General features: G+C 41.3%; 3 protein-coding genes across 4 annotated transcripts; 2 read left to right on the top strand and 1 right to left on the bottom strand.

Moving 5' to 3' along the window:
* Nucleotides 1-31,878: 31,878 nt before the first annotated feature.
* Nucleotides 31,879-35,983, top strand: LOC104046558 (histamine H3 receptor). Its single transcript, XM_064458179.1, is given in 5 exon segments — nt 31,879-32,026; nt 32,253-32,549; nt 32,648-32,877; nt 35,101-35,469; nt 35,471-35,983. Coding segments are annotated over 5 exon segments (1,557 nt in total).
* Nucleotides 35,984-64,577, bottom strand: VPS35 (VPS35 retromer complex component). The gene is made up of 17 exons (XM_064459464.1): nt 64,495-64,577; nt 57,950-58,048; nt 55,786-55,882; nt 54,885-55,008; nt 54,010-54,192; nt 53,483-53,696; nt 52,635-52,718; nt 52,060-52,169; nt 49,029-49,125; nt 48,789-48,937; nt 48,040-48,247; nt 47,358-47,513; nt 44,080-44,202; nt 42,926-43,105; nt 41,494-41,733; nt 40,637-40,780; nt 35,984-39,327 (listed from the first exon to the last, which is right to left on the bottom strand). Exons 1-17 carry the CDS (start codon nt 64,495-64,497, stop codon nt 39,148-39,150), a joined length of 2,391 nt encoding a protein of 796 aa, XP_064315534.1. The 5' UTR covers nt 64,498-64,577; the 3' UTR covers nt 35,984-39,147.
* An 88-nt stretch (nt 64,578-64,665) lies between these two features.
* Nucleotides 64,666-71,535, top strand: ORC6 (origin recognition complex subunit 6). Of its 2 annotated transcripts, none has more exons than XM_064459471.1 (7): nt 64,666-64,806; nt 65,503-65,632; nt 66,454-66,617; nt 67,714-67,803; nt 68,954-69,066; nt 70,318-70,389; nt 70,783-71,535. In XM_064459471.1, the coding sequence occupies exons 1-7, from the start codon at nt 64,742-64,744 to the stop codon at nt 70,950-70,952; spliced, it is 804 nt and encodes a 267-aa protein (XP_064315541.1). In that variant the 5' UTR covers nt 64,666-64,741; the 3' UTR covers nt 70,953-71,535. The 2 variants fall into 2 exon arrangements, with proteins under 2 accessions (XP_064315541.1, XP_064315540.1); XM_064459470.1 differs by having other exon boundaries at nt 70,315-70,389.
* The last annotated feature ends 554 nt before the right edge of the window (nt 71,536-72,089 follow it).

Raw genomic sequence — 72,089 nt, 5'->3', positions numbered from 1 at the left:
TACTACCTTGGATTATACGCAAGGAGAATGGACACCAAAATGGCAGATTAAATGTCCTGGTGGCAAATACAATGTAATGTTGATGGAAAGAAAACTGAGACACTCAGATGGAGCAGTGCTTTTTGAAGGAAACACAGCCACTTAGCAAACCAGCCTCAAAGAGCAGTGTGTCACCAAAAAGAATGTGTGGGCAACGAACAGGACAGAAGACAATAGGCAAGTTAGCATGTCCTTACACATACAGAGGAGAGGACACTGAATATTTGAGGCTTGCTCACCACATTTTTAGAAAATGAATGGGGAAAGAGAAGAGATTCTTTCAGTGTATGACCAAAGTGAATTAAAGGCTGGAAAGACTTTGTACCAAAAGAGACTGAAACTGAGATTGTTAATTCAAGCATTAAATTGTTTTTTAATATTAAAATTAATAGCTTTTTCACACACATAATAGTGCATGCTGATCTATAAGGAGCTGGTATTCTTTTCTGAGAGAAGGCAGGTAACTGTGATGAAAAACTTATTATGGAAGAATTTACAGCCAGCACCTGAGCTACAGCATGTCACATTACTATTCTAATAGGTAGAGTTATCATTCAGATTGTTTGGCTTTATATTTCTTTTTCTGTTATTACTGCACTTCCAATTAGATAAAGAGACTGATCACTAAGAAGAACTTGTTCTCCTACCTCTTTTCACTTACATAAATGATAATCGCTAGCCTTCAACATCGGCTACTTTTGCATATTCCAGCAGAAAATACTGCATTTGGTATTTCTCCACTGAGAAGACAGATACGGAGGATGCCCAGGGTCACACCAACCTAATTCTCCAGCTGCTAACCGGTGTCCCAGTGTACCAGATAGCACATGCCAGCTGTGCTGCAGCACCTGAGACACATCACAACAGCTTACTAGTACAAAAGTAGCATTAATAATGGCAGCACAGCAGGTTTGATGGAAGGGCAGCACTAAAGCAGTCAATTCAGTTCAAACGCCTGTTACGCCGTAAACCAAGATCCTTTCAGACAATGTGACACATGCTTCGTATCAAATGTACAGCTCAGAGTACTTGTTTGTACAGCTCTCTGTCTGTGGGAACTCACAGCCTAGAGGCTGTTAATAGCGTGAAGTGCAGCCACTAATTAACTAATTCTTACAGCTTTCAAAGAGGCACATCCTAAATATTTCTGTGAAGTGACAGAGCCTGCAGCAAAATCAGCACAAGAGTCCACACCCAGAGCTCCACGTTTACCTGCAAAAGTATGTCTTCTAATCTTTCAGAAGGTGAAAAGCAAAGCAAGAGTAAGTGGGTTTTCTCCCATTCAGTCCTATTTTTGTACCCAAATCAATATTATTATCCGTGAATAAGGGACCCAATATTCAGCTGTTGTAAGCTACCGGATCCCTTCTGATATTACTGAGACAATATTGACATAAGCAAGCTGAGTTCCTCTGTACCTGTCCAGCCTTCTAGGTCAGTATAAGGCCTCCCCTCTAGTTAAGAAACAAACATTTTATGGTCTTTATTATCTCTGTGCTAAAAGTACTGGGCCTTCATGCAGTTTACACAGTGGAAAAGTGCAGGGAACACATCAGCATTGCATACCACCATTCAGTACCATGACTTTCACAAGCTGGGTGATGACTGGGACACTTCTATAGTCTTTTAGTTATGAATTCTGGAAGTACAGCAGAAAATTGAAACATCAACATGAGTGACAGTATCTCTGCTGGCTACCACTCTAAGCTGTAGGAGGCCTGACAGTAAAATTGGACCTCTGAGTTCGTGGCAAAGTTCGTCCACAAGGAAACAAGTGACAGGACAGAGCTGGAGGTGTCTTGTGTCTGGGTTCTTCCTGGTAGCACCTAGAGGCCAGCAGCAAAGAGCAGTTCATAACACAAAATAATGGCACAGAGTAAATGGGAAATGCTGTCAATGTTTTGCATAGTACTTTGAGATACCCAAACATTTTCCATAGCAGGATTGCTTCTTTTTAAATAATTCTCTTACATTATAATCCACAGCACCAAAATAAAGATTTAAACCAGCTGTGAAGAAGTGAACGGACTGAGCTTTTTATGTTAGGCATTAGGAAGAAGGATACTGACACCCTCTTGGAAATTGCCTGGGAGGATGTGGGAAGTTTCCAGTGTTAGATGTTTTTAAGAAGAAATAGACAAGCATCTGTCACTAATGAAGTGGTTATAATGAGCTCATCTTCGGGCAGACAGCTGATGAGGCACAGCTCTACTTCCCGTAAACCAGTGTGCTCTTTTGTAAACTGAGTTTTGAAAGATACGTCTAACATCCTAATACCTTTTCATCCTTTAAAAGGAGATGAAGGTACACTTCAGCTGTGCTCTGCAGGCATCTAGAAGGAAAAAAAGATTTTATCTGCTTGATGTATTGTGGAAGAGATCCCAGATGTGCTTGCGCTTGCTTTTTGTTGAACCAGTTTATGATGTCAGTATTCCTTTTCACACATCAATTTTCCACCTCTTTTCCCATCTGCTACCATGCACACAGAGCTGTCTGCTTCTCTGTAAATGCTGAACTAAAGCATGTGGAAAGGAAAGCCTCAATCCTCTACATAAGCAGCTCGGCTGGGTGCTGTAGTGATTTCCAGGCATACTTACTTCCAGGCAGCATAGCAGCATTGTGGGAGGCTATGATTTTATCCTCAGGAATCCCAGGCCCCTGAGGCCAGTGGGAAAGCCTGGAGCAAGGAAGACATACCATCAGTGGAGAAGGAACAAATCAGGGAATATTTAAATGTAGTGGACATACACATGTCTATGGGAGATGATGGGATGTACCCAGAAGTGCTGATGGAGCTGGCCAAGATGTCATGCTATTTGAAATAAAGAGCAACTTAAAAGCAAAGATTGATCCTTAGATAAAAAGCTCAGCCTCGTACATAGTAGGACAGTGGTCCCACCTGTTGTTGGAACAAAGCTTTGGGGAAGCAAACAATAAAAATACAATTAAGCTGCATTAAAACACATGCAATAGCGGGTGGCCTAATTCCCACAGCTCCCAGGCAGTATTGCTCTGCTGTACTCAGCACCTGTTCAAATAGCTGGTATCACAGGAAAGTGTGGATGTGCTCAGCTGGGTGAGAAGTGGCTAGCAGCATGGTGTTCTCAGTCGATGAAAAAAATTTATTTGTGTTCATGATGGTGCTAATGAATAAAAGCTGACTGGCTAACAGCATGCCCATCTCCTATCTCATCTTTAACATACTAAATATGCAGCTTCTTGCTAGACAGATAAAACTCCAGCACTCCCAATCTTGTCTAGAAAAAGCATCTTTTACTAAATCCCCTCTATTGGCATCAAATATTCTGCAACACTCATAACCACACCACTAGCATGCGCTTGTTACTGATGGTTTTATTCCCATATTATCTAACTCAATTCAAAGTAATACAGAGGTTCGTGTGTTGTCAGTGGCAGCAATATGTTAGTCGCTAGTACCATGGTGCCCTGCATGGCACACTGTCTCCTGTTTTCCTGCTGAAGTCTGGAGGGGTGAACCTCTCTCAGCAGGCACTGAAATACAGCAGATGACCTGAAAAGTCTTTGCAGGTATATTATCAATATACTTCTAATAAATGTGCTCAGTGAGAGATCACACTTTGACAAGACTGCAGAAAAAATCCTCTCAAAAACTTCCAAGAAATGGCACGGTCCTAATTCCCCATATGTGGGTGGCTTCATAAAAAGGTAGTGTTGTCCAGGGCTTAACACTGCTACCTAGCCATATCTTTCACCTCTGAGAAGATAAGGCAGAGAGAGGCAGGCAGGGAGCACGGCAAGGAGAGACAATGCTTTTGCTCAGAGCTCTGTACTGAGAACAGGAAGAGGTTTTTCTCTAACTTTATTAAACAAACCTGGTCCAAAATGGAATATCCAGTATTTACATACATTTTCTTTCTTTATACCTCATCCATCCTGATCTTTAGCTATTTCTTTGAGTCTATCAAACATTATTCTATATGGAACTCTGCATAATACCAACATATAGCCAGGCTTTTCAAAATATATTTTGAATAGGACAAAATTAAATGTCCCAAATATTCCACTGGTAAGACTGAAATTAGAATCATAGAATCATAGAATGTCCTGAGTTGGAAGGGACCCACACAGATCATTGAGTCTAACTCCTGTCCCTGCATAGGACAACCCCAAAATTCACACCATGTGTCTGAGGGTGTTGTCAAAATGCTTCTTGAATATTGTCAGGCTTGGCACCATGGCTGCCTCCCTGGGGAGCCTGTTCCAGGGCTCCACCACCCTCTGGGTGAAGAACCTTTTCCTAATACCCAACCTAAACCTCCCCTGCCACATCTTCGTGCCATTCCCTCGGGTCCTATCATTGGTTGCCAGAGAGAAGAGATCAGCATCTGCCCCTCCTCCTCCCCTTGTGAGGAAGCTGTAGACTGCAGTGAGGTCTGCCCTCAGTCTCCTCTAGGCTAAACAAACCAAGTGACTTTAGCCACTCCTCATACAGCTTCCACTCTAAACCTTTCACCAACTTCATGGCCCTCTTCTGGACACTCGCTAGTAGCTTTATATCCTCAATGTACTGTAGATTCCAAAATCGCACACAACACTTGAGGTGAGACCACACCATCACAGAGTGGAGCAGGACAATCACCTCCCTCAACTGGTTAGTAATATAGTGCTTGATTCACCCCAGGACACAGTTGGCCCTCTTGGCTGCCAGGGCACACTGTTGGCTCACGTTCAACTTGCTGTTGACCAGAACCCTGAGGTCCCTCTCTGCGGAGCTTCTCTCCAGCCTCTCATTTCTCAGTCTGTATGTACATCCAGGGTTGCTGTGCCCCAGGTGAAAAATACAGCACTTGCTGTGAGACACATACTGTATTCATCACTTGCGAATTAGCCTGGTAAAAACAACTGGTCACAACTCCTTGCCAGAATTGATATATCGATGAGAATGATAAAAAACAGTATCCCTTAATAAAAGACCAGGGCTTAATCTGGTTATTTTCAGTGTTAATCACACTGCAATGCCACTTGTATCGAGCTGTTGTACTGCATGGGAACCAAAAAGTCCTGCAGAAACTTGCATAGCCAGGACAAACAACTCAAGGATAAGGTATAGAAGTAGCGGCTGAAAGACCAAAACAGTAGCACAAACCCAAGCACAAGCAGTGAGTTTTAAGGGAGGGCAAAAAAAGTATTTTTTGTGTGTGTGTGTATATATACGCATTTAAACATGCATGGAGAGGCCTTACTTAATCTAGGAAAAGGCAGCATTAAATCAGTAATAGAACAGTGTGCTGCTGCACCCAAAAAAGTATAAGTGATACAAAAGCACTTCTCTGGGCATCGCCAGCAGAGATAAAGAAGTCATCATCCCGCTCTACTCAGCGCTTGTCAGGCCACACCTGGAGTACCGTGTACAGTTCTGGTCCCTGCTATACAAAAAGGATGTGGACAGGCTGGAAGGGGTCCAGAGAAGGGCCACCAAGATGATCAGAGGACTGGGAAGCCTGCCATATGAGGATAGGCTCGGAGAACTAGGTTTGTTCAGCCTTGAGAAAAGGAGGCTCAGAGGGGATCTCATCACCATGTACCAGTACTTAAGGGGTAGCTACAAAGAAGATGGAGACTCCCTTTTTACACGGAGTCACATGGAGAGGACAAGGGGAATGGATACAGGTTGCTCTTGGGGGCATTCCAATTGGATACAAGAGGAAGATTTTTCACAGTGAGGACAGTCAGCCGTTGGAGTAATCTCCCTGGGGAAGTGGTTGACTCCACTACATTGGACACTTGCAAGAGTCATCTGGACAGGGTGCCGGGCCATCTTGTCTAGACTGCGCTCTTCCTAGAAAGGTTGGACTAGATGATCCCTGAGGTCCCTTCCAACCTGTGATTCTGTAATCTTTCTGAGGCTCTGGACTTCTCCACAAATAACTTACAAAGTAAGAAGGCTCAGTCTGGCACCACTTATCTCAGGTGTCTCCCTTCAGGGTAGCTAGTTAGCATAGTTCCTTGTAAGCATAACAACAAGCTTAACAGTTATTTCAGAGCCATGAACTTCACATATAACAGAAATTAAAAGCACAAATACCTGCTCAGAAACAGGAAAACATGCCCAAATTATTGCTTTGCATAGTTTGGTCATTTCATTTAGTTATAATCAACAGGAACCTCATGATTCAATTTTTTAAAGTCAGTCTAACACATCCTGCATGGTAACTCACTAGCTTCACCTGCAGTGTTGTGTCATAACATTTAAAACTACCTTACTAGTTAATAGCAAGTGCAGTCATGGTTGTGATGTTATTACTACCTAAAATTGACTTCATGTTGCCTATATAACTACATAATTTATCCAACTTCTATCCAATGAGATGAAGTAGCCAACAGCTCCACAGATTACACAGTACATGACAATTCAACAACAGTTAGAACATTCCACAAGCACTAATTTCTTCAGCACTAATTTATGATATACATAATTAAGCACAAGAACTCTAAGAAACAGAATTTAATGAAAGACACAATTAATGCAGTGTGTTACAGAAGAATACTAGCAGGTTATGCTTCTCATACCACCTAAGTTCTTTATCCCAAACCTCATTACTTATATTATCAGTCACAGCCAGAGAAAGTTTCAGTTAATACCTAGACTTTGCCTTTTGCTTTAGTGACAACTTGTCATGATGTTCAAATAACTCTCTTATATGTGTGTGTGTATATATATATAAAATGCCAGATGGTACTGTACCTTTGCTTGTGGCCTGTGCAAAAAGCAGCATGCCTGAACACTGCATTTAACACTCACTGCATTTAACACTCACTGCATTTTACACTTGCCAGGCTGGCTTCTATTCAGTTCTTTGACCAGTCCACCTGAGTCATAAAGTCATGAAAAACACACTGTAAGATTTCCTGGTTTATTTGTATTGCTAATTGTTGTCCAGCTTTTTTGGAAGTGACTGCAGTTGGGTTTTAGGTGATTGGCCATGGAGTTCTTGGCACCATCTAGCTGGCAGATTTCTTCATTTTTCTGACTTCAGCAAAGCAATTTTCATAGAATCAAAGAATTGTTTAGGTTGGAAAAGACCATTAAGATCATCAAGTCCAACCGTTACCCTAGCACTGCCAAGTCCACCACTAAACCATGTCTCTAAGCACCACGTCTACCTGACTTTTAAATACCTCCAGGGATGGTGACTCAACCACTTCTCTCGGCAGCCTGTTCCAATGATTGACAACCTTTTGGTGAAGAAATTTTTCCTAATATCCAATCTAAACCTCCTCTGGTGCAACTTGAGGCCATTTCCTCTTGTCCTGCCGATTGTTACTTGGGAGAAGAGACCGACACCCACCTCGCTACAACCTCCTTTCAGGTAGTTGTAGAGAGCGATAAGTCTTGGGCTGGTGTTTCTGCCTGCAGTTTCCTGTGTACAAGATATTCCTGGGTAATGGTGCAAAATAAATTGTGCAGTAAATCCAACTGTGTCCAGCAGTGTGACTATTCCTGGAGTGAAGTGGATTAAGAAGCCAGCCTGGAAGAGGTAACCTCTGAGGGAAAAAGCAATTTACTGAGAAACGAGGCATGTTTTTTTTCAAATTTATACTTGAAATAATAAAGAAATTGTGGCCACATATATAAATACTAACAGACTTTGTCCTCCAAGTAACCCAATGTAAGGAAAAAGAGTAGCCAGGACAGAAATTCACTAAGTTATACACCATGTCACACACAGCTTCTTCAGCTTTGAGGTGGAGGGTATGTCTGTGCTGCAGATGACACTGCATTGCTGAGACACCCCATGCAGGTTGATAGTTGGCTACTGGAAGCTGCACAGAAATGAAAGGATGAAGTTCTATACCTAAACAAGACCCTCACCATACCTAGACTGCTTCTCACCTAGTGTGCTTGAAGTAGACATGCACAGAGTCACCTTTTTTTCCTTTTCCCCAGCTCAGATCCTTTATTAGAGTGTTCCATGCAGGTTAGAAACAAACAGCACCAGAAGCACCACTTATTTTTCAAGTGGGATCCTGATGTCATTGGCTTAGCTGAGGATAGAAGCAGATCCTTCAAAACATGAATGTTTTGTTGGAACCAAAACAGATGGGAGACACACAGACTACTGAAGTAGCAGCTGGAAAAGTCAGCTGGTTCATTTCAAGCAGGCAGCAGCTCTGCTTGTTTTTAGGGGGTCTTGTTGGCAAACTGGAACTGCAACAGAGGCTGCTCAGGATTTGGTGATCAATGTGCTATTCTGCTGCCTCTGCAGGTTAGAAAAGCACAGGCTGTTCAGGAGGCATCTTTCCTGACACTAGCTTAGGAGCAAAGTTTGTGTAAGATTTTGAATAAGCAAATGAAGCTGTTATCAACCGATCAAATGAGCGCAAATCAAAAGCAAAGTCTATGGCCATAGGGAACAAAACAACCCTTATTTTTCTTAGTTTCATGTCACAGATGACTAAGTGGAAAAATATTTTAAGATGACACCCTCTGGTTGTTTTTCTAACCACTGACCTCCCAATTGCCAAGAATCCCAGCTATTGTGCATCTCTGCTTCTGTGAAAAGTTCTCATAGAGACACAAACTTTGCAAGACGACTGAAGAAGAGAATCCTAGGAGGGGAAAAAAAAAACAAAACAAAACCAAAAAAACCACAAAAGGTGCTGAACAGCCACACAGGCAGCTTCCATGGATGTTGATGTATTTCATAGGAAGGTGATGAGAGCTTTTCCTATGGAGTAGATTCTGCTTATCTTATAACCTCTTACTGTTTAAGCATTCCTGTTAAGGCTAGTCCACAGTCTCAACAGATGCATCAGAGCTTGACTCTAACTGTAAGACACCCTTGAAAACCTACCCAGATGATGAAGAGAATCTAACACAGGGAAAATTGCCAGTAATAACTATCATTAACAATTGCAATATCATTTGTTATTTACTGCTGTGTCATCTCTCAAAAAGACCAGCATGGTCTTAATCATGATCTGTGTTGGGGCAAAAATCTTGGAGTATTTTTTCTCAGGTTAAGTCCTCACTGAATTCACAGGTAAAAAATTCAGTAGTAAGACACAGCAGGCAAGGGCAATTGGAAATTGCTGGTGGAATAATTAAAAACAGCATATTCTAATAGACAACTGGGGAGAGAAAAGGAGACAATTTTAAGTAAAGAGTGAATTGTTACACCCTCTTCACCTTGAAATTTTCCAAGAAATTTTTCACCCTGTCCATGGAATAAATAAGGATATTGCTATGTCAGACAAATGCTTCTGAAGGGATATCTGGTGCAAGAAAACCAATTAATCTCTATGGTGAGATGACAATTTCGTCATGTAGCTAGAAGTGCAGTACCTGTATTTCCACTCCATTTTAATTGTGTTCTTTGTACAAATAATAAAAGCTGAACTCATAATCAAAGGAGAGTAGTAATACTTTTTTCAATCTATCATAAAAGCTAATTTTCTTACATTGCTATAAGAAAAAGATTCTAGAAGCACAGAAAATAAGGCAGATGCCTTAAGAAAATCAAGATATATGTTATCTTCAGTGTTAAATTATCCCTCCAGACCTAGACTGTATTTAAGTATAAATTCAGCACAGCATGGGTGCATGGCTTATTATTACTTAAGTCTCCATGCAAATCAATTTATACCTAAAGCACTTTGTCAGAGGGGCTAATGAATTTATTGAACTGGGACCTGAGTATGACTTTAGAAGTACAGATAGGCTTCCACCCTAAATATTTCAATATGAGATCACCTAGAGTTTGCAGAGAAACAAGGTATAGAAAATGTCATCCTATTACTGAAGGGATGTCTCTGCAAATAAAAAAAGGGTATAATGTCAGGAATTAATGCAGGGTTTTTTGATCAGAAGTGCAGGAGAGGTCATCCTGAATGTGCAATATAGGAAAAAAGAAACTGGGAAAAGAATGGAGAGCAAGAGGAAAAAGGGCTTGCGAAGTTTTTATTAGCATCATGAGCAACATTCACATCTTTACCAGTGAAATGCACTCTTCTGCAGAGTGTACAGGTGTGCTATTCCTGTATGTGGTCAACACCTCCACTTTCATGCTCATGTACCAGACACCACATTTATGTGAATCTGTTCATTACCTGCGTCACAGCAAGCTCCAGAATTTATCATATCAGTGCACTGGCCATCTAATGTGCACAACTGTGGATTTTAACCTTCTTCATAATGAATAATTCAGTAGTTTCTAGTCATACCAAACTGGTAAGATTTGTTCAGAATTTTGGTAAGTTTTTTCTATGCAATTTTAAACAATGTTTTAACTGTGGTAGGGTAATTTGGAAAAAACTATGAGGCAGATATATCTCCATTTCAATGCTACTATAAATTACATATTTCAAGTGTCCTATCATTTTTCTGGTGGTTTATTTTGCCTAGGAAATATTTATATAGCTACAGAAATGTAAACAGAACAATAAAATACCTTACCTACTTGCTTTCTAGCTATTTTGCCCTTAACTTAAAATGGGGTTGAAGATAACTTGTGACACGCAGCAGAGACAGCCAACTGCAGGAATTTGATCTATCACTAAACTAGATGCAAATAAGTTTCCCATTATTTAATACACCTAGTAATGACAGTGAGCTATTGCACTTCTTGTTCCCAGTCACCATGAACCTTATCAAGACAGGTCACACTTTGAAAAGGAACATCAATATAGATTTGGCTCTGGATACAAAAACATCCAAAGAAAACTAGCCCTGCAACAACCAGGACCCTGAGATGATACACCCAGGCAAAACAAAATCCCTGCTCCATATTTGCAGAGGAGGACTTCAAGCCTACATTTGGATATGCACAGTTTCCTATTCCTACTCAGAGCCTGCTACATCAGTGGGAGTGTCTTTCCAATACAACAGCACAAAATCTGTAGAACATTATTTCTCAGTCTCCTGAAAGGCATTTTCTTATTCCTCCAGTTATGCTTAGGCCTAGTGTTTTCACCCCCTCCTCTGCCCTTCAGATTCCTTCCAGCTACTAGTGAGATTGGCAGTTCCACTCTTCCTGGTAAAGAGCACTAGTGACGGCAACAGTCAGGGCCTATCCTGCTTTGATGGAAGGCCATATCATCTCCCAGGATATCTACCTCACACTACAAATAGCTGAAAAGATGCCTATCAGGTTTAAAGACCACAAATCTGCACTGCACTGAGATATGAAACTTGGATGATTGCTGCAAACCACAGATTAATTTGTTGTCCTGTGCTGTCCTGTTGTCCTCATTACCACTGTCATAGTTTAACCTCAGCTGGCAACTAAGCCCCACCCTGCTGCTCCCTCACTGTAGGGGAATAGACAGGGATCGGCGACCGGAAGATTACGGGATGTGACGGAAAGATAGACTCCTCCCCATAGGAGTGGCAGGAACAGGAACCGCAAGAGCTATATAAGCGTGTGACGCAGCCAAATAGACGGACATTTTGCATCCATCATATTGATGTCTGTGCATCACTGTCCCCAGGGTGGGTAGAGCCCTGTGTCCCGGAGGTATGCGGCCCAAGATAAGTTCTCCCGTAGAAGCGTACAGCTACACCCCACAATGGGATGGAGGAGAGAATGGGAAGGGTAAAAGTGAGAAAACTTGTGGGTTGAGATAAAGACAGTTTAACAGGTAAAGCAAAAGCCACACATGCCAGCAAAGCAAAACAAGGAATTAATTCTCTGCTTCCCATCAGCAGGCAGGTGTTCAGCAATCTCCAGGAAAGCAGGGCTCCATCACGCATAACTGCTACTTGGGAAGACAAAATGGCATCGCTCTTAGTGTCCCCCATTTCCTTCTTCTTCCCCCAGCTTTATATGCTGAGCATGATGTCATACGGTGTGGGACATCCCTTGAGTCAGTTGGGGTCAGCTGTCCCAGCTGTGTCCCCTCCCAGCTTCTTGTGCACCCCCAGCCTACTCACTGGTGGGGTGGGTGAGAAGCAGAAGAGGCCCTGACTCTGTGTAAGCACTGCTCAGCAGGAACGAAAACATCACTGTGTAATCAACACTGTTTCCAGCACAAATCCAAAACATAGTCCCATCCAAGCTAATATGGAAAAATTAACTCTATCCTAGTCAAAACCAGCACAACCACCGTGGCCATGCACCAGTCACTTCAAGTTCTTAACAAATAACAGCAGATGACAACACAATATAGGCAACAAAAAACACAGTGTAAATCTCTGATCATCAGGAATCTCGGTCCATCTGAAGTCAGACTGTGGCTTTCTAAAGACTTGAACATAGAACCAGAGAAAAGACTTAAACTCCAAGCACTTTTTCCCTCCAGCTAGGTGTAGCCACTTCTAAATTATATTCCTTCTCTTCTCCACTCTGGTATGCCATATCCTGCCCCATCTCGGATATGACCTGAACACTCTTAATGCCATTGCCTAACTGCACTCCCGATAATCTTGGAAGAACCATCAATGGAAAGGCATGCCCCAGAGGTTGGCCTAGGAACCCAGGTGCTGCAAAGGTCTCAGGTCATCAGATAGTCCCGATTTCATAGCTAACCATAATGCATATGCCCCAACCATGACAGTGCATAATATTCTGTGAAATTAACTATTTTAGCTACACACTAGCTGGCAGGAGAGGAATCAACACTTTCAAACTCTGGTTGCTAAATTCCCAGTTTGGGATTTTCATTGCCAAGTAATTTGTGCTGCCTGGATTGTACAGCACTGAGGGGCAGCCTGAAGAAATATTGCATCCCCACTGTGCCTAATTAGCAAGTCAGCACTTGAACTTTGTTTGGCTCAGATGCGACTGAATAGGATAGAGTTACAGGAGATAAGAATCCAAAGCCTATGTTCACATCTTATTTTTATGGCTTTTATTTTTCCAAGAACATGTGCCCAACTTTTAGTTATCCTTTCAACTGCAAAAGCTTATCTCAACAGGCAAAATGGTAGCAGTGCTATTTCAATGATGTAATTTTGTCTGAGGATATTAAAACAGATGTCCACTAAGTTGGCATAATTATATAAATTGTCCAGAAATCAAAATACAGGACTAAATTGCCAAGGAGAGAGATACATTAAATTTCCATTCATTCTATTAATACTCAAGACCTCATTCTGCAGAAGTTGCTTAAGTGCACACAGCACCTACATAAAATAAGAATCTTATTTTTAATCTTATTTTTAAAAGATACAAACTCACTACATGTATGAACAGGTAAATAATATGTGCTCATTCCAAAGAACTTACACCATTTCCCATGAGCTTTTTTTTTTTTCATTTTATTACACTGGAATTGTTATTAACCTACTACAATCTAGTAGGTAAAAATTTTACTGCATTGTCAGGGAGCTGCTTCTTACACTAAGTTATTAAGGATCATTTGTATCCTGTTCTAGAGGAGTTAAGCTCCAAAATTTAGTACAGCAGATTTCTCATCATCTTTCTTACAAGCAAGATTAAAAATTCAATTTGATGACTCTACACCATGTCAATAGTCCCATCAGACAGACATGGATGAGTAAGTACTCACAGTAACTTTAGGTATCTAACTGAAGTTCCAGTGTTCAAAGCATAAGTCACTGTATAGGCCTTTGGGAAGCACAGACCCTAAACTTTGGTGTCTTGACTAACCTTGGGAGGCACCAAATTTATAAACTCAGTCAGCAGAATTTGGTAATTTACAGCAATGGCCCTGCAGAGCAACAAACGAAGAGACATATGTAACTCACTTACCATGTAGACTGGGATTTGAAGCTGTGTGGAGAAAACAGAAAATTCTCATTGATTCCTGTAAATCCTAGATTGCTTTCTTCTTCTGACCATCTCTTAAATAACCAGGTAAGTATTCCACTCAAGTCTGGCTTTGGACTCTCAAAGGCTGCATACACAGGTGAGCTGGTTTTGGCTGAGAAGGGGTTAATTCTCTTCATTGTGGTGCCTGTGGTGGTTGGGAACCTTTCCAGCTTCCTGTGCTCTGCCACGTCAGCGGGGGGCTGGAAGGGGCAGGGCCACAGCGGGGGCAGCTGACCCTGACTGGCCAATGGGATGTTCATTCCATACCATGTGACACCATGACCAGATTGTTAAGGGGGGACAGGTTGCAGCTTGGGAGTGGCATGGCCTTGGGTTGGCGGGTGGTGAGTGGCTGCATTGTGAGTGGTTTGTTTTGGTAGTTCACACACATCCCCACCAGGTTTTGCACCTCTAGTCATTTTTCCTTTCCATTGCATTTTTCTGTTGTGTTTTTTTTTTTAAATTATTAAACTGTTCTTATCTTAACCCACAAGCATTACCCTTCTGATTTTCTCCCCCATCCCACTGGTGAGGGAGTGAGCAAGCGACTGTGTGGGGCTGAGTTGCCGGCTAAACCACAACAACAGGTTGTTGTGATGATGATTTGAAGGCTATGAATATACAAAGCAATGACACAATCTGTTTTTTATGAGTCAGACATAATAAATGCATGCACATTGAAAGGTCAATCCTTTAATTTCTTGGTTGAAAGATCAAAACTTTTGTGAAAAGCTTAGGAAAAAAAAATATTTTTTTAATGAACAGGATGAGGTCACTTGACACATGGAAGGAAGTATAAATGAAATCAAGAGTTAAAATGTTAATATTAACAGCTGAAGGAAGATAAAAGGTGATGGAATTCCCACTTTTGAATTGGCACTGAAGATTGGTTCAATGATTATAAAATTCAGTGCAAATCAAAGAACAAGAGAATTCCCCCTGACAACAACTACCATGTCCTGGTATTAGCAAGAAAAGGGCATTTTTATTATTACAGATGTGTGTTATAACCCATTAAGTCCCCTATCATTCTGCTGTCAGCTACCCTCAGTTAACAAAGTTTTCATGATTTGACTACTCCTTTAATTGTCAGTTCATGCTAGCCCTCTAGTTCACAGCCACATTGTGAGCCGAGTTGTCATGTATTATACGTACAATGTACTGAGTTTTCCAAGCTTTCTCCTTCGATAGGATCTTTGTATTTCTAAATGGTATTCTCCTATGCAGCCAGCACATGGCTTCAGAGAATGCTTTGTGGAGTGATAAATTACACTCTGTGTTCTTTTGACAATGGAAGAGTATCCTTATGATCAAGCATTTATTTCATATATAATCCTGAAGTCTGCAAGTCTCCTGTGAGAGACATGTCATCTCTAACATTTGGCATTCAGAGGTCTTTAATGCTAATTATCTTGCCATTCCTCAACACTCTCTCAAGAGTAGCTTTTAAGATTCTATAGATACCAGCTCTGTAGTTCTGTTTATTTTTAACCCTTCAGAAAATGATATTTATCCCTTCAATAAGAGACTGCTTAGAAACCTGTACATTTGTGTCCTGTAATGCCTCTTATGCACTGTAACGCCTCTTAGATGCTAGGCTCCCTGCGTGATATTCACACCACTTAAGTTAGGTGCTTCAGTTGTTACATTCTGTGTGAGGCATTTTAAGAAAAGATTCACAAACACTCAGCACACTAAGAGGGAAGCCACAAAAGCTAGCCAAAAGGAAACACTGAAAGAAACTTATTTTAATTACTTCTTTTCTCAATTCTAGATGGCAAATTCTTGTTTACAAGAAGCCATGTATATGCTGGAATTCTACAACTATAGCATTCTCTTGGGAAAAAAAAATGGGCAGGCATTATACTTCAAAAAACAAAGTACGTGTCCAAATAAGCAGGTTGCAATGCATGTTCCCCTCCTCCCCAACCCTTCCTGCAATAGCTGTCATTAGAGCACTTCTCTACTGATGTGGGGAACTCAAGTACACTATTCTTCTCAGTCTTTTAGCTTCTGTCCTCAAACATATATGCATGAAGAGATGGCTAAAAGGTTCTATCTCTGTCACATGACAGACAAGTAAAATATAAGAAACACCAGCCTAAAACCCTTTGTGATATAATCAAGGTTCACCTATGTAAAGATCTTAGTACAGCAACATAAATAACGAACCTCCAGAAGTTAAGATTTAGAGACAGGCCAAAGTGACAGAAGGGTATAGGATTGCTGTTGAACATGCATAACTGAGGTCTAAGTCTCACAGGACTAGCATGCTATTAAACATCTTCCTCAAACACTTGTCCTTTTCAACTTTGAACAGTCATTTTAGCCAAGGTCTGACATAAGTCCAGATCTGCACACTGCCTTTCAACAGAAATGGCTAAATCTGGTATTCTCTTTGGAATTTTACAAAATGCTTCTGATATCCCTTCCTCCAACATCCCAGGTATCTCAGTTTACCACTTTATGAATGTGTGTTTTCAGAACTGAAGAAATTGATTTATTATTTAATGTTGCATCATCCCGCTAGATGCATGCTGCTATCAACAGTGAACCACTAATTATGTTTCCCTTTGATGCAAGTATTTATCATCTGGATCTGGTTGTGATCAAGGCTGAGATTTGGGAAACCAAGGGCTAGTTAAGAACATCCAAAACAGATCAGGCCCAAGGACTAAACCCTGTCTTCCACAGACACCTTTTCTGGGAAAATAGCATGAAAAGAAAGCAATCATATAATGAAACTTCCCCAGAACACCCTTCCAGTCTCCAAGGATTTGCAGCACAGTGAATGCTTGAGAATGAAGTTGCATCTCTGTGTTTGATTACCCTCAATGAATAAATTCATGGAGAGAAGACCCAATTGCTTTTTGCATTTATGTAAATTTTCCGTATCCACTATGCCCAGTGACTAGAAGCTGCATAATCTATATGTTGTGTGAGAAATGCCAATTTGTGTGTGATACAATGTATTGGTATTTCCTTAAGTTAACATATTGGTAAACTTCATCATATATTCACCCTTTTACTTCATGCTGATGAACACAACCTGAACATCACAGGGCTTACCACGAACAGAAGAGTTCATTAATTTCTGCACTACATATGGCTCAAGGGGCTAAGCTGTGTGCTCGTGTCAGTATGAACCAGTGGTTTATGTTTGGTTTTCAGAAAATCATTAGCCTGCTTTCTGTGATTATAGCAAAGGTAATAGCTAAAAGTTCAGGAAAATAAGAGCTCTAAGATCAATGAATTGCTGAATCTTCTAGGACTCCAGTACAAGGTTAAGCCAGATGCTTGGCAAGGAGCAACTTTGTAAAACTGTGTTAGCCATCTTGCCTGCATTTAAGGTTAGGAAGCAGGAAGCCTAAGACACCCCATTCAGGTGTGTATTCTACATGTTTCTCAAGCCTAGAACAAGATGCACAGGTATAAGAAAGCAGGTGCCCAGGGCTAAAGTTTGGTTTCGGGGGGGATTTTTTTTTTCATCAATAAGGATAAGTCTATGCTTTGGTAAATACAGAGTTGAAAACCATGGTTTATTCATGGATCTTGCATGGACCTCCTAGCTAGATTAAGGTAAATAAACTAGATAGCGCCAATAGGATAATTCATCTCACTGTGGATTAGGCTATAGAAGAGACTGAATTTAGAAGCAGGTTTTAGGAAGAGGAAAGAGAAGAAAATTTTTTATAGCTGGATGATATGGCAAGATCAAGGCATAGTTTATTGCTAGAATTTTCCTGTCTGAAAATGAGAGAATAAGACCTATACCACTGTTTTCTGCTGACATTTAGTTCTAATGTATATATTGTTTATGAAGATAAAATAAGTTTAGGACAAAGTCTGCATATGGATACTGGGTGACATTCATTTGGATATGTGAAATATATGGCAAAATTTCAGGGAAAAGAAAGAAGGGTCAAGGTCTTCAGGTTATTGCTGACATGTATATAATTCTCAGGGCAGAGATAAAGTCTGATATCATCATAAAAATAAGTTTACCTTTAGCAGCAGTGCAGAATTTGTTCTCCTACAATTTTTGGTGAGGTTTAGGGTTTACATATGGATGAAACAACATGGACTGGGGCATGTAGCCCATAAGACTTGCACCAAGACTTACATCACAGAATGGTAGAGGTTGGAAGGGACATCTGGAGATCATCTCATCCAATCCCACTGCTTGAGCAGGGACACCTAGAGCAGGGGACACAGAAATGCATCCAGGGGGATTTTGAATATCTCCAGGGAAGGAGACTCCACAACCTCTCTGGGCAGCCTGTTCCACTGCTCTGTCACCCTCACAGTAAAACAGTTTTTTTTCATATTGAGGTGGAACTTCCTGTGTTCCAATTTGGGCCCGTTGCCCCCTTGTCCTGTCATTGGGCACTACTGAAAAGAGTCTGGCCCCATCCTCTAGACACCCGCTTTTCAGATATTTATAAGCATTAATAAGATCCCTCCTCAGTCTTCTCCTCTCCAGGCTAAACAAACCCAGGTGTCTCAGCCTTTCCTCATAAGAGAGATGCTCCAATCCCCTGATCATCTTTGTAGCTCTCTGCTGGACTCTTTCCAGTAGTTCCATGTGCTTCTTAAACTGGGGGACCCAAAACTGAGTTCTCCAGATGCGGCCTCACTAGGGTGGAGTAGAGGGGGAGGATAACCTCCCTCAACCTGCTGGTCACACTCCTTTTAATGCATCCCAGGATACCACTGGCCTTCTTAGCCACAAGGGCACATTGCTGGCTCATGGTCAACTTGCTGTCCACCAGCACTCCCACGTCCTCAGCAGAGCCACTTTCCAGTAGGTCAGCCCCCAACCTGTACTGGTGCATGGGGTTGTTCCTCCCCAGGTGCCTTGCACTTGCTCTTGTTGAATTTCATCAGGTTCCCCTCGGCCCAGCTCTCCAGCCTGTCCAGGTCTCGTTGGATGGCAGCACAGCCTTCCAGCGTAACAGCCACTCCCCCCAGCTTGGTATCACCAGTGAACTTGCTGAGGTTACACTTCGTGCCATCATCCAGGTCATTGATGAATATATTAAACAGGACTGGACCCAGCACAGACCCTTCGGGAACACCGCTAGTTACAGGCCTCCATCCGGACTCTGCCCCATTGATCACAACCCTCTCAGTTCTGTTGTTGAGCCAGTTCTTTGTCCACCTCACTGTCCACTCATCCAACCCACACTTCCTTAGCTTCTCTATGAGGATGCTATGGGAGACAGTGTCAAATGCCTTACTGAAGTCAAGACAGACAACACCCACTGCTCTCCCTTCGTCCATCCAGCCAGTCACACCATCACAGAAGGCTATCAGGTTGGTCAAACATGATCTCCCCTTGGTGAATCCATGTTGACTACTTCTGATAACATTCTTGTCCTCTACATGCCTGGAGATGACCTCCAGAACAAACTGTTCCATCACCTTTCTGGGGTTGGAAGTGAGGCTGACTGACCTATAGTTCCCCAGGTCCTCCTTCTTGCCCTTTTTGAAGACTGGAGTGACACTGACTACCAGTCAGAGGCTTCCATACCTCAAGTAAAGGATTAGTGGTTTTCCCAAGGGCCCAGTCTTTCTCACTTTGCTTGCCCTGTAGATAGAACAAAACAGAGTCACACCTTGAAGAAAAAAGGAGTTCAAAAAAGTCTATTTTCAATTCTAAAAAATAATAGCAGGCTTTTTCAAAACCTAAGTTTACTGGAATTAAAAGGTCACCATTCAGTTTTATTCTTTGACTCTTACCCACTAAAATTTAAACAGTCATACACTTTAGAGGCAGACAGGGAAGAAGTATCAAGAGACAGGGAACAAGATTCATCTCCTACAGCAGGAACCAAATTCACGAGAAAACCAAAGTCAAAACAGAAGAAAAGAATTCACAGTAGACTTTGACGCAAGCTTCAGTAAGTGAAGGCTTTAGCCATTTACTCAGAAGCGGGTATAGAAAACTGCTTTTGCCCAGGGCTTGTGCTACCAAAAAGCTCGCCTCAGAACACACCACACCCTTCAAAAGGGGCTTGTGCTGCAGAGGTGTTGGCTTGCTAGGCTCATCTGTTTCATGGAGTTGAAAGCGTCGCTGATAGATCCTCTAAAGCTTATTTTTGGGTTGCAATACAAATCAGCTGTGTTAGCAACAGCTTCTTCACCCTGCTGCTGACTTGGGAGAGGTTAAAGCCTCCACTGAGGAAAAGCTAGTATCTCTCTGAGTCTGGTGGCAGGTTTGTTTTAGTGACCTGGCTGTACTGCATGTTAGCAGATAATTCTTATAGGTTGTCATGGTTTCAGCTGGGATAGAGTTAATTTTCTTCACTCTAGCTGGTATAGTGCTGTGCTTTGAAATTAGCATGGAAAAAAAAAACCTGTTGAGATAACACACAGATGTTTGGGCTGTTGCTGGGCAGCGCTTATACTAGTCAAGGACATGTCTAGCCTCCCATGCTCTGCTGGGTGCACAAGAAGCTGGGAGGGGAGGGGGCACAGCTAAGAGAGCTGATTCAAACTGACCAAAGGGATATTCCATATCATGTAATGTCATGCCCAGTATGCTACCTGGGAGGGGCTGGCCGGGGGAGGGAGGAAGCAATCGCGGCTCGGGGACGGGCAGCGTCGGTCGGCGGGTGGTGAGCGGTTGTATCGTTCGTGTTTCTGTGGTTTTTTTCCTGTTTTCCCTTTCCCTTCCTTTTCCCTTTTATTATATTAACATTATTGTCATTATTATCATAATCATTTATCATTATCATTTTATTGTAATCATTAAACTGTGCTTATCTCAACCCACAAGTTCTTTTGCTCTTCCGATTCTCTTCCCCATCCCTCAGGGGTGGGGGGCGGTGAGCAAGCGGCGGCGTGGTGTTCAGTTGCCAGCTGAGGCTGAACCACGACATAGGTGTATCTCTATACACCTATCTTACCTTCTACAGGGGTTACATGGCATGTTCTGCAGAGTGTGCTGCTAACAGCGAGCCTTGGGCAGTCACAGAATATCTGCTTGCTGCTCTCTTCTACAGGGCTACTAGCCACTCTGACAAGCAAAGCTGCCTCTCTTTTTAGTGGTTAAGAATGACATTGTTTTCCAAAGCTGAAAGTATGAACTGAATGCCTGATTCCATTAATATTTCCATGAAGCTAGTGTGGGTGGACTTTGACAGCTAAATGCACCATAACAGTTCTCCCCTTTGAAGTGCTCAGAGAGCAACAGGGTGCTACGGAGTGGCAGATAGCTGCTGCTCTTTTGCAGCAAACCACTCTTACTGCATTTGATAATGGGAAGAATACAAACAGCCCCTATAACAAAAGCAGAAAACCAGTCTGAATCTGTGCTTTATTTTTTATTAGACAAATTAATTCCCTAGAAATTTCATTTCAAAGCAATACCAGATTATCTTCTCTAATAAGTAAAAAAATTGAATGAGTTCACACTGGTGAGATGACATTTATTTTACTGAAAGTAAAATAGTATCTACAAATCAATTCCTTGCATGGTGCAGGCCCTGAACAAACAGCTCCTTAGACATTCACAGCAATCAATGTACTGTTTTGTAAGCACTAGACCAGGCATCTGAAGCCTAGCTTGTAGATGCCCCCTGTCCTGATTAAAATACAGTCACACTGAAATATAAGAACTGGTTCCCCATTTGAGTGTGGGGACTGTGAGAATATTTGTACATTTACTGCACTTTCCTATGTTCCCCTGGTTTTATACATGTTGCTTGTCAGCATATGAGTTGCACAGGTGGCAATCCTGTGTCTATACAAGACAGGAGGAATCTAATTGGAGAGTCCAGAGCTGAATGGCCCTTCAGGCTATTTGCTGAGGAAAGCAGAATTTTGGAGACTATAGGAGCAACATCCAGCAGACTGGCTTTGAAAAATTAATCCCTCCTTCCACTGTTTCCCCTGTCTGAAGAGGATTTCCAAAGATGGCACTCAGATGCAAGAATTTTTCTGCAGAAAACTCTTCTTTCTTTCCTTTCTTAGTCCCATGCTTGAGACTTAATTAACAGTTTTATCCCATTTCTTTTTTCTTTAAAGTGTTATAATATTTTTTAAATGAAATCTCCATTTCAAATTGAAAAGCTTAAACACTTCATTAAAAAATAATGTTCTCTAAACATAACATTCCAACATAGAAAACAATTCCATAGTTCTTTGGTCAAAACTGTATGTCAAATATTAACAGACACTGTCCTCAACAAATAAATTGTGCCCTTATTCAACTGTATTTTTAATGACAATCACATTTACGAAAATAAATTCAGCCAATTGTGCCCAGCAGATGGATTTCCTGGTATGGGGAATCATTGAAAAAACAGATTCAGATTTGCTCATCTTTTTAACTATAACACACAGAACCAATGGTTTTAATGCCTGCCACGTTGAGCTTTAGATAGGAATGTGGTATTTCACTAGCACATAAATGAGCATAAAACTTCAAGCATATGAGGAGTGTCAATGACGTATTTGAAAAGAAATAAATGTTTGTTGGGGTTTTGGCTGTGTTTTTTTTAAGAATGATTAAAGGCTATCATTTCATTTCAATGATCTATAATTGGTTATTTAACTCCCACTGATACTAATAGAAACAGCCTACTTAATCACTGCACACAAAGATGAATACATTTGAACATGTGGTGGGTGGAAGCTGCCTTGCCTATTGAGTTTAACTATGAACAGAAAAAGGATATGAAATCTATTGTTCTGGTGACATCGTTTTACGAATCTCTCTAACAATGTGAATTTTTATTTCTAGAATATATTTTCAAAAGAAGACTCTTAAATACCCTGTCCCATGCAAGAATATTGAGACACACAAAATCTGAGTGACTTTCTATCACCCCAAGTTGCAAGTTTATGGCAGAACCAAGAACAGAATGTAGGTTTCTGCAATGTTTCCTCTGCAATTAGTTAAAACTGATCCTTCTGTGCTTTCCAGTAAAATGCACAATTAGGGGCTGACTCAAGTATACTGAAGTCAATGGAATTCTATTTAGCTCAGTGGGTTTTGGACCACTTCATATATATTTCATCTCTTTCATAAAGACTACCTACATACATTGCATTGGGGGACATATAACTGTACATACTGCTGACGTTTTTTTTCTCTTTGTAGTGATCCTAACCAGGACACCATTGTATATTGAGGAGTTAGTGATCCACAATAGCGTTAACCTGAGCAGGCCCAAACCTGTGCTGGGCTGTGGGAACAGCTTAGCCTTCAGGCCTGTGTTGGGCTGCATGATTTCCTTGGTCACAAGATAACCTCAGCCAGCTCATTTTGACCGAGGAGCCTGCAGGCAGCTCCCACTTGGTACTGGCAATTACGCTACCTATGTGCCTCATCTTTGTCTAAAAGTACAGCAAGAAGTTACTGTGTGAACTTCCTTCTTGTTTGACAGTAGAAATGAAGAATAGAATTATTTTCTTGTAAGAAAATCATACAATAGCTCGGATGACCCAAATCAGAGCGCTTCTCTTTACAGACAGGATCTGCACAGCGTGCTGTGGGGAAATCCAGCCAGGGTCTGTCCGATGCTGTGCAAACATGGGGTTTTCAGCATCTTGTAAGATTTAGTATCTATCTTCCTCTTTTCATTCTGTTTTGTTAAAACATCTATTTTATTAAGCCAGTTGTTGTTGGGTCTTTCTTATGGAGATCCAGAAAGAACCCTGCCAACTCTTTCTCACCTCACGAAAGATTATACTAGGAAATCTTGGAGTTTGGTGTCAATAACTTGGACCAGTAACCTACAGCCTTTGCCTGCAGATGTTGTACAAGTTTACAACTAGTAACCTGATTTACAGTGTCATTTCTTGTAAAGACTTTGACCACCATTTTGCATCAAGGACTTTTGCTTAGGGTTTTTCACTGATCATAGACATAATACGATCAGCTCAAATTGCTTGTGCAGTCCTAGATATCTCTGCCACAGGTTTCTATTTCTTGCTGTGTTGCCAAACTATTGCATATGTTTTAACTTATTTCTGCCTTAAATAAACTATTTTTTTCACTGAAAAATAAGTATACCATAAGGATCATATCTTAAACTAAATGATACAAAAGGTTAAACCCTTAACTGAAGTTATTCAGACTAGCAATAATCTCCTGCCAAACATAATATTGAGCAGAAATCACTGTCCCAACCCAATTCATAGTGTAATGGGTGTATAAAGGGGTAGTATCACAAAGATTCTGTATCTCAGATAAAATATTCCCAAGTCACACCTCTAACAGGCATTTTCACCATGACCCATTCTCCATATGCTCATCTACTTCTGCCTCTTTAAATAGCTCGGTTCCTTTGTTCTAATTTTGATTCTTTTGATTTAATTATTTTACCTTTTCCCCAGTTGGCTTTTTCTTGGTTTTGATCTGTTGTATTTGAGATTTGTCTTACCTAACAAGAAAGCATCTTTAACATGTCCTGTCTAGTTGTGGTTTTCTATTTTTTCTGGTTTTATGTTTTGTGGTCCATCCACCAGATGACCTCAAGAGGTCTCTTCCAACCTAAACCATTCTGTGATATTGTTTGTCTTCAATTTTCTGAGTTTTCAACATGCTTTAACATTTGGTTCCCTCAGCAATGGGCTAAAGACATCACTATCAGTTCTGTAAAGAAGCATACAAACTTTACCAATCCAGGAAAAGTTCCACATCCCATCACTATCTTCTTTTAAAACTTGTGAAAACTAGCATGCCAATAACCATCTGATTGCCTCCTGTCTGCAAGCTAAATTTAAAAAAAAATAACTAGAATTTTCACGCTGCATTATCCCTTTAAGTCAAACTGCATTTACAGTGACCAAGTACTTTTGTATGCGGGTACATAAATGTTACAGCATCACAGGTAACACTTAGAAAACTAGTGACAGCAAAACTGTATTACAAACCAAATTGTCTACCAACAGTCTAACTGACATTGATATATTGGTGGGAGAATGTGCTCTTAGGTTTTTGTCATTCGGTCTCTAAACACCCTATGTGCCTCTAACAGCCAAGATACAGGACCAGTGCATAGCTGTAGAATTATAGAAAATAAGTCTGGGAGGGAGTCGGGGGGTCTAATTAAATCCACTTGCCTCTCCAAGGCATGTACAGTCATTTCTACTTCATTCTTAATAGATTCCTGCTGAAACTATTCTTTTGGATCTGTCATGATGGAGATTCCACAGTAGTTGCAGGCAGCCTATTTCAGTGTTTCACTACCGTTAGATTAGAGTGTTCTTAACTTCCTCTGTTGATATTTAAGAAGATGACTATTTCTGTCCTGTAAACTATAGACCTAAAGAACAGTCATCTCTTCTTCTTCCACGGTGAGGAGAATTAACCCCTTCTCAGCCAAAACCAGCACATTCTCCACCCCTTATTCCATACCATTTACGCCATGCCCAGGTCCCATACCATCCAGTACAACCTTACCAACCACCACCCCTCCCTTTCCCATCCTTTAACATCATACACAGACATCATAGCCTTAGTCTATGGACCTTCCCTGTAAAATGTCCATCAAAATGTCCATTGAGTTCACCCAGTCCATGACTCTGGGCTCCATCAGTCATACTAGTCTTTCAGGGCGGGAGAGATGGTGTATGTTTGGCGTTGGGTTGCTGCCTACCGAGTCAGTCATCGTTCCATCACTGCTGCACTTTGCTTGTTTCATCAAAGTTTATCATCTTCCATGGCTTGGGAGGTTTGTACTCTGATATCATTGATACAACACAGAGATGACACACAATATTATATAGCGGTTCGCATTGTGCCATTCAGTTCATTGGGTGTTTTCACCCAAAATCAAATCCCCTTGAGGCAGACATCTGTGCTGGTTTGGCTGAGAAGGGGTTAATTCTCTTCACCGTGGGGGGGTCAGCTACCTTCCCAGCTTCTCCTGTTCTGCCGCGTGGCGGGGGCTGGGAGGGGCGGGGCCACGGTGGGGATGGCTGACCCTGACTGGCCAATGGCATGTTTGTTCCATACCATGTGACACCATGACCAGTATATTAAGGGGGGCAAGTTGCAGCTTGGGGGGTGGGGTGGTGTTGGGTTGGTGGGTGGTTGTGTCTGGTCTGGTCTGGTCTGGTCTGGTCTGGTCTGGTCTGGTCTGGTCTGGTCTGGTCTGGTCTGGTCTTTTGTCTTGTCTTTTGTCTTGTCTTGTCATTCCCCACCCCCACCCCCTGGTTTTGTGCCTCTCGTTGTTTTCCTTTCCATTGCATTCTTGTTGTTGGTTTTGGTTTTTTTTACTTTTAATTATTAAACTGTTCTTATCTCAACTCATGAGCCTTACCCTTCTGATTCTCTCCCCCATCTACCGGTGGGGGAGTGAGCGAGCGAGTGTGTGGGGCTGAGCTGCTGGCTAAACAACAACAGTCTTTTTGGTGCCCAATGTGGGGCTCAAGGGTTGGAGACAATAACACCTGCTGGTCACAGCACCATGTTGTCCTTTTTGCAGTTTGTGTTAAAGATTGGTGTTGGTTTGTTTAGTCTGCTGTGTTCTGCTGTGATTAGTGATGTTTTGCTTACGAGCTTTGTTATGCAAACACTTGTTTTCAGCTTTATCTGGTATTTGGAGTTTTTGCTGAAACTGTTACTGTACTTTGGATACCACCTCATTGAGGCAATTAGCAATTATACCTCCTCCTCTGAGAGATTTTATATGGAGGAAATACAGAATAGTATCTTTGCAACTTTGTTCTATGATGTCTCTGCCTCTATTACAATCACCTTTTTGTATCTTGAGCATCCTTGGGTGGTTAAGGTACACTTATTGTTAGTTTTTGGGCATGTTGCTTTGGTTTTGACTAAGCAACTTAAGACTATTACCCAGAAATCTGCCCCAAGGCTTGATAGTTATGAGTGGCAGGGCATGTGGGATAGCATGGGCAAATACCTAGGGCAGTGGGAACCCCCAGTGTTTTGGAGTTTCACCCCTGAACAAGTGCAGAATCCTGAAAAACTAGTAGAATATTTGGAGAAAGTATGTTGTTATTCTGGGAACTCCAGAGAGACACAGATAACTGCAACGTGCTGGGGCCTGGCCCATGCGTACCCAGCCCTGCTCAACAGGATTCAGTGCTCCCAAGGGGAAGAGAAGATCTCTGGATTGAAAGGCAAAGTGACAGGCACTGCAGCCACTCAAACCCCCACAACAAGTACTGGAGCTGACCCAGAGAATCAACCCGTACCAGTATCAGTTGCCCCCATACACAAGAAGAAATATTGGAAGCGGATGTCAACTCATTTAGAATGGGATGATGAAAAAGCAGGGCCATCACGAGGAGAGGAGGAAGAAGTCATATATGAAATAGAGACCACCCGATCCCTGTCCTTGAGTGAGTTGCAAGATATGCAAAAAGATTTCAGCCATCCTTCAGGTGAGCACATTGTGACCCGGCTGCTCCGATGCTGAGATAATGGGGCCAGTAGCCTGGAACTAGAGGGAAAAGAAGCCAAACAAATGGGACCCCTTTCTGGGGAAGGGGGCGTTGACAAAGCAATTGGAAAAAAAACCACAAGCCCTCAGCCTCTGGAGGCGACTCCTGTCCAGAGTAAAGGAAAGGTATCCCTTTAAAGAAGATGTTACATATCGCCCAGGAAAATGGACAACCATGGAGAAAGGCATCCAGTATCTAAGGGAATTAGCTGTGCTTGAGGTGATTTATGGTGACCTGGACGATCAACGGTCATCCAAAGATCCAGAGGAAGCTGAGTCCATGTACCTCTGATTTTGGCAATGTGCTCATCAACAATACATTGTTATAAAATGTTTTTTGGAAGTCTGTCCAGATGTCATTGAGTGCAACCAAAAAACATTAAGTCTTCTGTAATGTACTTGCAGCCAAGAGACAAAATTGTGATGACATCTTTTGATGCTGGCAACATAAATGAAACTGCCTAAGTGAAATACTGATGCATCAAGTAGCCAGGATAGGAAGGATATGAATACCAAATATGTTGCATTGCTGAACTGGTTATACAGGGTACTAGTAACAATAGATGAAACTGCTGAATGTTTCCAGAAGGAGCAAAAGGAAATAAGATTATTTGTAGTGCCTATAATACATTTCCTTATAATGCTTCTCAAAGCTAATATAATTTTGGTGTAACGTGAAGGCAATTCCCTATGGGATAACTATTTCTGGTATCTTATTGCAGTCTAATTATCCAAGTCCATTAGTTAGTTAAATTGTATTTCAAATCTCTTATCTATAGTCATGAAAATCATAAGTCTTACTTCTTGACAAGTGGTTATTAAAACAATAAAGCCAGACATAGAGGGTATGTCAGGCGCATGGTATTTGGATGAATTCCTATAGAGTGTGACATGGAAATTGTGACATCACCTGAAGTGCAGAACCGAATCATCCTGGCCTGGCCCCTATTACCTCCCTAATACTGCATTCTTATTTACATGTAAGCACAACAGGACTTCATTAAGCAGCAAATCACACTTGAACTGAGTGGAAACCAGTTCACTGATGTCTGAACAGGTGACAATGTGGCTCATCAAGGACTGAGGGGATAGCAGTCTGCTTTTTTTCTGCTATTAAGGAAGTAGTACATCACCTTTAAGCTCTAATCATGCCCTAAATCTAGGCTAGGATAACTATAGCCAGCTGTTGGTACTGATACCTACATCAAATCTTGCTACCCCACATGCCTCATTATGCACAGGACTGGATTCTACTGAATGGTTCTTTAATGAAGAAAAGAAAATGCATAATCAGTAAATGGTAGGTAACACTATTCTGAAGCAGATGCCCTTCCAGTGGCATAGATCAAATAGGTGTTTTTTCTCCACATGTGCGAAACATGAATTATTTTAAGATATGAATTACATCATACACATGGAGACATCTACACAACATTAAACAAAATGAAAGGAATCAGTATGCAAGCAAAACCCTGACTGGCAAAAGGTATAAGGCTAATAGGATATGATCATAGCAGAATTTTGTTTTCTGCATTTGTTTACCTAGGAGCAGCTCTGTCTGACAGCAGAATTTGATTTACCGGTTGATAAAGCCATGTATACATTCTCTCAGCCAGTCTAAAAATCATTCCTGTTTTCCTGGCCAAGGAAGCTTTTTCGCTGTCAAACCAATCACTCATAGGGAGAGAACAGTTGACAGCAACCTATAAATATTAAATGGGGCTATTAGCAAGTAAATACTTTGTCAGAAATTTGCAAAATTACTAGTGAATAGTTTCCTTTATGTAAGTGAAGGTTCTGGCTATGGTATGCTTTCATACACTTTGCTTAAATATGCAACAATTGCCCTTCAGTTCACTAGGGAGCAAAGCTTAAGTAAAGCTTTGGTACCAGACAGCTTGTGGCAACCTGAGAAAGGGTTACCCTGTATATGAAATCCTAGGACTAAAACTAAGTATCTTTAAAAGGAACAAGCAGAGAAAAAACCATTATGTACACCAAGTTATCTGATAAAAGACACAATGATTTGAGTTCAGGTTCAGACACAGATCCAGTGTAAGTGTGCTTACTACCTTACTTAATTGTCCTTCAAATAAGATATTAGCTGAGAAGGCCTTCTGCATCTACTGAATCAATAGGCTGTACAGCCAGCTGGAGTCTACCCCTCTCAATGTATTTGCCCAAGTCTATTTGGAAGTTGAATTTGGCCTGTTCTGGGAGAAGTGTCATCTGTCTGTGGTATAGGAAAAACATTCTGTTTTTTTAACATTTCTGTAGATATACTCACTCACATATGCTAGAGTCATGGGAAACTGCATGATTCAGACAGCTCTCTATTTCAAAAATCACTGAAGGAAGTCATATAGAAATTAAAACAATTATCACTAAAGAAATCACAGGAAACAAATTAAAATTTTAGAACACATCAGTATTGATATGCCTTGGAAAATCCTGCATTTTTCATTGTTTTCTTGAGCTATTGTCATTCTTCTTTACCAATTCTAATCAATTATGTCTCTTGCTCCAAGGATTAGAAAAAGATCAGGAACGAAATATGTTTTCAGAAGTCTGCCGTTCAGTCTTACATAAAGTCATTTTATAAAGAGTTCTTAATCTACTTTTACTTCATCCTGCCAGGATCCATTAATTGGAGTGTTCTCCCTCCAGGACAGTCTGCTCAGACAATGAAGCCAATGAGGTATAGGTATAGCACTCTTCTCTTTCCTGTGCTCATTGTAAGATTTTTTCCCCCCTAGTTTTTGCATATATCCATATCACCATAACATGTATTTTGAAGTAAAATGAAGTTCTTCTCCCAAGAATTAATGTTCTTAAAAGAAAATCAACATAGCTCAGTAAAAATGACAGTAACTCACGGGACATGAAAAAATCCCTTTCAGAGAAAAAGAAAATGCTTGAAGCCTGGATTTGCAAAACCTGCTGTTCTCAGAGTGCTGGCCACCTAATGCACACTTGGATTTACTGTCTGCAAGGGTCCCCAGACTGCGCTAGTACAGTCTTCAACAATAAGTCCCCAAAGTGCAGAGTTATTGACTGATGATTCATGCTTTTAGGAACAGAATTTTAAGAGTTGCAGTCATCATGCCTTGCCAAAGCAGCAGTAATAAAGGAGCATCAGAAGACAACGTGATTATTAAGGGACTTACTGAGAATCTCCAAATCTACCACAAGGTAATACACTACAAGTTACTTCAAATACAGTACACAAGCATAAATGCTGCAAACTCACTGAGCTGCTGTAAAATTACCTTATACTAGAAATGTTAAAGACTGTAATAATTATTCATGAAAGAATAAATTAATTCTTCCATGTTTTCCTGGTGATTGAGATTTTTTTTTTCTTCTTTGTGACTCTTGGATGCCTCTTTTATATTCCACAGGACAATCAGACAGCAATAATTACCAACAAGCTTGGTCCTGCCCAAACTGAAGTGAACTGAAAACTGCCAACTGGGCTCAAAGGGAAGTGAAAATGAGTCCCCAAATTAGGGAATAATAATAATCACTGTGGTAATAAGCTAAGGCTTCAGTGTTCCTGTCACTTTTGCTTTGTGTGGCTTTACTTATTTGCTTCAGAGAGAAGTAATAATATGGGGGCATGTAAAAAGAGCATTTTGCTCATACACACTAGATATGCAGCTGCCATTTCTATCTCTGAGCTGACATAGAGAAGCTGTATCACAAACAGCATACGTAGCAAAATCTCCTCTGTGGAGCTACTGATTTATAGGGAATAACTGGCCTGGAATTTGAATTTTTACTTCCAACATTGTCAAATGCTTGATCCTTCTCTCTGGGGAAAAGGCCAGTCCATCATTACCCTGAGAATACATGCCAAATAATAGACAAGTTACTAAGCTATTCTTGCTTGTCTTACCTGATGTCTATTTAAATAGCTCTCTCTTTAGAGAGCTGCTGTAGCAGCTTCTAAATTTATTTCAAACTGCAGATGTATAGAAATCTTTTACAAAAGAGGAGCTTACCACAGGTGAAAGATTGGCTGAATTAAGTAAAGATTATGCGCATCCAATGACTGTTTTTGAGCAAGTCCTGTTTTCTTTTAATGACAGAGGGGCCTTACTGCATGCAGTGGGTCCCGAACTGCTTACAGGCTCTAGGAAACTATCACAGAGAGGAAGGCAAAGCCCATCAATGGCCCCATATTTTAAGGCAGATAATGATCCACTGGGCCAAATAATGACAGTAGAGGCAGGCTGCACTTCCTGACTTAAATTACCCTTCAGTTTTGACAGACTTCAGTGGCCTCGGCAGCTCACTCGGGTGACAGTGTCTCAACACCTCCTCCCCTATGCTGGGTCAGCCATCCTGCCAGAAGATGAAAGAAGTCTTAGCCCTTTTTCTGGCTGATCACATTTGGTTTCTGGAATAGATCTTCATTCTGTGATAAAACTGGCTCTCCAACGTCATTGTGACATCACACTTTATTACTTTTTAAATCCACTGCCAGTTTGGGAAAAAGAAGTCTCAGAAATACTGTGTTCCTGCAAGTTTTGTGAAAAGGAGTACCCAGGCACAGCAGTGAGACCTTCTTAGTGCTCCCACAGAGATAAAGGCTGAGGTGGCCACAGCCTCATCTGCCCCAGGAGGCTGCAGGCAGTGAGATCATGCAGAGGCACAAGATGGCCATCCAGCACACTGCCGTGCTGCCAGCTCTGCTGGGCCTGCCAAATGCGCAGGTGAAAGCGGGCAGAAAGTCTACACGACATGGTGGAAAGCAAAGATCATTTGAAGACCCTATGGGCCATAGGGAAGAGCTGCAGATATGGCGTAGGGCATGAGCCATAGAAACATGAAGCGGGCAACTGAGACTACCCCACCAGCGACAGTGTATGAGTTGGAAACTAGGAAAGCCATTGAGGCAGCAGGCAGCCATTGGAAGCGTTACTCCACAGCGACTCACAGCACTGGCTCCTGAGGAAGCCAGCCAGCGGGCAGCGGGAAACAGTCTCTCCCACCCGCAGCAGGAATCCTTAAAGTTTCGCTGTCCCAGCAGACGGTAGAAGGCAGGCTGCAGGCGGCAGCACCCAGCCACCCCCCAGCCCTGCGGCCAGCAGGGACTGTGGTGGTGCCAAGGAGCAGCAGAAGCAGGCTGGGCAGCAGCAGAGGGAGGGGAGAGGCATGGGCTCTCTGCCAGCAACTACAGGCCAGGACTTGCTGTGGCTCAACCACTCTGGCAGCCCGTGGGCAGCAGGAAACGCCTGCATGGCAGATGGGCAGCGCGGCGGGGCCTTCGCCACCACCACGCTACTGGCGGCGCTCATGGGGCTGCTGGTGCTAGCCACCATGTTGGGCAATGCCCTGGTCATTATGAGTTCGTGGTGGACTGGAGCCTCCACACGCAGGGCAACTCCTTCTTCCTCAACCTGGCCATCGCTAACCTGCTGGTAGGTGAGTTCTGGGGTGCCGGGAGGAGCGGAGGGTTGGAGTCCGGGGCACTGCACCTGTCACCACCGAGCTTCTGCATCCTCCTCTACATCCCCTATGCGCTGACGGGCGAGTGGAGACTCGGCCGGGGTTTGTGTAAGCTGTGGCTGGTAGCAGACTACCTGGTGTGCACCGCCTCTGTCTTCAACATCATCCGTATCAGCTTCGACAGGTTCATCTCGGTCACCAAAGTGGTAAGGACTGGGGACGTGGTCCTGAGGGTGGTCTGCAGGGGATCCAAGGCTGCCTTTTGAAGCAGGAGGGTGTGCTTAGGTCACCTGGCTTTCAACCCCATTACACCTCACTCAACCACCACAGCAGACAGGGTGGATTGAGGCAGTTTGCCTCAGTCCTGGAAATAGTTCTAGAAACAATCAGCTTTGGCAGAAAAGGCATTTGCATCTCACTTTTACATTGGAAGAGGTACTCAGTGTTAGGAATGAGCACAGTTTGTACATGGTGGTGTTCCAGCTAGAAGGGCAGAGGGAACAAAGTGTACTGATTTCCTTCCCTGCCACACCTTGGCTAAGCTTAAGTATTACCCAGCTGAAACAGACCACCTCCCTCAGAACATGGCAATGCGCTTATTGACAAGCAATAGCCCAAGTCAGCCTAGCTGCATCCCAGCTGCAGCACAAGGCAGAGGTAATTCTCCCTGAGAGTTTGGTACGCATTGCAAGATCTAGGTATATGCAGCTGTGTATGGTTCAAAAGTGGCAGAATATAAATTAACATCTTTCAAAGGATGCAAATGCTATTTCCATGTAACAGCCATAGAAATAGCTAGAGCCTTGCCTCAGTCATGCAGCATCTCTCATATCAAAAAAGGATTAGACTTTGCAAAATCAAACAGGTTCTGCTCTTCTACACACACTTCTTGGTTACTCTTCAGCCTCCTATTCCACCCACATATCCTTAAAATGTTAATTTAGCTTCATTGCTCATTCTAAATCACACTAAGAGGCAATGATACTTTTTTTGGCAAGCAGGGCCAAGAGAGGCTGCAAGATCACTTTAACAGTTCATATCCAAATTAGTGGTTTACCAACTTCTTTTTGAAGCAGGAGAAATGAACAGATTAATTCTTAAATGGTCAACACTTACAATTCCTTTATTTTCTAGGTTCTGAATTAGCCATGAATTTTGCTTTTATAAACCAAATTCATGACTATACACACAGTATATATATATATAGACTGGATGGTGTCAGAAACAGAAAGGAAAACCGGTCATAATAAATGATAAAAATCTGCCACTTCAAATACTTCAAATTAATCTTCCATGTGAAAATTCCTCCCCAGCAAGAGTTCAGAAGCTGCTTGCAGGGTTAGTGCAGTGTAAGAACATATGAACGGTAATATATGAAGTTCTAAATTATTCTCTATCTCAAGGAAAATGGTAATCTTCCAACAAGACTGCTCCTGAAATCATTAGCAGCTTTGTCAAGGATTGCAAAATCAGACCCGATTCAGACAAACTCAGGATTCCTCAGCTGTGTAGGTATTCTACCAGAACAGTATTGACTTTGGAGATCAAGATCCACAGATTGTGGCAATAAACATGAATCCTATACAGAATTCAAGCTTGAGGACTTCATATTCCAAAACACTGTGTGGCCAGTGTAGAGGTGTGAAGACTGAATTCTAATTCTCTGTATGAATATAGAGAAGTAGAATATTGAGAAATAGAAGATCCTGATTTTAAGATTCTATTTAATTCTATTGTGATACGGTTTACTGACTCAGTATTACTGACATATTATTGTTTTGCAACCTAGCTTCTCTATTTTCTAAATAAGGGAAATTGGTTACTCTTCCTATAAAGCACTTTGCAGACCACAACACACCATCTATACACCTTAACTGCAGATAAGAGTTCTGCAAGTACTTCATGAAATAATGAAATTAAGGATATCAAAAAGAAGTAAAAGCTGTTAGCTTTTTTTGGTGTGATTTTGGTGTGATTTTCACATTAAGAAAAAGACTATCTCTCTACAAAGCAGAAAGAAAAGCACTTCCATGGGTGTTCTATGAATTCAGATCTTTTACATCTAAAGTGGATTTTGCAGGGCCATGTTTATAGATATTGTGTAAAGTGGTGCCACAGCTGACATTAAGCAACGGGTGACAACCAATTCTAGGAATAGAAGTGGTTTGCTTTGGAAAAGCCTTGGTTTTCTAGTTTTTAAGATCTGATGCATGGATGCATGTTGTCATAACATATCCCATCACCTTGATGTTTGTTGGAATGGATACTTCAGAAACAGCTCTCCTGTGGTACCAGGAAGTTTAGTATAACCCTCATCCCTAAACCAATGTATTATCAACTCTCACAAGTGACAGAGAGGTCATATTCTAAGGTAGCCATGTAACTGAGATATAGTAATGTACGTAGCTTAACTTTTCTCTCTCTCTCAGGTCAGTTACAGGGCTCAGAAAGGGATGACCAGGAATGCAGTACTGAAGATGATCACTGTATGGATTGCTGCTTTTCTTCTCTATGGACCAGCCATTCTCAGTTGGGCACAAATTCACCAAAAGAACATCCTCCCTGAAGGAAAATGCCATGCAGAATTCTTCTACAGCTGGTATTTCCTAATGATGGCCTCTACTATTGAATTCTTTACACCCTTCATCACTGTTATATATGTTAACTTAAGTATTTACCTCAACATCAGGAAACACACACCCCTCAGAAATGAAAACCTATCACGTGGTCAAGAGGTCTGTGAAATGAATTTCCAGGGGGGAAAAAAGGAAACACACTATTTTTTTTTAAAACCTGCTGACAGACAAACACGAGAAGAGAGCAAGCAGCCTTTTTTCCCAAAAAAAGGCTTCAAGGCTCAGCCTACATAAGCTTGACAATCAGTCATTAAATTTGAATATCAGTCAAGACCTTCCGCCACTTCAGGTGGAAGTCCAGACCAAACCTCATAGGATTGGTTTCTATAAAACTACAGAAAGCGTATGCAACACCAACAGCAGAATGGATATTGCTAACACTGTGGCAAATAGATTTAGACTTTCCCAGGGTAAAAGAGTAGCAAACTCTTTAGCAATTATTTTCTGTGTGTTTGGTTTGTGTTGGGCTCCATACACACTTTTGATGATCATCAGAGCAGCCTGCCATGGGCAGTGTGTGCAGTATTCACTCTATAAGACTTCATTTTGGCTTCTGTGGGTAAATTCAGCCATTAACCCTGTTCTACACCCGCTGTGTCACATGGGCTTTAGGAAAGCCTTTATAAAACTCATCTGTCCAGGAAAAGGCAGACTTATTCCTCATATTTTTATGTAAAAAAAAAAAAAGTATGAAGGCTGACAATTAGTACATTTTGCTTTCAGTGGGAACATAGACTGGCTAATATTTACCTGCAAGTATTAAGTGCAATGTGCACTGTGTTTATGTAATACTGATAACTAGGTACAAGTGTAGATATTTATGAATGTGTATACTGTATATACAAGTCATCCATGTAGCTGAAGAAATCACAGCAATGAAAAGAAAGGTAATTTCTTAGAGCTCTTTGGGAAATTATGCCAACAGTATATTTTCTGGTAATGGTGCACTAGCGTTAAAGTGATGAAAAGGGAATACAACATTCATGACCACTAATTAGAGTTCAGGCTCTCTCACTTTTAAAAATTAAATAGTGCTGATAAGGAATTTCATAAAGTGTTAACCTTGGACCTGTTATATTTTACTCCCAAACCCACCCTGAAATGCCACAGGTCTCAGCTGTTAAGTGTAGTATGCTCCCCCCTACACTTAGGGGCAAGCCAGACAAGATCATGACCAATGCAAAAACTAAATACTGGTGTCCAAGAACAGCATGGAACAAGAGGGGGAACAACAGTCAGGTTACCACAGAAGCTGGGCAACTGTAGCAGATAAGGGAGCACTGATTTGAGTAGAAAAGGTGATTGAGAAATAAGAGTAGAACTAAGTTCAGGGACAGGAATATAAAAGCGGTTTGAGCTTTGTATTTAAGAGATATGAGAATTGAGTGGAATAGTTTCACAATGAGTTTCCTCCCTCAGCTGTGACTTCCTGCTCCCTGACAGGATCCTGCATGGGCAGGAATCTACTCAAGTCAAACCTCTACTCCTTACAGGTCTATCTTTTGCAATAAGTACACAGTAAGCGTAATTAGTCTATGAGATCCATGACTGACAGATCTTGCTATAGACAGAGCTTTAGGTAAACTTCCCCTGCAGTAATTTTTAAAACATTTCCAACTAGACATTTACTAGCTCTGGCTAGTCAAAAAAAAAAAGAGTATTACTTGAAGTGTTTAGACATTTTCCAAGTCATGCATCATGAATAGCATGACTCAAAGTTTAAAATTTACAGCCTTGCTTGACAATGAGTGTGAAAAACAAGAACATGAACGACTACATAATGTTTCTGCCATTCTGCCTCTGCCACAAGGGAAGCTCACACAGATAGATCCCGAGTTTTGTCTAGATTTGTCTCACAAGAGTTATCAATTTGAATATAATGACACAGGTTAGTTTCCACCATCATAAGCATTTTCTACATAGCTTAACAGACACTTTCCTTTGCTGACAAGTGACAGCTATTGAACAGCTGTAGTTGTCCATTGCCACAGTCAAAATGGATGTTAGAACAGTTGATCTTAAAGTTTACAGCCAGTGTTTTGCAATTATTTACTTTGTCAAATTTCAGTAAAAGTAATTAGGAACTGTGGAGAAGTCATAACTTTGTAGCCCTAACAAGTAGTACATCAGAAAAAGCACTAACCTACAACATTAGGGTAACTGCAGTTGAAATCACAAAACCATTATTCAAAGACAATTCCTAAGTTACACGGACTGACCTTGAGGATTAAACAAACATGGTTAGCAAACACTGTAGACTAGGAGGACAATCACTATTACATAAATATATCTACATGAACATGATAATCATGTTCTGCTATGGATGTTTTACAACAAAATAATCAGCTTAACAGTTCTCTTAAGAGGAACAGCATCAACAGATACAGAGCAACATTAAGATTTTTTTAATAGAATTATACCACTGGGCAAGTAAAGCCATTAGATTATCTCCCCCTTCCTCCTCCCCCCAAGCCAGACTTGTACATCTGTAGATCAATGATATAATTGTTGTCTACTCTGTAATTCTTGTTTCCTAGGACTGCATTTGCCTTTTTCAGAGAAACAGGTAGCACTAAATTATTGGACACTCCCACCAAGGTCTCATTTACTATCCAGTCAAGCCAGGGCAATTTTCACAACAGTGATCAACTCAAGGAGTAAGGAGGGTCAATCAGTTAGCTTTAGAACATTACATGCAGTTAAGGTAAAACAGACTTCTCAAAAAGTTTTCAGCAACTGGCATTAACCCACAGAGCAGGCCAATCTTCACAGGAGTTGCCACTGGTAATTGCTATACTGCTCGATTTCCTACTACTTTGTCATTTAATTGCCACTGGTCTCTAGCACAGACCTAGAATCCAGTAGGATTCTCTTCCAGTCTCACAAAATATGTCATAAAAGCATTCTGAAATGTGAACATACATTGTCTCAGCATCATTTGGAAAAATAACTGGTTCTGAATTATAAAATTCTGCATTAGAAATACTAGCAGTCTCCCACCTTGTCTGGGTAACTATGCCTTGTTTTTTCTGTCCCTACAAAACAGACGTTCCTTTGCTTTTATCAGAGGGTTCAAGATTAGCATTGGGTTCAACAGTGGGCTCCGAAGAGACATGAAACAGCAGGTGTTAATAGTAACTTTATTGTTTCACTGGTGCAAAATCATGATACTGAATAAACTTGTGTAATGCATTTTCCCCTAAGTTTACAGTAATGAAGGTTATACATATCTATATAGATTGCAATTTCTCTATTTTTATACTATTTGGAACAAAATTATCTTGATAAATATGCCCTCTGCACAGACTGGCCCTCACTAAATGTCACAGAGCCTTAATATGCAAAATATAACTTCTGTTTTTGAACATGGTACTTTAAAACTCTCCAAACATGCATTAATATATCCTAGTTTTTAGGGAAAAATATTACACTTAGTCTTAACTTGCATTAAAAGAAAAGCACAAGCAGAATATGACATACAATAATCCCAAAAATCTGATGCTCTGCAAGGATCAGACACAGATTCAGATGACAGTCACTGCCAGTTTAGAACTCTAGTGCTACAGAAGCAACAGTGAACAGACAGCAGAGAAATCAGAACTGGAAGAGCCCTACCACGTCACATGGATTTCAAAGAAAGTTCAGCCGTGCTAACTGATGAAACCTGTAGTTGCTGGTCCAACCTTTCAAATTTGTTAGAGCACTCAACACGAGTGTTTGAAGTGCCAGACTGAACACATTAATGTTAATTTGACATTTCTGAAAGGCACAACCTATGAATCTATCTTAAAAAAACATACGGTATGTAAATGAAAAGAAATAAGTACAGTGTGTATCTTCCTAAAGAACAAGACCTTCATAAATTGGCCCCTCAGATTCTGGTGATTCCCTCCTCAGACGCAAGTGCTCCAGTGTGTTGTGAAAGTGTTTGTTAATTTGTTCTGTTTCTTCAGTAGACTCAAGGTTTGGAAGATCTTCTCTTATCTTCTGGATAAGCTGATTCAAAACCTGAGTTGTCACCTGCAGAACATGAACAGGACAGAAGTCATCAACAAGACCTGTATATAAATCCAGGGACATCAGTTTCAACAGACTTGTCTCTATTGGTATTTAGGCAGTTCTTAGAAATATTGATAAGACTGTATGCATACAAACTATTGGAGACTGCCTTCTATTGCTCCTCATAGGACCATTCTGACTTCAGAGTTTTGTGGGAATTCCCCCTGCCCCAGCAAATGTGAAGAACTTCTTAAGTCATTAACCTGACAGCTTTGTAATTTTTACCACAGCATTCTCTCCAGTTTATTCAATACAAATTTAAAAAGCTGTAAACAAATAAAGCATATAATCAGATTGCCTATGCACTCTAACAATCAGTTTCTTGTAGAAGTCAGTCAGGATGGTAATATCAGATCTAAAGCTTTTCTTAGTGACCAAATTTTTACTTAGGGAAGTACAGCTGCCTAGGGTGTTAAGTCCAGCACTACACAGAACACCACAGCACAAAATGCACTGCAGACCACCACTGTATCCAGAGACTGCTTTTACATCTGCCAAGTGCTTTGAAATCCAAAGTTCTCTCTTCATCTCCATCAGATACAGCATCTCCTATACTAAAGCACTACTATAGCAGGAAGCCAGTTCAGTTACTGGAAAGTTAGCTAATCCCTAAAATCTCTTTAAACATTCTCTCAGAACTATATATTATTCATTAATCTGTGCTCTTGGTCAAATGATGACATTAGATGGGATGTGATCTCTGCTTAACCAAGCAGCTTTTTCAAATTGGACAAGTTTACTAGTTATCTGCTAACAGAAAATGTATGAGGTAGTTATCTTGGATTTCAGATGCGGAATTTGAGCTGGTACTTGAGATGTCATATCTACTTCTTGAAATCAAGGCTTACACCTACCATTTGCAGTGCACTCAGCAGTGACCTTGAACAGCTGTAAGAATTTTCTTTCCCTTATATACATTTTAAGTTAGGTACCTCTAAAGTTAGATGGGAAAGTAGTAAACTATATTCTAAGTCCTAGTTAAGTTTTTATTTAATAAATATTTCAGGTATCCAAGTCTCACAATATTGAAGTTGATAACTAAACTGCAGATGTTTGGTGTTTTCCCCCATGTAAGAGGAATGAAGTTTTATCCACAATTCTACTACCATACCAAGAATTCACTACTCTGTTGTTATTACCAGAACTCATGCCTCTCATGAGAGGCTACAAAGCAAGTTGGAGAGACATGATTGGGGTATAAGTGTGAATGAACAGCTTAAAGAAAGGATTTTTTAAAAAGATACAATAGAGAGAATGCATTTCCACTCACCGCCTCATTTTCCTTTTCATAAAAATAGATATATCTATTCAGAATTTCTATGAAAAGTTGGACTTGCAGGGAAGGGTCCATGCACTGATTTGCTATCTTCAGAGCCTTCTTTAGGCATTCCATCACTCTTTTTCCTCCATGAAGCTAGAAAGGAAAAAAAAAAGTTACAAGAAATAAAAGAACCTTAGGGTGATCCAGTATCTTCTCCCATAGCACATACATGGCACTTCCTGGTGGTCTACCACAGAAACACAAAAATACAAAAACTGTGCAGAACAAGCTGTGATTGAAAGCTTACCTTGCTTGACTGCTATCACTTAAGTTTTGTTAAATCAGGCAATAGCATGAACAGCTGTTGAAAGCCTTCAATTATGAGATCAATGAACTCAATTTTGTAATATGTACACTAATGCATACTTTGAGAAGCAGATTCCAATCACTGCTCTTCATAATTAAAACAGCTTATGTGACAAGCCCTGAAGAACACAAAATTTATTTTACTACCTTTAACGTCAACAATTTCTATCTTTAATTTGGAAGTTCAGTAGTTTATGTACAAACACAGCTACTATAATAAACGTATGCAAAATGCAGACCATACTTTGATAGCCAGTCTTAAACTAGTTGACATTCGAAAGATTGTATGGTACTTCTACACTTAAATTTGAGTTTTCTCCATTTTTGTATTTGCAGCTTACACTGCAGTGAGATTTAGTAGCTTCATATAATAGAATGCATTCCAACTGCACCTACATCACTAAGTGATATATCTACTTTAGAAGTGCATGCCTTCAGAAGAAAGGCAGAACTATGTTGCTGAGGTAGTATGTGTTAGGCTGCTGTCATTTTATTCTTACCTCCTCTCCATTCTTGTCAGTATTTCGGCCAGACCAAAACAAATGGGCACAAGTGCTCACAGCACGGCACTGGTCTGGCTTCTTAAGGAGCTTAGAGGCTGCCAGTGCACACTGAGTCCTCAGAGGCTCATGGTTCTCTTCACTGAAGCACTTCATCCTCTCAAATGTCCCAATTATCAAGGTGATTGCAGCCAGCTGTGCTTTTGAATCACTGATTTCATCTTCATATAGAGAGAAGGCCTAGTCAAGGGAGAAAGCAAAACTCTTAATCACCGCTTTAGAACACATCAGAAAAAAACCACCAAACCACAGCTGCTAGTGACATAGCAGGGAAGTGTCCAGTTTTACATTTGTTAAAAGCTTCAGCAGTAAAAAAGATTTTTTATTGAGAGTGTCAAAATCAAGTTAAATCCAGAAACTGGAAATAAGTCTTGCAAGAAATACTACATAGTAAACAAATGTGATCCTACATAAAACCTGAAGATCGAGCTTTTCCTCATTTCAAGCAACTGTTCAAATACAGAACTTCAGCAGCAGAAATAGTCCCTGAAGAGGATTTGGTTCTTTGAAACACACAAAACAGTACAGCATAAGTTGAGTGTAGGTCAGTGACCACAGAGCAGGTAAGAAAAGCATCTGCACTGCTGCTACGTGGGTGAAGAGCCTTGAGAGAACACACGAGACTAAAAATCTTGAACCATATCTCTAATAGAGGGTACATAATTGTCATGCTGCTCTCGTCTTCAGAATTGTGCTACAATGGCAAGTGATAACCTCAGTTTGTTCTCACTGTCTTGTATCAAGTGACTCAGTTTAAGAATGTGCATTAGTAGCAGTATTAGAGGAAAAATTAGGACAAAGCTTGCAATGTGGATAACATTAAATACATTGGTTCTTTATCTGATGGGGATGATAGGAAAGTTTTTGCAACAAGTAAGGCATAAGACCAAGTAACAGGCTTAAGTGGATTTTCAGAGCAGTTTATAATAGGCTTCAATACAAGGATTTGAATCAGCAAAGCCCAGCATGGCAGTTGAGAACACTGCAAATTTTAGAGAACTTCCAAAGAGTGCTTGTGGTCAGGGCAATACCAGCTAGGTAACACAAGCTGGGAGACAGTCTTAGAAGCAGCAAAGGAGCATTTTATGTTGAGAAAGCTACGCTCCTCCAGTGAACCAACTATGCGAGTAGGAGGCAGCATTGCAACATACCACATGTTGTCAGACTGAGTATTCAAATCAGTAGCAATGGAGCTTAATTCCACAGTAGCCTGAGAAGCAAGAAGGAAGATAAGGAGTTTCTACCGAGAAGCATTAGCTGCCAATATTTTCAGATGTTTTAAAATCACACTGGATGATTCAATGTTCAGGAAACCTACCCAAGCCAAATTTAGGGTAGCATGGGACAGTGACTGTAATAGCTGGACACTCACCTGGGACATGAATTCATAGGCCACAGTTTCATGATTCTCAAAGCCAATCTCTCCTGCAGCCAGTGCTCCTTGTAGGAAGAGGCGGAGAGGCAGCTCTGCCAGTTCTGCTTTGATCAGAGCACTGATGGTCTGATGAGCAAATGAGAAGATCTTCTGGCACTTCTTTTCCCATTTGTCATCCTAGAAGTGAAACAAGTCAAAGCTTGAACAAGACAACTGCTATAAGGAAAGGGAGAATCTAAGTTGTAGTAAGATCTGCTAAGTGCTCCAGGCTGTTGTCTTCTGTCGGCCACTCCAGCCACTTATTTACTGAAGTAGTAGTGTGTACCCTAGCAGTACTGTGCTGACCTCAGTGGGTCTTCACATAGTATTTCTTCTATTAACAAAAAGCTCACACCCATTTTTCCTACCAGCTCATAGAAACCTTCCTCAGAAGTCTACACTGAATTGCAGTTACCACAGCTATGCTTAGAACATAACTGAGCAAAAGCCTAATTAGCTAAATGGAGAAAAATTCTATTCAGTCTGGAGCATCAATCAGAAGCAGAAGAGAATTTTAAAATATTCATTTTGAGGAGTGTTTTCACAAACAGCATTTTAACTTATTTGCCCACAATAAGGAAAAATACCTGTTTAAGCTACCTCAGTCAGAAGGCATCAAAGGGCCAAAATGGATCAGTGATAATTTAGTGTGCACTTTTGCAGCTACTATATAATTTCACCTACAAAGAAGCACTTGCTTTTAGAAACATTAAAATAGTATAGCTACAGATTTAGAAGTTGATTAATTTCAATATCCAGATTTAAATCAGTTTCATGCCATCACTTGCAGTGTCATAGTTCTCTGGTCTCCATGTAAAAGTACATCTTCATGAATAAACACAACTGGCAAATTTCTGCTTCACTGTTCTGCAAGTGCTGAGGTAATGTAACATGAACTGATAAAAATCCTCCCTAAATTAGAAAGGATTTACATCTCAAGTAAATATCTGCCTCAAGCAAAAAAAGAAACCAAAACACACAACCTACCACCAACCCCCACCTCCCCAAACCTAGAATTTATAAAGTCTTAGCATACTGTTGCCAGATAAAATGCATTTTTAAGGAAGCCAAAAAGAAGCAAGAATACAAGAGTTACCTAGAGGTCAACTTACCACTTTGGAGTTCTCTTTGTAGCGAAAAGCAAGCTGATATGCAGCAAACACCAATGGTGGCAGTGTAAAACGAATACGTTGGTTCCCACCTGCACCAAAGTGTTTCCGGGCAGTGTTTAGGATCTAAAACAGAAGCACTGTAAGCTTAGAGAATTCTTGGAAGAGGTGTGTTATTTGCATCTATAACTTAATCTGCACTCTATGGAATAAGAGCAATACGTGGTGTTAGAGAAATACGAAATACAGAGAAATAAGAGAAATACATGGTGTTAGCATCAGATAAATTACAGTATTTTGAGGGGACTACATTCAAGTTGCTTTACTTGAATTAAATTAAGGACCCGAGGGAAGGGCAGGAAGATGTGTCAGGGGAGGTTTAGGTTGGATATTAGGAAAAAGTTCTTTACCCAGAGGGTGGTGGAGCACTGGAACAGACTCCCCAGGGAGGCAGTCATGGCATCAACCCTGACACTATTCAGGAAGCACTTGGACAACACACTCAGACACATGGTATGAATTTTGGGGTTGTCCCATGCAGGGACAAGAGTTGGACTCAATCATCCTTGTGGGTTCCTTTCAACTCAAGACATTCTATGATGCTAAATTTGTGCAGTCTCTGTAGTTTTTTGTATGGTATCTGCCCAAATTTTTCCTACAGCTGCTCAATACGTGTTAGGCGACACTCGTATTCACTGCAGATACATTTTGGATTGTTCAGCAAGATGGAAGTTGCAGGAGCTTGCATTTAATAATAACATCAGATACATTCTGTCCTCAACTCAACGGAAGCTATAAAAAGGACTATTCTTTCTTACAACGGCCTGTAAGAAAGTAAAATAAAGAAACCAAGTTTCACGAAAATAAACACCTAAGACAATAAGTCTTCTCTTACTCTGAGAGAAAGGCTACAGTGCCACATTCTGGTAGCCACACCTGCAACTTTTGCCATTTTTCCCCTGGTTTTAGTTTTTCATTATGCTCATTAGTGACAGCTTCTTTTACTGCCTTTCTCAGTTTTGAGCACAAGCTGTACACACAACATGAACATGATACTTTTTTTGCTTATCACCCTTGTGATAAGCTAAGGAGCTCTGCTTGTTCATACTGTTAGCTTCTCACCTTCTCCTTATTTTGGGATTATTTTTAATCTATTGGTATAGTTAGTCATGTACTCTCATAACCAGAATTCTCAGGAATAGCAAGAACTCCAGGTATCAGAAGAAACATTAATCAGTCTGTTCCAAGCAAACTAAACATTACATTTGCTTTTTGTAATAACCTGACTCCCTTTCAAAGGGGACAAGACTCAGACATGCCACATTTTACACTAAAACTGCTGAAACAAAATTTCAGAAAATTTCTACCACAATTCTGAGTTAAAGCGTGGGGTTTTTTGGTTTTGTTGTGGTTTTTTTTTTTTTAAGTGTCAGAACAAAGATGTCTAGTTACTACATCCAGGTATTACCTTGCTTTCTGGTCATAGCAGTCCCATTACCACTTTGAAACAAGCACTAGAAGTGAAGCTCAGTGTCCAACCCTCCATACATTTTTAGATTTACATGAATTCTAGGTGTAATAACATAAATAAATAGAAATCTGTCATCACCCATTATAAACTGTATTAGCCACTTTGGCTTGTAATGCACTAAGGTGTTTGAATTTGCATTTCAGATCTCTTCCATTCAGAATGCAAAATTTAAAGTCAGATACTGTGAAAACCCATAGTCTTGGACTTTTTCCTACTGTTCCTGTAATGTAGGAAAATTTGATACAAGCATTCATGATGCTTATCAAGAAGCTATTAAGCATTTTTACTAAAAGGTGTTAAGCAGCTTATAGAATTCTGTCCAAAAGGTAATTTGACAAGTCCTACGATGGCATTTAAAGGTGCCCAATCTGATTAAAGCTAAGCTTGCTAGATGAGAAAGATGACAGCCTGACGCCCAGAAGCTTTGCAAAACAGCTTCAATATCTTTAGCTATGCAAAGTCTTTTGGGGTAAAAATACATCAACTCCCTTAGTGCCAGCACCCCTTTGAAGGAAACTTTGTTCTACATTAGAAAAAAAAAAACCAGTTATCTTGGCTTTTCCTGTATGAATATGGTACTTGGTAGCTGTAGTCAACCTATATAGTTCTTGAAATGTATAAGGACCTAGTTGACCTTCCTGCCCTACTCCAGCAATATTCAGAAATAATGTAGTAAATGAAGAGCAGGTCCTGAAACACAACTATCTCCAATCCTTGTACAGGCCTTAAAGCTTTGCTTCTCCCCATTAAAAGAAGCTACAGCAGAGCCCTACATTTCAAGCAAGTAATTTCTATACAGTATTTTAAACCCCGGCTAAATGAATGTCAGTAACGTTATGTGTACCTTCTACTGGATCATCTTGGTCTATTCTCACTGTTTATACCATATGATATTGCAGCAACTTTAAAACAGAGTCAGCCAATTGTATTTCAGGCACACTAACTGTAATTTCCAGTAATCCTACTTAGGCCTGAGCTCTGACTGGAGCTAACTCTAGCTGCTGCAATCTGTAACAGCATCCAACTTCAGCACATCTTCTGCCAGCTTCTCCAATGGATTTTGCACTGACAGAACATCCATGCCCCTCTGCCCCAACACATGCTTCTCAATATAGGGAGATAATTTAAACTTGAAATAAACCGAAGCCAGAAATAGCAGATTAACATCAGAAAGCTACCTAAAAGTTTGTTGGATCAACTCAAACTGTTACGAGTAATATAATGCTTACGTTTCAAGGCCATATCAAATCTGCTATTAAGGATGGACCAAGCAGAGAGAAAAACCATTTGTAACCACTAAGCAGCAGTATACTACATTGCTATATGAAGACCATATATTTACACCAATTAAAATTCCTAGGACCAAACATATTAGCTGTATTTTCTGAGCTTTGCTGTGTATTTTGATACCAAGAGAATGCAAATGACAGTGCTCCAAATTTCGCTTGCTGCTTTTTAGCTAGATGGTTATATGAAGTTGTCAGAATGTTAGAAGCTACCACAAACGAATACAGTTGCATCCAAACCACCACCTCATGGGACAAGATCCACAAATGAAATCCACAAATGCTTTTAAGCCCTCATCTGCTTTTTCCAAATGAACAGCATTTCATGCTACCATTAAAAGGTGTCATACATAATGTTTTTTGAGTCTGTAGTGCCAGAGCAGTGATACCCCAGCTCCACTAAATTCTTTTACAGTAAATAATGCGAGGACTGACAGTTCAGAGAACACAAACATTCACCATACCAGATACTGTTGGTCAGGGTCATCTGAATGCAAAAGATGAATAAATCTTCCCACAAGACTCTGCTCATCAGCAAAGTCCTCAGGATCAGGATCTTCAGCAGGCTGATCTGGTTGATCCTGAATCAGCGTGGATACCAAATTCATGATAGCATCGACCTGTTAAAGGCAATATAAGCTCTGTTTAAACAGAAGTAGTCCATAAGCATAAGTTGATAGCAACTGGAAACATCTTTACAGCCATTGACAGTGCTGACAAAGCACTAGAAAAGCCTGTTAGTTCATGATGCTTTAGGACATATCTGCCTTAGTCCCTGAAGAAAGGTCCATCTTAGCACAGGTGGGTCAGCACAGCCATACAGAGGCAATTCAGATTCCAAAGTACTATCCAGCCTTCTTTGGCTAATAGGCCTAATTTTAATAGGATTCAGGGTCTTTGTTCAAACCTAACAGAAGTAGTCTCTAGGATGAGGTTAGGTAAGCTGTGTAAAGACAAGATATTTAAGAGCAAGGGTGGAAGAATTATCAAGTGGGATAAAGCCTGTGCTACTAAGATGGGGAGGTGGGGACATGCAGGGCCATGAAGGCTAGGATGCAAAGCATGCCCTCCATGAAATCTCTTAGTATGTGTTTTCAAGTCTTCAAACAGTAGTCTAAATACATAGAATTTCAAGTTATGTCATACCTGTTCTTGGGACACAATTTCTGTGTTATAATCCAATACATTGCTAAGTACGTAACAACTCATGCTCTTCCTGGACTCATAATCAAAGTATTCAAAGAGGGGATGAAAATGTTTTAGTTTCAGAACAGTCAGGATATTGTTGTAAGTATCAACAGGGATTTTCAAAAGTCTAGTCAGCTCCTTTGAAACAGCACTGCTTGTTGCAATACTAAAAGAAAACATATGCAAAAACCACAATTAATCAATACTTCACACATGTAGACAGATTTGAAGTCTGCCTAAATACCAATTCTGATATATACCACTACATCCAAGCAACTTGCTGCTAGGGAGTTGAGAAATAAATTATCAAAACAAGTCATATATTGCTCTTTAGGATGTACAATAGAAAGTACACATTTTTAACTTGCTAATAGCAGAAGCAGAGACTGTAGCTGCAAATTCAGCAAGCAGAAAACCCTAGAGCGCTGTAAACAACAAACTGATAATGACTACGCACAGCTTAGCATATTCATTGCATACAGCTTGGCATACACGTTGTACAGCTGCACAGTAGGTTTTATGCACAGGTGAGCAAGTCCTGGTTAGTCAGTAGTTTATCATGATCATCTATAGCTTGGCCCAAAAGCAGTAATCTTACACATTGAAAGCATGTCTCTGCTATCTTGCCAAATGTGGTGAAGTGTGGAAGTCAAGATTTTAAAGTATTAATTGCCACCCCAGAGAGAACACAAGAGACGTTTACTTACTGTTCCAGATTAAGTTTATTGAATATTTCCACGGTTGTCTCCAACACCTTATCAACATAGTCAACACGGTCCGGGTAGCACTTCATAGCCAAGTTAATGAGAGAAACTTGCAAAGATACCACATCTTCTGAGGGCATGTCCTGGCGAGACTGAAATTTAAGACATGTGCTTTTTTTTGTCAACTCTGCACTAACTTTGGAAAAAAAATGTTAAAACTGCATGCAAGAATACCTAGCATACCTGTATAACAGTAGCAACCTGCTGTGAAAAGATGTCAAACAGTTTAATATCTGCTGGGATACCAGGTCCATCTTCACGATGTGCAAATAAAGCTAACCTGGTAACAGATAAAGGAAAGCAGCTTGGTTAGCATTGTTTTTCCACTCCTCAGATACAGGCCAGAAAGAGACACTGGCAGAAAAAACAAGTCCTCTAGGTATACTTGCAAGCTCTATTACAAGCAAAAAGGAAATTAATGTAAGTCAGAAGCCTTAAGAGCAACTGAGTCTGGTAAATATCAGTCCTGGAAACAGTGCTGACAGAGACTGCAAGATGAAGGAAGAGCAAGAAGGATATCTCACAATCCATGTTCTTCAGCTAGCAGAAAGTGTTTCTTTGCTGGAAAGAACAGAAGAGTTATAGAGTAGGCTGATGGAAGAGCAAATATCCTGCATCCATTCAGTGATATTACTAAACTTAGATATCCAGTAGCATTCTCTGCAAAACAGTCTCCAGAGGAAAAGACAGAAGAAATATACTGACTTAACTATGCTTTGTATCCAAAGACAGACCAACATGTTTGGGACTTCCACTGTGTGCAAAGAGCAAAATACAAAGAATCTGAAGTAGAGAATAATATTTTTTTGGAAAAAAAAAACCCAAAGCAAGAGATTACTATCCAGCAAGCACCCAAAGCGTCCAAAAGATGTTGTAGAGCTATGTCTATATGTAACAGGAGAAAGTCATGCCAACCACTATTTCTGCAGAAATCAGATACAAGATAAGAAGAATCACTATAGGAAGGCTAACACCTTACCAAAGCTGCAGCTTAAAAAGCTCAGCATTGCTATTTTTGCTTTCTTATCATTAAGGGATCGTTCTAGTCTGAATTAGAGGAATACCTACAAAAATATTTAGGAAAAAGCACCCAATTAAGATTTTTTTAAGTTATTGTTTACAGGGTTTCTAAACTTTGAGTCTGAATGAACTTTGGGTCTGAAACAAAGAAGCAGGTAAAAAAAGGTTGAGGTGCCAAAAAACTTCACTGCCAGGAAAAACAGACATTGAACTGTTCTTTTATTTCATTAGGGTGGTAACAAGCAGACTTTCTAAAGCCAGGAACATTCACTGCCTTTTCTCAAAGGCACAGGGCAGCTTTTCTTGGCAACAGCTCAGAGGGTAAGGCCAGCATGCTACAAAGTATGATCAAGTTGGAGGCAGATGGCAGCATAATTAGAAGCAGCAAGATTATTTGCAGAAATATTCATTTAACAGGAAGCTCCATGGGAATAGGAACTAAAGATTCACAGGCTTCCTCAGCAATCACTGATGTTCAGTTTCAATTATCCCACACCAGCTGAAATAAAGAGGAGAAATGCCAACTGGCACTAGCTGTACAGGGCAGATTCACATCTTAACTACACAATACTGAAATGCATAGCAATTGCTCCAAACAACTCCAATCTAAACACAAGAGCAATACCTTCCCTCCTTGCATCAATTCCAAGACAGATCCACTCATATCCTTCAACACTCCAACACAACATTACAGTCAAAAGCACAAGTTGCCATACTACAAAGATGATCATCACACCGCCACCTTTCTCATTTGGCTATAGAACAAGGGTAGAAGGCTCTGGAAGACACTATTACAAAACACAATAGCAATAATCCTAGGAGGGCAGCAGGTTCACTGCTAGCCAGTTGCTTACTGTTGTTTGTAACAGTAATAATAGCAAACTTACTGTGGAGGTAGTACCAAAGCTGTTTCAGTCCTCTAAGCAGACATGACAGCAAAAGCTACATGAGGAAAGCCTTCTTGCAAGAACTGCATTTTATACGCTAACGTAAAAACCTAGCAAAAGATCCTGTGACCTCTGTTCAAAGTAGATAGCCTCAAAATCAGACTGTTATAGGCAATAATTCTTGGGGATTTTGTGGGTCTTATGGGTCTTTTTAAATCTAAAAGAATTATGAAAAATCTCAGCCATTGCAGCCAAGTGTAGGAAACCAAAGAATTCCTGTGAACATCTCTGGATGAAGGTAGAGTTGCGTCTCTGCCAAATGCACAAATAGTGAAAGATACTCCAATAGGCCAAAGTCCTGGACAAATAGATCTGATGTAACCCACAGAAAACAAACTACATATTTGTTAAGTAAAAATTTCAAGATCCTAAGTTATACCAGTCATGCATAATACACACGCTCCATCTCCAGGCATTAGAGGAGACAAAGAAACAAAGCCACAACCACCCTACTCATTGCTGAACGCCAGCAGAACTCAAGATCCCTGTGGTAACTGAAGTCCACACATTGGTACATGGGCTAGATATACAGAAGTACACATGCTTGTGTGCAAATGCAAGGACAAGGCTTTTTTGAGGCTTCAAAAAGCCATGAGTGCACTTCCATTCTGCAATAAGAAAGTACTCACTGATAATCTGTGTTGTTTCCTTGCAGGATACAAATGAAAACTTCAGTTCCAATTTCTCACCCATATTTGAAGTCAGTGCAAGCAGTTTTAAGCAACACCTCCACAGGAAAACACATTTTTGAGAGAACAGGCAGAAAGCTAGTGGTAAACTAAGAATTAAGAAGGTAGTTCCATCCTCTACTAGCTCTTTTCTGTAGAGACATGTTCACTGATCAAAACTGCAAGGTAAAGTATCCTTGATATACAATTTAGCCATTAGGGTCTTCAAGTTTTCAAGAGGTACCTATGACCAGTATGGCTGTTAAAGCAGAACTCTTTAGTTCAGAAACATAAAATCAGTCAATACTAAATGGGCTGTTTCCTGGCTTAATCTGTTTATAATTTTTAATCAGTCCTTAAAGCAGGTTTCGTTGGAAGCTGTAAAAGCAGAATCCAGAGAGCAGAATCTATAGAAATACAATTCTTAAAGCTTGAATCAGAGCTGAGAAAAAGACACAGAAACAGTGAAGTTAAGTGATATCAAAAATTGAAAGCTTTCAAATGCTAGAATAATTATATTCTGCTTGTGCAAAACACAAACTTAATTTTTTGCCAATTTCCTCCCCCTTGGTCACTCACCTGTCAATTAAAGCAATAATTATATTTTTCACATTCACATTTTGGTGCAGCTCAGCACAGGCTCTGAGAAATGGGTTCAGGGTTTGGAGGTGAAATTCATCTGGGAACACCTGAAGTTTTAGATCAATAGTCATCAAGTTATAAACTGAACTTGCCCATTGTTACACAGCAGTAAAATGCAACAGTGTAATTCTAAAGCAGATAGCCACATAGTAAATACAGCCTGGCCTATGAGTGCTTTAGGGTTCCCCCAGCTGACCTTGACTGGATAAATGCACGTAGCAAGAGATGGAAGAGAAATGGGTAACTTGAGAGCCCAGCTATGTATTACAATTCATACTGCAGGCACTGCTGCTCAGATGCTTACAAGCTTCTGCAACAGAAGGAGCATAAAATGGATTAATCTCTACTCTGCCATCTGATAAAAAAAATACAGGACAAGCCACTATGCAAGTGTCCCTGTGATGAAGTTTTCCAGTTCATGAGGAAGAGGTGAAAGTAGCCTGAATCTGACTAGAAGTACAGTAGTATGTGTCCCTCTGTCCCATCGCTGCAACTGAGTTTAAGCAGCTCACCTGTATGATGCACTCCATGAGGTACTCCTGAGCTAAAGCATCTCTACAGTTTACAACTTGCTCCAATATTCCAGGCAAAACAATCTGGAACAGGAAAAGAAGTCTGGCAGTGATTTTACAACTACTAAGTCTGCATTCACATTTGCACTTAATCCAAGCAGAGCAGTATTTCTAACGTTTCTCAGCTTATTCTTTATACAAAGACTTTCTGATAAAGAGTTCCAGTTTTCAGCAGTTCCATTTTCAGAGAAAAAAAAAGTCTACTGTCTCAGACACCTGTCCCTTTCATACATTATACAACCTGCAAGCTTTGATTTAGTAAGTCAGTGCTACTAGCTTTGCCAGCATATAACACTACTCAGTCTCAGCAATACCGCTCAAAATTGTTTTCAGCAGCTATATGGTAGAACTTAAAAGGGACAGACTTCTAAATAATATATTTGCTTGAGTATCATTTCATGCAATAATATTCTCTTGAATGTTTTTAGAAGCATAGCTTCATTTAACTTGTAAAGTCTATCACAGACCACCGTATGCATATGCGTTGCTTAAACCAACTCATTATACTATAAGTAAAATCGGCATCAGGAAGGAAAGTTTTAAAATTTCCCATCAAGATTACAGTCAAGCTTATAGAAAAAAATGTACGAGTCATGTCCTTAGCCTCACAATACATTATACAGCTTCACTAGCATTCAGAACTTTTCCTCAGGTGAAGAGTTCGAGAAGCATCAGCATTATTGGTCTTTTAGCACAGCTGTAACACTTCAAGCTGCTTATCTGAAAGTCCAGACTGGTTTCATTTGGAAAAAGTAATAGAAGCCAGAAAGGATGGACAGACATCCCACCTGCTTATATCGCTCCACATTAACACCTTCCAACTGACTGAGGCGAACCAGGTTTGTTCCTACAAGGATTCTCAGTTCCTGCCGTTCTCGCTCCCTTTTCTCTCTGTCCCGACTATGGCCCTGGTGTTGCATTCGCACCCAAAGTTTGTTCATCTCAGCAAAGTTCAGCAGCACAAAATCCATTGAATCACTGATGTCTCCAGTGGTTTCTTCACTGCAATTGAGAACAGGTTAGGAACGGGAAAAGCTTGTCAGAGGTACTCATCCTTCCATCCACTGGTGAACATCCCCACACACCCTCCTACCTTCTTAAAAACTGGAAGTGTGTAGTGGGATACCTGGGGTCATAAGGTTCGTTTCTCACAAGTGAGGATATCTTAGTCCTGGAAGGGAATTCTTAATGGACAAAACACCTGTCAAGCCTACAGAGTTCTAACATATCTACTTCTCTCAAACCTGTCATACAGAAAATTTAAATATGTTATATTAAAAACATTTTATTTTTAAAGTTATAGCCCATCTCTTACTCTGCTTGCTCGCCTTCATCTGGTAAGATATTCCTGGTACACTGCAGGAGATAGTTTCTAAGAAAGAGTCCTCTAAGAGGATGCTGTACTCCACGGCACATCTCCACCAGGTCTTTCAAAATATCTTTCCTGGACTGTGGAAATGACTTGACATAGACAACACCTACTGTTATCAGGAGATACCTGCAAGAGGCAGAGAATCAAACAATACATTCTGAAGTAACAATATCACAGAAAGCAGTAAAATACCATCTAGGTCCCGTAATTTTCAATATTTAGCCAGCTTTCAACTCCTATTTTCCTCTGCTAGAGAGTACAGCAAGCCTGAGCAGCCACTTGACCTCATTACAATGCTTTATACATTGAACGCATAAATGCTTAGCACGCATAAAGTTCTGAACGCTCTCAGACTAGCTTGTCTGTACTTCCAGCACCCTACTACGCTGAAAAACAGATCTGGCACATATAGATAAGCAACTATTATGGTAAAGCAGTTAAACCTCTTCCACACCATAGTCTAGCAGGATAGGTGTTATGCTTTTCGGAAATCCCCAGGCCTGTACTCATTCCTTCAGTGTCTCTATATTAAGCAAGATAATTAATTAAGATAATTAAGCAAGAAGGAACCAACACATGGGCAGGAGGAACTGTCCTTCTGCAGCTGCACTCTTGGCCTAAATCTCATGTCATAAAAATCCACTCTTAAGATATGTAGAAATATTACTCACCATTTCAAACTGAATTCTTGCTGTCAAGCAAGAATGCAGACTCAATTGTTATCTAAGCCCAGTGTCTGACCACTATTCACCAGTTGTGTTTTGTTTGGGTTTAAAAAAAAACAACAACAAACAAAACACTAACATATAGACACTTACAGTCTTGGAATAATATTTCCAGCATATTGTACTAGCTCATAAAGGTCTGCCACTTTCCTTCCTTTGGCAAATTCGTCTGTCAGGTAGACTTCCAAGTAGTGTAGCTCATCAGAAATTGCCATGTCTTTTCCCCATAGTTAAGGATTTTAAGTTAGAGTGTGTACAACAGATTTACATAGTAATTTGCTCATTCACACCAAGGAAGAAAGATACTGTACCAAATACAATAACGCCCCAGTAGGTAGTGCTTCTGAAACAATAACTACTATTGGGATATATGTGCAAAATTAACCTCAAGTCTTCAATTGGTCACTTCTAGCCTATTAGAAGAGGGGAAAAACCCTAAATCAAAATAGCAAGCCAATGAACATGATTGAACACAGTATCTAAAGTAAAGGCATACTATGTGTCACAGAAAAATATCCACGCATGGGAAAAGTAGTATTTGACTAGATTCACGTTCTATTCCCAAGTCTCATGAAAAGGCTCCCCTGCTTCAGACACCACAGTATGCACAAGTAAATACATTGAGGCACTGACTTACGGTTAGAAGCTATAAAATAGTAACGGATAAAGAAATAACTTGGATTTACAGATTTTGGGGTAGCATACTGCAAGCAGAGTTGTTTTACAGAGCTGCTATTTTTGTAGAACTAGACTCCTGAAACCTCTCAAAGGAAGATATGAAAGACATTAAAGACCTGCTTGATACCAAAGGGAAAAGATGAACTTATACAGTGAGCAAATAAGTCTCCTACAATATATCCAGATAACTAAATACCGAGGATAAAAGTGCTAGTAAATATCTGAGACTGATGAGATGCCACTGTATCAAAAAAAGCAGATGAACATTTCATTCCAAATTCAGCATTTCAACTATTTTTTTCTCTTCAAAGGATACAGAGCTCATAATAGCTCTTTGGAGATAACATAGAAGTCCGCAGCTCACCAAGCATGTTGGAAGCATGTTTCAAGGCATCCATGAGCTTGTTTTTGTCCTTTAGAGGTAAAAAGAGAGAATAGTCTGTAAGAAATACTAGGCAACTGCAATATTTTAGAAAGCTACACTTTTAGCTTTTTAAAAATGCATGCAAAGATTAAATAAACATCAGGAAAGGAATAACTGCAATTGAATCAAGTGATTGTGTATCTAGCTTGTACTACCTTGCCCATCCTAATTAAGTGGAACATTATACTTGAAGGTGGCAAGAAGATGTATCTGAAAACAGAGCTACAGTAATAAATTGTAATACTAATGGTACAAAAAAATAAAACAAAATTTTTCTTACGCAGAAATCTCCACCCACCACTCAAATTCTAACCAGCAAGCAAAACAGAATGGATCCCCCACCCCCAGTCTGGTCTGTTGTTTTGCTCAGATCTCATGAAGAGACCTCCAGCAGACAAAGGATATGCACTTCCAGCAGACCACTGTGAAAATTAGAATCCTCTTCCCCTACTTCTCACCCAAGAACATCATCTTACTGAAAGCCACAGTTTATTAGGCTGCATATAAACACCTGGTGTGCTCGTTTTGGCTGGGATAGAGTTAATTTTCTTCACAGTATCTAGCCCCATCCTAACTTTTGGATTTGTGCTGGAAACAGTGTTGATAACACAGGGATGTTTTCGTTCCTGCTGAGCAGTGCTTACACAGAGTCAAGGCCTCTTCTGCTTCTCACCCACCCCACCAGCAAGCAGGCTGGGGGTGCACAAGAAGCTAGGAGTGGACACAGCTGGGACAGCTGGCCCAAACTGACCAATGGGATATTCCACACCATATGACATCATGCTCAGCATATAAAGCTGGGGGAAGAAGGAAGGATGGGTTGTTCGAAGTGGTGGCATTTTGTCTTCCCAAATAGCAGTTATGCGTGATGGAGCCCTGCTTTCCTGGAGATTGCTGAACACCTGCCTGCTGATGGGAAGCAGAGAATTAATTCCTTGTTTTGCTTTGCTGGCATGTGTGGCTTTTGCCTTACCTATTAAACTGCCTTTATCTCAGCCCACAAGTTTTCTCACTTTTACTCTTCCCATTCTCTCCCCCATCCCATCGGGGTGGGAGTAAGCAAGCAGCTGTGTGGGACTTAGCTGCCAGCTGGGGTTAAACCATGACACGTAGCATCACAGGACACAAGACAAGCTTCTAATCTACCACCTATACATACTTGTTCAACCCATCATCAGAAACAGCATTAAGTTTTGGGGAAGAATAGAAGGAATTGCTAGTGTGAGCCACTTAGTATATTGTCACTCAGTCACCAATAGGTGAAAAGCTCAGCTGGCAGCTACTTCAAAGATTTCAAAAGCATTCCACAGAGTATAAAACTGGGAGAGGCCTTAGCTTTCTTGCTTGCCATTTGGCTGCAAACAAAGTTAGCTTGGCTAACCATGTGAAAGTATATTGGAATATTTAAGTTTTCACTGCATCCTTAAACAGTTTCTCCAAGTCAAAATAGGCTTCTCAAACCCAAGAAACCTACGCATAATGATATCATCTGCCTGCGTTAGCTACAATTTCAAGATGAAGTTCTCAGTACAACCCTAGCCAATGGTGTTTTCCAGTCACAGAAGAATTCATGCATCAGTCTACAGTTAATCACTACAACATTTATCCTATGCAACAGGTAATTCATTATTAGCCTCACAGTCTGTGGTTCATGCCAAGACGACTACATGGGAAAATGTATTTGTATGTTGATCATAAACAAGAATAGTTTCTCACCATAGTGTTCCATATGAAATGAATTTGAGCAATAGCCTTCTGACATCAAATGGTAGGATTATTTTCAGTTTAGGTTTACTTAAATGCAAGCACATAAATTATAAAAATGCACACTCATAATTCATCTTGTCAAATATTGGAGCAAAATCAGGAAGACACATTCAAAAAACACTCAAGGCTCACTCTCATTGAGTAGCTGCCTCATTTATTTGCAAAGTCTCTCTGGCAGAAAGCTACATAAAGGGTTAATTTTCCTCACAGCACTAGAGATTAGTATTGATTTATTGTTTCACTCCTAGCAGAGAAGGAGCTTTATTGCATTTTAAAGTCAAATTCTTACCAAGCATCTCTTCATCTGAAAAGACTGCACCTTCACAGCCTGAATGGCTTCATCCAGGAGTTTTTCCTGTTCATCCTGAGGAGATTGCTGTGTTGTTGGCTGGACAAAAAAAAAAAAACCACCAGAACTCACTTTTATGAAGCTGTTAATCATCTGATTCAAACTGGGTTCACACAGTTTATAACACAGTGCAAGTGACACTACAGTGTGACCGCTCAAGAGTGGTCAGAAACACGTCCATGATATGTAAGGGAGAAAGGTTCCAGTACTCTGCAAAAACCTGAGGACAGGGAGAAGATAGGTTATGGGTAGCCTGTGACCACCACTGCTTCTTGGAGTGCAAAGCCATGGGGACAGAACAGGGTCAACTTTTGCCTTCTAAGATTTAGAGGTCAAGAACCCAGTGCAATTATCTGCCAAGAAGAAGCTTCAAGAGAATGCAGAGATATCACTACACTGAAAGGAAGCATTGCTGCTTCTTTCCACAGAGCTTCAAAGCAATGCCTGGACTGCGCGCGCTGCAACTGCACAGATGCTTTCCTGCATTCACAAGTTAACTGCTATCTGACCTACACAACTCTATTAAGGACAAGTTTCAGATAAGCAAAGGATAAAGTACAGTTCACGGTTTTTGGAAGGTAAAAGCGACTTGCAGTAGGCAACAGAAAACCAAAGAGAAGCAACAACTCTTCGTGTCCCCTACTTGTCCCTGTGACCCTCTTACCTGCCCTCAAGAAGGCACATTCCAGGCCTTCAACTTAAACTTTCAACATCTTCTGCCTTCCCAAGGATCATACTGCAGTTTCTTACAATATTAATGAAATCCATTGCTTACAGCCTTAGATTTGCCCCAGCCCATCTATATAGGCCTTCTGCTGCAGCTGCTTCCTGCCCTCTACCAGATCGATGAGATTAGTTTCTATGAGCATCCTGAAATTATTCTCTAAGATGTCCAAAATTACCTAGATGAGAACCCCTAATGCTCTCCTCACCTGCAACCAGCCTTCCTCCTAACACCTTACAAGAAAACACCACCATCCACCTACTGTTTCAGGCCTAGTCTTCAACATCTCATTAGAACCTCCCAGCCTCTCCTAATCTTGCAGTTTGTTTTCAGATGGCATCTCTGAAATACTGACAGAGACAAAAGCACTGATGTTGTGTCCCAATCACATATTCTCTAGTCTTGACAAATACTATGTACACAGTGATGCGCATAGCAGGTTCTCTGGGCCTGCAGCTCCAGTAGTTTCTTAACTATTTATACTTGTTCCAACTGTGAAGCAAGTATATTCTGCCAAGAGAACTTTGCTGTAATTGCTAAGCTTTATGTATTCCATGACAGATCAGACTTTCAAGGAACAGATGATTACAGTGCTGGGACTGGTGTGCAACAATCAATATCAAAACATCATGCAACAGACTTGCTAAATTATGTCTATGCCAGCATGTTTGCCACATTCTGGAGCCCCCTGAACCCACATTAGTGCTTTAGAGAAGATACATCGCTACAGAGCTGAATGCTGTACACTAACCACACCAGATATCTGTTAAAGCACAGCTAGAAACAGTGGAGTAACATTAACACTAACCACAACTTCCTAAACCCCTTTCTAATGGGCATTAAGCTTAAACAGCGACCAGTCCTGCTCTTGAATACCCAGCTGTTCACAGGGCCATGTAGTGCTGGGAGAGCTGTTTAGGCTGTAAAGAATTAAATCAGCTAGAAGACTAGCCCAGCTGATTAATAGTTTACCATTCACCTAAATCACCCTTCAACCACATAAAACCTTGCAAGCAGGCTTGTGAAAAGGCAGCTTTCGACAGCAATACCAGGTTAAAGCGTTTACTGAAACACGTATCTGCTACAGCCCCAAGAAGTGATTGGCAGAGCGCACATGCATCAGTTTCCTTACTTTTGGTGTGAAAACCACTGGTTAAAGCATAATGAATACTACAAGTTTGACTATGCGTTAACTGGTACAAATAACAATCTCACTGAAGTTATACACTTTCTTATGCAACTTTGAAAAACTGCCTTTTAGCAACAGTTGGGGAAATAATGGAATTTCAGATCCTTGCCCTGTCAGACATAGCTTTCCCATTTATAATGAACCAGAGTCAGCTTTACATCAAATTCTGCCTGCATCAAGAGAAGACATTGACAGTATTTCCATTTCTGCTCTAGATGTGAGCAGCAAGGCCCCACACTGTATTTAGCATTGGTTCTGTAATAAGTACATGACTGGATTCACTGGCAGAACCATTTCCATGTTACCACAAGAGATTCACTTTTTTCTTCTGTATCTCTTCAAGATTAAGATTAAAATTACATTCATATCTGTTCTGATTTCAAGACTGAGAAGGTAATTGGTCTAAATAAAGATGTCTTTACTACAAGGGTACTTCATGTCTAAAAGACAATCTCAGCATTTTACAATTGCACAGGCAGTGAGATAACCTACAACTGATCATAACAAGCATACAAAGTTGTCTGAGGTGTTGTTTGTAGCAGCTTTACTTCCACACGGAGGGAAAACATCTTAACAGCAGCACCACTGTACAAGTTCCAACTCTTTCTTACTTTTCAGTTTTCAAAGTCTGAATATTCATCACCTTACCCTTTTCTTTGTTCTTTAGAAAGCAAGCTACTTTAGAGCATTTCTCCATATAACCTGGTTATTAAGTGATACACACGATTACATCAAGATCCACCTATCCTGATACATAATGCCTGAAGTTTGCGGAAACTGTAGCAAAAAGCAACTGAAGTAAAGAGAACATACAGCAAAAGCCTACCAACGACAGTTTGAAGGGCACACACCAAACCAGAAACCAGTTCTTCTGTCAGATACAGTGTGGAATAAAGCTGTTTATTTTCTGTATCTTCCACTTCAAATGAGGAACCTATTAACACAAGACAGTATTTTCAGGTATTATTTTATCAAAAAATGCAACCATGCTGTGGAGTTCTATGCCAATCTGCAAACAAGAATCTTGAACATCAGCTTTTGAAGTGGAAGATACACTGACACTGGACAAAAGCAGCGGTACTCTAATCAGGGCACAGAATGTCCTGCCTTGTCAACAGCATGTAAAATAAGGTATAAACTCCTGCATGAACACAAGATGAGCAATTTGCAGCCATTTAGACTTTAGAAATGCCTGAGCCTTACCCCCATTAGATACACTGCAAATGTTGAAGACAAAAAAGGAGAGTTGATTTGAACACAGTTTTCTGCTTTTCTTGTTCCCTAACATTTTTTCCTCTGAAGCCACAAGGAAGCAAGTGAGCAGTGGAGAAGTGACAGAGAACTGCCTCTTTCATCTACACTACCAGCTTCTGTACAAGAACATAGCCTTTTTATAGCTTTGAAGAAAAGACTATCACATGCAAGTTATGGAAGTCAACACACAGCAGCTGAATTTGGCAGGGGGGTAAGGAGAGCTGGCTTTTGGTGTGGGGGTCTTGTGTGTATTTTCTTACTTTGTTGCAGGTTTTGTTTCTTTGTTGGTTGTTTGGGGGTTTTTTTAACTAAAGGCCAGTGAATTGTAAATTGCCTTGGAAAACCAGGATTTTTTCTTTTAAACCCACAACTAGCCAGGAACAATCATAGAATCATAAAGATTGGAAAAGGCCTCTAAAATCATCAAGTCCAACCACCAACCCAACACCACCATGCCTCCTAAACCATGCCCTGAAGTGCCACATCTACAGTTTTTGAGCAGGGATGGTGACTCCACCACCTCTCTGGGCAGACTGTTCCAATGCCTGACCACTCTTTCAGTGAAGAAATTTTTCCTAATATGCAATCTAAACCTCCCCTGACACAATTTGAGGCCATTTCCTCTTCTCTATTGCTCATTACTTGGGAGAAGAGACCAACACCCACCTCACTACAACCTCCTTTCAGGTAGTTGCAAAGAGTGGTAAGGTCTCCCCTCAGCCTCCTCCAGACTAAACCACCCCAGCTCCCTCAACCTCTCCTCATAAGACCTGCTCTCCAGACCTTTCACCAGCTTCATTGCCCTTCTCTGGACACACTCCAGCAACAAAATGTCTTTCGTGTAGTGAGAGGCCCAAAACTGAGCACAGTATTCAAGGTGCAGCCTCACCAGCGCCAACTACAGGGGGAGCTAAAAGTCATGTACTGCCTGGCTGACCAGAGTGGGTAATACAAGTTATCCTGCAGATAACAAAAAAGTGTATTATTGCAGCAGCAAACTTGATTCTGGACTATGCCGATCCTCATCATAGCAACTATTTTTGAACATGCAAGGTTAACATTACGCCTATTGTGTACAACTTATTTTCCAATACTCATCTCCATGGGATGCTTCATAAGATTCATACTTAGTTTCATACTTGAGACTTAGCTCTGGGGATGGTTATATTTTGGGTCAATGTGTTGACTAGTTAAGATGCTCGTTCCACTTAAAAATCTGGTAAATTGCAGTACTCAAGAGAAAAAATTATTTAGTATTAAAATATAGCAGAATTCAAGGCAAGTTTGTAGAACCTACCAAATAGCTTGTATTCTGGCAATATAGGTATCTCAAGCTGGATGCAGAGGATACATAATAGTAGAATAAAAGTAGAAGGTTTCGCTTCTGTTCCATTCTGAAGTGCATTTTCTTCTAATCTCCAAACAATTAAGTACTTTCTTTAGATAACTGATGTGCTTACGGCCTATTCCAGACACGACTTTTCCTTCTGTTTGCTCACATGCTTGTGTTTATTACCACAATGAATGAGATTTACCCAAGAAGCTTTTTCAGCCTCCTCCTAGTTAGATTTTGTTAGGACTACCTACCAGTCAGTCACCACTGAGACATTTAAAATTAATGCTACCCAAACAGAAGATGGGTTGGCTACAGAAGCGGATTGAGACAACTGCCAACCTACAGATGAAGCCTGGGGGCACACAACATATTGCTGTAGAAGTCACTGGGCTGCTCAGAATTAACAAAAAATGCATAAGCATTTTGTACCACATAGGAAGCATTACTCTGCAATACTGAAGGCAACTCTAGAACTTCTATTACATTTCACAGTATAAGAGCTCAAAGATGAACCAGAGAGAAGAAAACAGTTTTCACATGTATAAACTGGTACTTGCTGCCACAGGAAGCCACAAGACATTAACAAGAATTAAGGGACTGGACTTTTTATTCAGGGGATGATCAAGAACAACCAGAGTCCCCTTAAAAATCAGTCTTGTTAAAGGTACTTAAACATTCAACTTCAAGGTTTAAACCAAACTTGACCATAGGAAATGGCAGTGGAGCCTAATTTGGTAGAGGGGATTATTCCATGCTTAATATCTATAAGTTTATTTTTTCTGAATCACCTGATATCAGCTCCCATGCAAATGTCAGGCAGAAAAATTGTGTCATTCTTGAGTTAATGACTACCATGAAGTATTTAAGTGGGGGACAGAGACAGCTATCTATGTAGGTTTAGTACTTCCCATCACCCAATTAGGTATTTCCAATCATCTTTCAAATAACATTATAGATTTTGTCCCCCCATCTCTACGGATTATAGTATTAACTAATACCAACACACACATAACTTTAAAAAGAAAGCCTGTCCCAAAAGCCTAAGGACTGTGCAATCCCTGCTTTATAAAGCACTGTTAGTTTTGTGTCACTGTCTAAATACTGCTAGCACTGCTTATACTCCACTGTGATGGTTATAGAAAGTGCTGCTTAAAATTTTATTTAATATTAAATACCACAGAAGACACACTAAGCAGGCAGAGTTTTCAGTTTTACTAGGAAACTTGACTGTCCCCTTGTTTTTACTGAAGGCTGAAAAGCATTTCTCAGTAAGAGCTATTTCCATGCTAGAACATCAGGTTTGCACCTCTAATGAACACTTGTTCCAAAACAGCTCTAGCGAGCTGGGCCCATCAGTCCAAAACCACCTTTCCTGCAGAAAGCGAAAGGAGGTTCCGTAAGAAAGCCTGAAGCAGCAGTTCTGAAGGGTCAGAACATCGGAACAGCAGACTGCAACGTGGGCAACAAGAGCACGTATGTGGGGCCGTAGAAATGGCACAGCCTCGGGTTTATGACAGTGACAGCACGCCAAACACACTTGAACTCCGACCGCAAGTGCAGACGCGGTTCCCTGATGGAAACGCCTCCCTCCCCGGCGCCCCTACGAGCAAACCCGGTTGAACCCAGCAAAGCAGCGCCGTGCACTGGACCCACCGCGGCGCCGATCGTTACCGCCCACACAACCGGGCCCAGCCCTCACCTCAGACCCGGCCAGGCCGGGCGGCGGCCTCCAGCCGCCACGCCCCGCCAAACCAGGGCCGTCCCCACCGCCGCCCGAGCGCGGCCGCCGGCGGTCCCGAGGGACCGCGAGCAGGAGCTCCCCAGGCCGGCCCCGGGAGCCAGGCCTGCCCCTCGGTCACCGGCAGGAGCGGGCCGGGCCCCTCCCACCGCACACAAGGCGGCGGGGACGAGGCCGGCTCCCACGGGCTGCCGGCTGCCCACCGGCCCGGCCCGGCCCGGCCCGGCCACCCCCGGCCCCTCACCATGATCGCACCGCCGCCACAAGCCGTCCCACCAGCAACACCCCGTAGCGCCACGCGCCGTCACGTGACTGCACCGCCCGCCCCGCCGCACCCTTCCCATTGGTCTGTTCCCAGGAAGCAGTCCGCTCCAGGCTGATTGGTGTTGAGGGCGATGATTGGCGGCGAGGCCGACCAGTCTGGTGCTGAGCGTGCCCGCGCACCGCAGGGCGGCCGAGCGGGAGCGGTGCTCGGTCGGCCGATCGATGTGATGGAGCGCAGCGCGGTGTGGAGCCTCGCCGCCCGCCTGGGCCTTGCCGGGCCCGGCATCATCAGGTACCGCGGGGCGGTTCCCCTCGGCGGCCCGGCTCCAGTAAAGCCCCGAGGGCGGCGGCGTAGTCCTCTGGCGGCCGTTACGTTGGGGCGGGGCGGATGTGGGCCGTAGCTGACGGAGGTCGGTGCCGTCCCGTCTCACTGCAGAAGGTGTGCGGCGGTCATGGTCGCTGCACGCCAGCTCTAGCCGGCTGCTCCCGCCCTCGGGAGCGTTATTCCCGCCAGACTGAGCGGGTCGCGCCGGCTAGGGCCGGCCGGGGCCGTTCCCCTCCGGCCGCCCGAGCCCGCTCTGCCGCCGGCCCTGACTGGGCCCTTCCCGGGGGGCGCGAGATCGCCCGGTCAGCTCTCCCGGCACAGCAGGGGCAGCCGAGGTCTGCCTCGCCTCCTTGCGATGCCAGCCTGCCGTCGGAATCCTTTGGTTCTCGTCTGTGTGAAAAAGGTCACAGACTTTTAAGGTACATGCCGTTAATGGAACAGCCGTTGCAGGCTATGAAATGCAAAGCTTCTGCCGCAAACTACGAGAGAAAGGGCAGTATTTTCCTGTGTTTGCCGTACTGCTTAGAACCCCCTTCCCTAAGCATGTGCTGCAGCCGCGGTGCTGGACTAAGTAAACCTTGGATCAGTTCCTGTCCTGCCATTCCTACTGTCTTGCAACTGTGGTTTTGTTAACCAGAGCTTTGCATACTGGGTGTTTTACAGAAAAGCTGAAGAGTACCTGCGGCTATCCCAGGTGAAATGCACGGGATTAATGGCTCAAATGACAGCGACAAGCAGTGCTGTGATGTGCCTGGACTTAGCGGCTAGTTTCATGAAGCAACCAGTTGACAAAGTAAGATATGGTATATGACTTGGCTGGCCAGTGCATTCTCCAAAGTCCACTAAAATCATTGTTCTGCCTAGTGTATGTTGGGAGCAGGAAAGGGATAGCAATAACTGACATTACCTTAGACCCAGTAGGGTGCCGCTTGGACACTGTTAGAGCCTTCACTACGGAGAGTTTGAAACAGGGCAAATTCAAATCAGTGTCATAGTCACTTCACAAGTTCGGCTTGCTTTGCTATAATGTCAGCTCTCTTAGTAAGAAACTACCAGCAAGGATGTTAAATTTAAGATCTGTCCCTTTTACTGTGGGAGGGAAGCAGTGACTCCAAGGAATCCCTCTCTATAGTGGTACCTGTAAACCTCCATCTGCAGACCTGCTGGGTAAATGGCACTGAGCTGCCAAAATAATGTCTGGTACAAGATGTTCATGGTTGTCCATTCACAGGCAGAGGAGAGTTGAATTGTACCTGACCCAATGAGGAGTAGCATGAAAGCATTGCTTATCTCTTCAAGTTGCCCAAGCTACTGTTATTTTTAACCACCTTGTGATAAAAGAGCCATGGCATATTAGATAGAAAAGACAAACCTTGCTTCCAGTCAAATGGTCTAAAAATAACACTGCATTAAAAGATGTGGCATTCCTAGGTGATGGATCTTTCTGTGTACGGTCAAAACTTACATAATTCATTGCACAAATTTCTTTATTATAGCAATTGAACTTTATTTTATGGCATTGTGTAGTTTCACTCTAATCTGTTTTGGTTGCTGAACAAGATGTTGGGAAGGAATATTGCTAATTCTTGGGATTTATCTTTGTCTTCTTGAAAGAGCTATTTTGTTAAACTCTCCGGTTTGAACAAGACTACTTACCAGAGCTCCATGAAGTCTTTGGAGTATTTGCTAGAGGTAAACCCAAGACTGGGAATGCGAGACTTGGCTGTGCAGTTTTGCTGCACAGAGGCAGTGAACATGGCTTCAAAAATACTGCAGAGGTGAGGACGTTCTCACGAGCACACTGGTAACTACTAGTAAGATTCTTTGTTCATTAGATGTCAGAAGAGCGTGATGTTTGGAAGGGCCAGGTTTCTCCCACTGACTGGAGTAGTGAGGTGAGTTCTTGGCACTGACAATCCAGCCATTTATCTAGGCCACTTTTTAGAATACGTGTGAAGTGTTAGAAAAACTTAGTCTTTGAATCTCAGTAAGTCATTGTCTCAGTCCCAGTTCTTCAACTGGCGAGACTAAAAAATCAGGACTCTCAATCCCTGTATTTGTCCATAGCATCACACTGACTTCTATTTAACTGCTGATCATGTCACAGTTCAGAAGTAACACTCAGTAGAAACAAATCCTCCCTTCTGGAGAAGCAGATCTCTTAAATGCACGTTACTCTACCTGTAAAAACAATAGGTAGAACGCTTCAATGGAGATTCAACAAAGTTAACTAAAATTTTGCACTCTGTAACATCTACTTTAACAAGAGCAATCACTGAAGAGCTCTGTTCTGGAGTGCTGTCACCCTGATAGCACGTGTTTAAATGCTGTTACATCAGTGAACAAAGGCTGTGTATGCTTAATACAAAGGCTGTGTATGTGCTTAATACAAACCTGGGGACAGGTGGACGATAAAAAGTTAAATTCTTCAGTACTGCACATCCACAATGTCATTTTCCATATTTTTTTTGTGTGTAATACATATATTAGAGGAGTCAAAGAAACTATAATTCTACCCTCTATTATAGGATGGATTTATGTAAAGCATCTCATTGTAACTTTTAGATGTAATGTAGAGATAGAAGTGCTGTGTGGATGGGGAGCACAAGAAATAGATTTTACTGGCATGCCTTGATGCAGACCCCTAATTTGAAATACCTTTAATTCAAAAAGAGAAGGTGATCCCAATCCCCTTCTTTTCCCTAGTCTCTTTTGCTCTTCTCAGCCAGTAGCAGCTGTTTCTGCTTGACTGGGTTGCAAAGGACCAAGTGATCCAACAGTTCAACTGCTGAGTACCATGTGACAAGTTAATTTCAACAGCTTCACTTGAGGCAAATGCTCTCTACAATTATCACTCTTATTGTTGTTCTGTAGGTATGAATCCAGCCTCCCTGAAGCACAGAAAATGGACCTTGATTTCTCAAAACCACTTTTTATAACAGCTGCGCTGTTCACTGCATGCAGGTGAGTATAGCTTGAGGGATCTTTTTTGGGCTTAAAAGCCTAGTGAGACACCAAACAGAAATAGCACTTACAATGTATGCAGCTGATTCATTCAATATGCCTGAAGGGTCTTGCTTAGCACATCCTGCTGCCCTGCTCCTGGAAATGGACACAACTGTAGCAAACCAGGCCTTTCCTTACAGTGAAGTCTCCAACCTACACTGCGCTTGCCTTCAGGAGAAAGCAGAACTATTGTATCAAATATCCAGAAAAGGATCTTGAGTTACTTATTCTAAAATAAATGAAACCTGTCTTCCCTGGTGTGTAATTGGATATTGTGGATAATTCCATTAGGACATATCCATGGCAGTGGCTGAAAAACTTCTGTTAGTGTTTTGCACTTCACCCTCTTTCCTCTCAGCCTAACCAGCATAACATAATCCCTTAGTAACATTTTCAGATTTAGTGGGAATTTTTTTCCATTGTCAGGATAGATTTGAGCTGGGCACAAAGCAAAAAGTTGCATGCCTTTTGGTGAGCTACTGCTCAAGGTGCAAGAATGGCTGGTAGCTTACTTCTGAGCTTCAAGAAGCAGCCATTCTGAGGAAGGAAAAGCCCTAAGCCCCACACCATCACATCCTGGAGGCGCTCTGACCTTTGGGAGATGGATCCAATAGCTGTAAGCCTGTATCAGCTTGGAAGATAGATGTCAGGAGCACCTGACTCAGCCAGTGCTTTGTAAGAATTTGCTTGCATGCAAATATTGTTCCTCTCAGTAGTATGTCTTGAAACAATCTTATGAAGCAATTCAGGTGCTGTGTAGTTGCACAGCTCTTGACAAATGTTTTCTTGACACAGGGGTCCCATTCAGTTTTTTACAGTAGTGGGATTCTGTCCTGGTTCCCTCAAAATTTGAAAAGTACGTTTTCCTAATAGAATTTCCTTATGTAATTTGAACAAACCTTGAGTTTCAATTCCTGATCTGTAGTGACTGTGTAGGGGTCTTATTTTTTAAGCAAGTTTGTATCTGAGTGAGGGAAGGATTAGCTAGGACAAAAACTCAGGCCTACCTTCCTCATTCTCACATGCACCGTTGGTACAGTACATGTCACCTCACCCAAGTGATAGCTGCTGGAGTGTTGCTTTGTACAGAGATAACTTTCTCTTGTAGGTGTTTGAAGCTAAAAGTGGACAAAACTAAAATTTTGGCTACATCTGGGGTGAAAAAAGCAGTATTTGACCGCCTGTGCAATCAGCTGGAGAAGATGAGCCAGCAACTCATCAGTAAGTTTTTAGGTTTATCCCTGTAAGACAGTATGCCCATTGCCTGGCCTCACAGTGCCCCCATCCTTTTCCACTGCTGATTTCATTCTAATCACTTCAAGTTGTCCCCTTCCAGCCAAACCTGCCCATCCATTCCAACATGTTTCCTGCAGCCAGTTCCCAGTCAGTTTCTGGGGAAGTTGCAACAGCTTAGCATGTGGCAAGGCCAAAAATAAATCTCTTATCTTCTCAAATGCTCACTGCTCCTTATGTTCTCTGCTGCTGCAGTTTATTCTCTGCTTCTCCCATACTACCTGACCTATGTTGGATGATTCCTCACTTGCTTTCTGCATTCCATTAATTGGGCAACATGACACACAAATTAATGTAAATATCTTGCTACCTCTCTTGCTTTGACTCACTTGTGTGTTTTCCTTTCCCCCACTGCAGGATTAACAAGCCTAAGCCTTGCTCTTCTGGTAGTAATTCAGCCATCATCTGACACCATCCCTCCACATACAGTGGACAGACATGAGGCACCTTTCTTGCCTGTTGTTGAGCATGCAGATCTCTCCACTCCTTTTTATGGAGGAAGAAGATTGAAATACGATACATACCTTCCTGTCCGTATATCACTGCTCTTTCCTACTTACCTCCTTTTTCCTTTCCCCACCGACAGTACTCCTGCTTCACCCTGTCTCTGTGCTTCGTATCATGGAGTTTTCTGGGAATGTGCTGCCTGAACCCAAACCAGAAGCTGCTGCTCTCTCCTTCCTTTCCATAGTGCAGTGCCCTATAGAAAACCAAAACCTTACCCCACCACTAAAGCAGCTAAAGGCAGCTGGGAGTTTCTGTATCAGTTCAGGGGAGAGCGTGCATTTGTGTATGTAGATGGCCCCCCCACATGTTGTGGGCATCTATAATAGAAAGTAAGTGTGGAAATGGGATAGAAGGGAAATAAAGAATTGATAATCCTGCCTGAGTAATTAAGAAGGGAAGCAGTGTGTTTTGGGTGTATGAACACGGTGGATCATTGTGATTACAAATGCAGCAGCAGTGCTAGTTAAAGCAGCCTGTGCAACCCTTTTGACTTGTGCTGGCACTTCTGCATGTACAGCTTGAGCATCAGTCTGGACCAGGGAACTAGTCTGACTGGGAGACAATATATTTGGAAGGTGGCATGCTGTCAAAGAATTGCATGTAGAACACTGCCCTTGGGGTTCCAAACAAACACCATTCAGATGTAAAGCAACTTACTTATTTTTTTAGAAGATGACTTTCCACTAGCTGCAGAGACACCTGAAAGCTTACAGACCAACCTGGAGCATTGTGAGACGGAAGATGGTAAGTTGTGTTTAGCTATGGACTAAAATCACCTCACCAGAGCAGTGCTGAGCTTTATTGCTGCTTAATATTTTAGTTGTGTAATACGGCATAATATTCAGTTCACAGCAGCTTACGCCATTCTGCAAACCACTGGCTAATGAAAGGACAAAGAGAACCTAGCAGGAGGACAGTGGTGTTTTTACTGAGTAGCCCTAGTAGAATTAAGGACAACTGTTCTGTTCATACACAAAGGTGACTGTTCCAGCAGGTGAGGGGAACAGTGAACTGCAGGACTGGATAACACAGTGACCAGCCTTGTGCTTGAGTCTTTACATTTGCTTGCTGACAGGGTTAGTCCCAGCAACATATTGCCCATGATGGCCTGTTGTGGACTTTCTCCTTTCCTCCTAGGATCTGAAGATGAAGAAGGAGAGCTGCCATGTAAACGGCCAAAGACTGAAACAAAGCAAGACTATGAAGAATGGAAAAAGCAAATCCTGGAAAAGGCCGCTAAATTACAAGAGACAAAGAGTACTGGCTCTGTAGGGCCACCTAGTAATGTAACTGCTGCTTGCTCATAATTTTCTCTCTCCCTCTGCTCTAACAAGAGTTCCAGTAGCATGAGAGCGATGGCTGTCTGGAAGCCAGCTAATTTTATTTATTAGCTGTTTTTTAAGTATTTAAAGAACACTGTTTTTAGTAAATGACACCAGAATTGAGATGCTTTTACAACAAGCCTGTCTGACTACTCACCAGGCTGGTACCTGAGCAGCTATGCCATTGGGTGGTAGAACAGCTTTATTCTCTTGCTGTAAGAAGCAGGTAACATTCTAATGCTGTGTTAAAGGTAAATAAGTTGTAAGTTACATGCCCTTGGGGCCCTGGCTGGACGTAGTCAGTGAAAAAAAGAGGGCGGGGACTAATGGTGTTTTGTTAAACTGCAAAACCAGCAGATGAATTAAGACTGATAATTTTATTGGTTGGGTGGGGGTTTGTGGTTGGTTTTGGTTGGTGGTTTTGTTTTGGTTTTTTTAACCTGTTGAACAAATATTGTTTAGTCACTGAATTTTACCTGTATGGGACTGAAGTCTCTTGTGCTTATAAGGGGTCCCAAATATTCCAAGGAATAATAAAAATAATGGAAGGAAAAGCGTTGTATTATGACATCAGGTTCTTGGCACTTTTCATATATAAAATAAAAGACAAAGGTGAGATGTCTGTGCTTTAAGGAGGAGGATATCCAGGGGATGTTTTTTTGCATCTCGCAGTCATAAATGTAGGGAAGAGGAGAGAGTGCCTTGCCCTGTAGTTCTTAGTCAGATTCTGTGGCCCTACGCTTTAATCCCAGCCACTCAACACAAATTGTAGTTTAACTACTTTTTGTAGAAAAATAATTACTTTTAGCAGTATGTGGCTGGTGTAACTATAATAAATCCAATCCACATTTTCAGCCCTTTCTTGTGCATTTTCTGCCTGGGTTCATAAACCCTTGTTTCAGAACAACCCAAAAAACACCAAGTGTCCGCATGAAGCAAGGTAAATTATCTCATGTCTGAGCATTTAGATTTGAAACACTGACCTGAGCGCCCTCTCAACAGTATTTTAATGGCTTGCCAAATGCCTCACTGCTGTGCATACTCCCAGCTTACCTGATTGCACCAGGATTACAGTAGTTGAAATCATTAACTGCTTTAGATATCAGTGTATGGAGCCGTTTT

The sequence above is a fragment of the Phalacrocorax carbo genome, chromosome 8, assembly GCF_963921805.1.
Source record: "Phalacrocorax carbo chromosome 8, bPhaCar2.1, whole genome shotgun sequence".
NCBI classification, from domain to species: Eukaryota; Metazoa; Chordata; class Aves; order Suliformes; family Phalacrocoracidae; genus Phalacrocorax; species Phalacrocorax carbo.
The sequence above is the reverse complement of the archived record's forward strand: the minus strand, read 5'-3'. Positions and strand labels throughout refer to the sequence as shown.

Coding starts and splice junctions, on each gene's coding strand:
- VPS35 (XM_064459464.1), bottom strand. Junction 47,514..48,039: donor AAATTGTGTCCCAAGAACAG/GTATGACATAAC, acceptor TGCCTTTAACAG/GTCGATGCTATCATGAATTT. Junction 44,203..47,357: donor ACCCTGACCAACAGTATCTG/GTATGGTGAATG, acceptor CTTCTGTTTTAG/ATCCTAAACACTGCCCGGAA.
- ORC6 (XM_064459470.1), top strand. CDS start 64,742: ATGGAGCGCAGCGCGGTGTGGAGCCTCGCCGCCCGCCTGGGCCTTGCC. Junction 67,804..68,953: donor GCGCTGTTCACTGCATGCAG/GTGAGTATAGCT, acceptor TTTCTCTTGTAG/GTGTTTGAAGCTAAAAGTGG. Junction 70,390..70,782: donor GCATTGTGAGACGGAAGATG/GTAAGTTGTGTT, acceptor CTTTCCTCCTAG/GATCTGAAGATGAAGAAGGA.